Here is a 72,089-nt window from a genome sequence, read left to right on the forward strand (position 1 = left end):
GGCTCTAGCTCTCTCCTGGAACCGGGTATCCACTCGAATACAGAGCGAAATCAGGGCATCCAGCTGTCCCGGAACCTCCCGTCCTGCCAACTCGTCCTTGATTCGCTCTTGCAATCCCTCCAGAAAGATTGCCGCAAGGGACTCCTGATTCCAACGCAGTTCAGTAGCTAGGGTCCGGAAACGAATGGCATAATCGGCCACCATCCCTTTGCCCTGTTGAATCCGCAGCAATTCAGACGCCACAGAAGACGGCCTGCCTGGGAGGTCGAACACCATGCGGAAACGGCGCTGAAATTCTGCATAATCGTCCATGAGGGGGTCCTGCTGCTCCCACAATGGAGACGCCCATGCCAGGGCCTTGTCCTTGCATAGGGAAACAACATATCCCACTTTAGTCTGGTCTGATAAAAATGCCTCCGGTTGCATCCGGAAGGCTAAGTTGCACTGATTGAGGAAACCCCGGCAGCCTCCGGGGGCCCCATCATACCGTGCCGGCTCAGGGAACCGAGGTCCCGCACGGAACCCTCCCGGACGGGGAGCCGCTGCGGCCCCCTGGACCGCAGCGGCCTGGTTCTGTACCTGGAGCGACGAAAGCTGAGAACACACGTTCTGGAGTGCCCCCGACAGGGCGTTCAGCTGCTCCTGCTGCTGCTGAAGTACCTTAGCCAGGTCCCGTAGATCAGGCTGCGTAGGCGAGCTCATGGCTTCCGGTTCCTGTCTTGTCCTCACGTGGTCCTGTCTTGTCCTCACGTGGTGAGCCCTTAGGTCCCGTGAGGCCGAGAGACCTCAGAGGACAGCCGTGCACCCCAATCTTCACCCGCGGCGACCGCCGTTCACCGGAGGTTGAGCCCCCAGCTGCAGGCAGTCAGCAGGACTGCTGGAACCGCGGGGTGGACGGCTGACCTGGCTAGGGTCGGGAGTTGCGGCCAGCAGACACAGTCTCTGGATAAGGGCTGGCAATCTGTGGTCAAGGATAGCACAGTCTCTGGATGACGGCTAGCAATATGTGGTCAAGGTTAGCACAGTCTCTGGATACCGGCTAGCAATCTGTGGTCAAGGTTAGCACAGTCTCTGGATACCGGCTAGCAATCTGTGGTCAAGGATAGCACAGTCTCTGGAATACGGCTAGCAATCTGTGGTCAAGGATAGCACAGTCTCTGGATGACGGCTAGCAATCTGTGGTCAAGGTTAGCACAGTCTCTGGAATACGCAAAAGATGCAACGCGACCCGCTGCACGGGCTTTGGGAACAGAACCGGAAGCAAAGACACCAGCTAGGTTCTGGGTTTAAATATCGCGCCACCCTGCCCTCAGGAAGAGACTATCCAATCCGGACCTGGGAGTCAGCAGAGCCCCTTGGATTGGCTCTGCCCGAACTCCAGGCGGCGTCATCGTTCTGTTCCTCCAATCCGGGGCAAGGTAGGCGGAGTTCCAGAGCCCCCCGGCTCTGGAACGGAGAAGACGTTGGCTCCGGCGCCGCCATCTTGGGCAGCGCGAACCTCGTCCCGATCTCCCTTCCCCCCGAGGCCGGCGTGCGCCGTCGACGGCCGCCGGTCCTGGCCTGACCTGCCAGTCCCGTGGCAGCGCCGGCTCCTACGTGGGACCCTTCTGGCCATCCTCTTTGCTGCGGAAGCCGCTGGCTCCCGCTCCCCGCAGCAGGAGCACAGGTAGGGGCGCGGGACGCGACACCCAGTATGATAAATGACATTCCCTTGGTTTCACAGCAACCAAGCCGTACAGCAGTGGAGGGCAGGCGAAGAGTCAAGACTATGAAACCAGGATCTAAATAAATGGATATTTGGAATGTGAATGTTCTATAATTGTTGTAGTAACTTATGAGAAACCCTTTAATTATCTTCCATAAACCAATCTGAGAAATGGGTGATGAAGGTATGAGTGGACAGGAAGAGAGACAGATGAAAAATTAGTTGACTTTATTGGTCTATCAATTTGAGTAATAACCAAAACAGACCAGCGAACAGCTTCAATTTTTTTTTTGTAGGATGTCAGTGATATTATTTTTTAAAAGTAAAATCCCTTTATTTCTGGTGTTCTCCCTGCATCTTCCTCAAGCAAGTTCTCTGCAGGAAGTATTTCTCTTTGAACGCTTTGCTTCTCAGCCCTCTCCATAAGGCAAACCTAGCCAGTCAAGTGTTCAGGATTGCCACAATGAATCTGAATTTGCATATCCTGAAGACCCATTGTCTGCAAATCTATCATGCAAATTCATTATGGTAATCCTTAAAACCTGGCTGGATAGGTGTGCCCCTAGGTTTACTTCCTGGTGATCTTGTCCAACCACAAGAGAGAATCAGAAATAAGGAAAGTGATCCCCATAGAGAGGGAAGAAATCAGCCCTGGATTAATCATTAAGCAAAATAAAAAGGGCACCAAGGGAAGGGGGGGGGGGGGGGCAGCACAGAATTATTATCCTTATTATTACTGACAAAGTTAAATGCAGATCTAAGCATTTTGCCATTTTGGAATAATTTTGAAGGGTCCTTTTACCAAGGTGCAGTAAAAAGGGCCCTGCAGTAGCAACAGGGGCCATTCTTACCGATTGCCAGGGTTCTTTTTACTGCAGCGGGTAAAAAACCCCTAAAAAAGATATGGTCATGCGTGTGGCCATACGGGGGGGGGGGGGGGAAAGTAAGGTGGCAGTAAGGGCTCCCACGGTAACCTGGCAGTAACCGGGCAGCACGCGGTGCTTCTCGATTACCACCAGCTTAGCACCACAGTAGAAATTACAGAATTATTTTCTGTAGTTCCAGAAATGGCACATGCTCATAGTGGAACTACGCCAGTGGCCGCATTGGGCCAGCAGTAGTTCGGGGTTGCCAGGTGGCAACCCTTCAGTAAAATGGCCCCTGAGTTCATTGTGTTCAGATATGCTCTTCCAATTCTAGAGTGGAGGAGTGGCCTAGTGGTTAGAGCACTGGTCTTGCAATACAGAGGTGGTGTTCAAATCCCACTGCTGCTCCTTATCTTGGGCAAGTCACTTAACCCTCCATTGCCTCAGGTACAAACTTAGATTGTGAGCCCTCCTGGGACAGAGAAATATCCAGAGTACCTGAATGTAACTCACCTTGAGCTACTACTGAAAAATGTGTGAGCAAAATCTAAATAAAATAAATAAGTTATACATACAGTAGAGACATGCTCCATTCCAGGGAAGGTGGAAATGTGGTCAAAGTTAGGGGGAGGGTGGATAGGTGAGCCTTCAGCTGACACATTTTGACACAGTGAGACCCTAAGTAGCACTGGCTTCCTATCCGTTTCTGCATACAGTTCAAACTCCTCTTATTGACTTATAAGTGCATCCACTCTCATCTCTCCCTGCCAGAGGAGTAGCCAGACCTCACCAGGAGGGGGGGCTAGAGTCCGAGGTGGGGGGCTCTGTTTAGCCGCCCCCCTGAGTCGCCGCCACCGCCACATTGGACCCCCTGCCAGCCTGCCGACGACCCCCTTGAACCCCCCTCCCGCCACCAACCTTCCCCCGCCATCGCCGCCTGCCCCGCCACCGCATCAGATACCTTGTTTGCTGGCGGGGGTCCCCGAACCCCACCAACCGAAGAGAGTCTTCTTCAGAGCCGGAGTAGTGCCTTCGTTCAACGAAGTTCCTGGTGCGATCAGCTGTTTTGACGCCTTACGTCCTGCACGAGGCTACATGCACGGTGCAGAACGTAAGGCGTTGAAACAGCTGATCGCACCAGGAACTTCATTGAATGAAGGCGCTACTCTGGCTCTGAAGAAGACTCTCTTCGGCTGGCGGGGTTCGGGGACCCCCGCCGGCAAACAAGGTATCTGATGCGGGGGCGGGTGGCGACGGCGGGGGAGGGTTGGTGGCGGGAGAGGGGTTCAAGGGATCGTCGGCAGGGGGGCCAGGGCCAAATCTATGGGGGCCCAGGCCCCCTCTGGTCCCACATAGCTACACCACTGCAACCTACATTCTTCCCTGGGAACTCCGTTCACTGGGTAAATCTCTCTTCTCTGCACCCTTCTCCTCCACCGCTAACTCTAGACTCCGTTCCTTTTATCTTGCTGCACCATATGCCTGGAATAGACTTCCTGAGCCGGTATGTCAAGCTCCATCTCTGGCCATCTTCAAATCTAAGTTAAAAGCCCACCTTTTTGATGCTGCTTTTAACTCCTAACCCTTATTCACTTGTTCAGAACCCTTATTTTATCATCCTCAGTTTAATATTCCCTTATCTCTTGTTTGTCCTGTTTGTCTGTCCTAATTAGATTGTAAGCTCTGTCGAGCAGGGACTGTCTCTTCATGTTCAAGTATACAGCGCTGCGTACGTCTAGTAGCGCTATAGAAATGATAAGTAGTAGTAGTAGTAAGTGGCAGCATGCTTGACCGACAGACATTTCACCTCCTTCCCTTTGTCTTTTACATGAACCATTATTACATGAAACAGTTTGAGCCAGATCATAATTTCCCTGATAGTCAGCTGGACTTTATAGTCCTCTTCTGAAACCTTCTTCTGCAGATAAAATATATATGTTGGCAATAAGAGGGTGAAGAGATAGATGTCTGAAGTAAGAGAAGGGAAACAAAATCTTCAGGTGTGAATGATTACATAAGAGCATAAGAATTGCCCTTGGGAACAGACCAAAAAGCTAAGGAAAGAAAGGACCTGCCGTGTAGGACAGAGAGATGGCAACAGCAAATCCCGTGCCAGTCAAAATGTGCTATGTAAAGTATTTAGAAACCCAACAATCAAAACCACTAGGGGGCGCCAAACAGTCACAGTTACTGCCTGCCTTGAAACTGCTAATGACCAGCAACGAAAAGCGAATTTGGACTCGTTCAAAAGAGAGTATGAGGGAAGAATGAATACATGCTTAAAAAAAAAATAGGGAACAGTTCTCCTTCGGAGAGAGACTCCATGACCGTCTTGTGCAGGACAGGAACATCTCCAGAGAAAGGGTTTCTTTTTGAAAATGCTTGTGAGTAACTGGAAGCTGTATGGGAACAATCGCAGTTAACCGTTGCTATATTTTTCAATAAATATTTATTCGCAATTAACAAGATCCACCATCACTTTCCCCCCAGGAAGAAAAAAACTTGGGGAGGGGTAACAAAAAAATAAGGGGTCGGAGGAGAGAAAGTCTGCAGTTTTCAACCAGATCCGGCAGGTCAACAGCAAAGTGGAATAAGAACCATGCAAGGGGAAGATGAGAGGGTCCCTACAGGAGCAGGCAGGAAGAAAGGGATACGCGGCGGAGTGGGTAAGTGTGAAAACGGGTGAAAAATTTCAGGTTTACAGTGTTATTGTGAGAAGGAGGAAACAGTATTAGCCAAGAGCGTGATAATTAAGTTATTTCATGATGATTTAACTTTGTAGAAGGAGCTTTCATGGGAGGTAGACGGGGCAAGCAGTGGCATGGTCCTTGCAGCAAGACTAGCGCTGGGCACTGTAGGTCAACCAGAAAACTGACAAAGAGTGAATCGAGATAATACTAATTCATAGTATATGATGGTACAGTTTGATGGTTGCAAAGCAATTCAGCTAATTAGGTCTCATTGCAAAGCGGTTCTGCTAATTAGGAGAGGAGCAAAGTGAAATAGAAAGTATTGTTTTCAGTTACCCTGCAAGAAGGTTGTTTAAAATATTCTAAGTATAGTTACCCTAGAAAAATGTCTTATTTGATTTAGATAAAACTAAGCACTTTGCTGTTTAATAATAAGAACAGACTTGATGTGTGTAATTTCAGTACTATGTTCCTTTCCTGAGGAGCTTACACGCTGCGTTTGAGTACTGGGGATCCAACGCTCCTGATATAATGGGTCATATAGTGCATGGTGAATTCGGGGGAGGGGGGGGCAGCGTGAAACATTGAAGCCTTCACAGAAGCCTTAAAACAGATCTTTCTCTGTAACCAATTACATTTAAATGTTACTTTACAGGACTTGATAGAATATGTAACAATCAATGATTTAAAAGAATCCTGACCCTCCACTCCAACCCCTCTAAGACCCAGCCTAGTCCTGAACTGTGTAATGCAGCCAAACCCCTTCCCACAAGTGCAGACAAATGCAATTGAGAGAGGGGACAAATACGACTTTTTCACATAAAAAAGCAAGATATAGGTTTACTCAAATAATTGTAGCTAGTCTTTCCCATAGCAGGGTGCAGTGAATCTTCAGATGGCTTTTACTATTCTTTTGATTTGCCTGGAATCATTATAAGAAGAGCAGAACACAATCAATTTTCTGATATAGGCTTAATCTAAGTAGTGCAATACTTATGACAAATGTTTACAAATAGATATTATGGCTCTCTGAAGCTCTTAATCTTTGTCAACTGTGTGAGTGGGTTGTGAATTTAATCCAGCTAACTGGAGAGAGAGAGAGAGAGAGAGAGAGAGAGAGAACTGGAGTCGAGACCAGGACATATTATTAAACCACGAGATGGTACACAGGTTATCACCTGGTTATTAGCAAATATCTTTATTGATAAAGAACTGAACTTCCCAGCCCTAGAGTTGGCCAGTGCTGGTGTCACGTTTCAGCAAGAAACTTAATTATCATGAAAAGGAACAACAGGAATGTGCCATTTTTGGACTGTTGACTTTAATTGCTATAATGAGCTGTCCTGAGCCCATGGTGGATGGACAGATACATACATTTGGCATATCAAGGGTTGAAGTTTTTCTAAATCTCGTTTCCCATCTTGTCCTGCCTAATTATGCTCTCACCTATCCACCCTTAATTATTTGTCATTGAGTATTAATTTGCTTCTTGAACTTATTGTAATTTGTGTTATATTCTGTACATTATTATGTTTTATTCACTTTATTGTTTGTTCATAAGCCACGTTGAACTTGAGTCCATTTCCGGCTAATGTGGGGTATAAATGTCATGAATGAATAAATAAAATAGTAAGAGGGGATATTCTGATCAATACATGCAATTTTAGCCAAGAAAAGCACGATCACCTTAATATATGCTTTAGAGTGACACATTTAGAGTGACATGTCTTCATGTCCAGGAAGCATTATGTTACGTGCTAACTTAAAAGGGGTTTCCTTTACATGCGAGGTATTTAAGTCCAATGTGTCTCTCTTCTGCCAAATTACAGCTGCATAACTGAATGGAGATGGCCAGGAATATCACAGGCTCTAATGATATACCCTGGAATAGTCTAAAAACATTTTCATATTTCCTAAGTATGTCTAGATGGTTGTAATATTCCTCAGGGTAGGGGAAGCAGGCGGGACTATTCTGCTGTGCTGGTAAGTGGTTGTTACGTAGAAAAAGGTTAGAATTAGTCCACAGAACTAATTACAAGCGCAAAAGAGTCCTTGGGATTTACTTGAACGTGCTAAATCCCCAGGCTTAATAAATTACCCCAAATTCCCTTTTGAGTTACACAGAGAGGTGCTGCAAGCTGGTAAAAACCATCTCATATTGACCCTGTTGTTCTAGTTTGCACTGATGGTTACTTCATGGTGGGTTAGCTGAATTGCTGTCACTTTGCATGTTAGAAGTGAAATTTGTGTCAGTGTGAGTTAAACATCATGCAGTCAACAGGGCAGTGCAGTGATGGTCATGGAGCAGCCAGTTGTCTGATACCTAACGACCACAGCTGGAAGGGGGGCTGAGTTTGCTATCAGTTTATCAGTGTAATTTGAGATAGGGTTGCATATCCATATACAGCACTAACCCCCTCCCCCTCAGAAGTTTAACAATTTATCGTACAGATGATAATCATTTTTGTTAAAAATTGGACTAACATAATACATGCTGTGATTGCGCTATCTTCCTCAGGTCAGTGCTGAAATAGAGATTGCACATGTATTAAGTTAGTGCACTAACAAGGCCTCACCTACAGTTTGTTTGCTGATCTTTTATTTCTGGGTATCTAGGGCCAATGACACGTCACCATTATGGTTTCTTAGAAGAGTTAACATTCAGAGTGGCAGGAACAGACATGGGAAGGCTGCATAGTTGTTACGGGGAAGGAGGTGTTCAGTTATGTTCTTTAAAAATTCTGTGCTGCAAAGCAAGCTGTCTCCTGTCTGTCCCCTGTGGTGAATCAGACTTTTGGGGAGATTTAGACTAGCTATAAACAGAGAGGATGGGAATAAGACCAGCAGCACAGGGAGGGAGAATCAAGAAAAAAAAAGGCTGAACCAAAGGGCTGACCTTTGAATTACAAAGGCTTCAAACTCATTTATATTTGCTGTAAATATTTTAATTTTCTTGTAACAGGCTTCCGAAACAGCATTTCTGCCAAACTAGATAAAAGTCTTGCGTGTAGGATCAATGAGTTAGCCAGTAGTTTCAGCAAGCATTGGTATTTTTAATTTGTTCTCTTGGGGTAACATGGGATGATTGAATGGCCTGAGGTTCCTGAATGAATCTCAAATTTTCAGTAAAATTACCAGCTGGAAAATGCATAATCGAAAAGCTACACTAGAAGCAAATGTTTTAGTGTTAGGGGATTCTTTTTATAGACCAGGGCTTCCCAGATTTGTCCTGGATGTCCGACAGCTGGTTAAGTTGCGTGCTCCTGATGTGCTATGTGTACAGTTTGGTTCTGAGGAACCGGTGTGCAGACATAGTTGTATGAGGTTTTTCCTCCCATTTTTTCATCAAATAAGTTTTTTTTACTCATTAAGCATGAATATGTTATAAAACACAACATTGCACTGATATACTTGGGGTGCCTAATTAGGATTCATGGTGAGATTATTGTTTTACAACTTGTTAGGACAGTGAATTGGTAAGTTTCAGGATATCCATAAGAAATATACACGAGAAATCTGTATACATTGGAACTCAGTATTTGCTAATTTATCTCATTCATATTCCTTGTGGATAGGCTGTGGGGTCCCAGTCCCCATGACAGGCTTGGGAAACTGTTATACACAGTAAACATTTTTCTTCCCTGTGCAAGAACTGCCTTGCTGGGGAACGTAAAAGGGGCTGAAGTGCAATAAACTGGTAGCAAGTCTAGAACGAGGCTAAAATTATTAGTGAAAAAAGCAAAAGGTCCTGCAGCATCAGGGGTGATGCTAACATCCCATGTTCTGGAGAAGCCAGAAGGGATTCTGCCAGCAGTATTTTCAGCTGAACTATTCTGAGTGCGAATTGCTATGTGTTTCCGGAATTATTAGATAACCACAGTCATTGGGAAAACCAGCAAACAAGGAGGGCCTTTTTGGGTCAAATAAAGCCGAAATAGGTCTGAGGTCAAAGTGCACCAGGGACATGCAGAACATCGGCACTTTTACTGCAGAGAGAAGGGGCATGTGACATAAGATCTGAAGCTCCGACTGCAGATTGTGGATCCTTCAGAGAACTATCAGGTTCTGTTTGTTAGGAGTTGTTGTTGTTTTTTTAATGTGTTTTAATCACAGATTACTACTACTACGTAACATTTCTAGAGCGCTACTAGGGTTAGGCAGCGCTGTACAATTTAACAAAGAGAGACAGTCCCTGCTCAAAGAGCTTACAATCTAATAGACAAGTGAACGGTCGGTCCGATAGGAGCAGTCAAATTGGGGCAGTCTGGATTCACTGAACGGTAAGGGTTAGGTGCCGAACGCAGCATTGAAGAGGTGGGCTTTAAGCAAAGACTTGAAGACTGGTTTCCTGTATTAGCTATACATTTAAGATCTTGCAGCTTACATTCAAAGTTTGTTACATGGGGAGACCAGTCCCCTTTAATCTGGAATCATAAGTCCTACCCTACTGTTCTTCGAGGACATTGTGGTCTTCTCAGAACCAGTTGAAGGTATTATTTCCTCTTGCTAAAATGAGTCAAAAGAGGGAACCAGAAGGATATGATCCCAAATCTTTGGAATTGTTCACAATATGATTTCAAGACAGAAGGTTCCCTGAAAACTTTAAGAAGAGTGTCAAAACTTGGTCGATTGCCCAGACATTTGCTTAATGTGTTGGCATTGGCAGGTGAAGTTACCATCAGGCTTCTTTTCAAAAGAGAAGGACGCCCATCTTTCGACTCAAATCGCAAGATGGGCATCCTTCTCACAAGGTCACCCAAATTGGCATAATTGAAAGCCGATTTTGGGCTTCCCCAACTGCTTTCTGTTGCGGGGATGACCAAAGTTCCCGGGGATGTGTTGGAGGCGTAGCAAAGGTGGGACTTTGGCATGCCTAACACATGGGCGTCCTCGACCCATAATGGAAAAAAAAGGGCATCCCTGACAAACACTTGGACGACTTTACCTGGTCCTTTTTTTCTTACGACCAAGCCACAAAAAGGTGCTGGAACTGACCAGATGACCACCAGAGGGAATTGGGGATGTCCTCCCCTTACTCCCCCAGTGGTCACTAACCCCCTCCCACACTCAAAAAATATTTTTTAAATATTTTTTGCCAGCCTCAAATATCATACCCAGCTCCATGACAGCAGTATGCAGGTCCCTGGAGCAGTTTTAGTGGGTGCAGTGCACTTCAGGCAGGCGGACCCAGGCCATCTCCCCTCTACCTGTTACACTTGTGGTGGTAAATGTGAGCCCTTCAAAACCCACCAGAAACCCACTGTACCCACATCTAGGTGCCCCCCTTCACCCATAAGGGCTATGGTAGTGGTGTACAGTTGTGGGGAGTGGGTTTTATGGGGCTCAGCACCCAAGGTAAGGGAGCTATGTACCTGGGAGCTTTTCTGAAGTCCACTGCAGTGCCCCCTAGGGTGCCCGGTTGGTGTCCTAGCATGTCAGGGGGACCAGTGCACTATGAATGCTGGCTCCTCCAATGACCAAAGGGCTTGCATTTGGTCGTTTCTGAGATGGGCGTCCTTAGTTTCCATTATCGCCGAAAATCAGAAATGACCAAGTCTAAGGATGATCATCTCTAGGGACGACCTAAATGTCAAGATTTGGGCATCCCTGACTGTATTATCGAAACAAAAGATGGACGTCCATCTTGATTTGATAATACGAATTTCCCTACCCCTTCGCCAGGACCTCCTGCAAGGACGTCCTCAGGAAAACATGGGCACCCCTTTTGATTATGCCCCTCCATGTCTACCAGTATATTACCAGCCTAATGTGTTTTGAATAATATAATCCTTTATTATGTGTAGCCTTCATATGACTTTGTCTTTGTTTTCTCCCTGAATGAGACTGCAAACCACCCTGGGTTTATTTTTTGTTAAAATTAAGAGTGGTATATTATATGCTTTTAAATAAACAAGTGCAATAGAAAAGGACTGAGGGAAAGCCATGATGAGTGATGGTTGTGGTGATGGGGTGGCGGTGAGTTTTCATAAGTTATTAATCTTAAACTTTAGTGGGATCTCAGTACAATAAGGCTTCACTTCTCAGCCTCTTTTTGACTAAAATCAAGTGTAAGATTTGAGCTGTGACCTGCGGAAAATCTGTTTGCAATCATGTGCAACTTTCTTTAAATTAATCACCTTACTATCTAACTCTTCCTACTTTCTTACCTACCTATATGTTACATCTTTGCTTTACCCTTCACTATCAATTAAAAAGTTTGTTCGTATTGTGTTGATATTGTAAGTAGTAACCATGCCATACTTTGTATTGTTATTGGAATATTTTTACTGCTGTGATTGCCTATTGCTCATATTTGATCTATTCTTACTGTACACCACCTTGAGTGAATTCCTTCAAAAAGGCGGTAAATAAATCCTAATAAATAAATAAATAAATAAATAAAATTTAGCTGAGATGGAGAATCTATATAACTGAGAGGGTTAATTTTCAGAGGGCTGGTCACAGGCCAAAAAGGGGTGCTTGGCCCAAATTCAGCAAAGATTAAGGAGCTGTATGTTGGTTAATCTTCAGTGAGCAGTAGATGCCATGAAGGGAGGGATCATACGGTCAGCTAGCATGGGGGATATTTAGCGTGCAAAGGGAAAGGCAAGGTCAGGTCGCTGAAAGTGACTCAGCAGGGAATAAATGTATGGAGGTTCCTTATGAAAGCGGTTAAGATTTTGCATATCTTTTGTAAGAACTGACCAGTGCATCTAGGGGGGAAATTGAATAAATGGTGCTGAAGTTTAAGTGCTGAGCATGCATTTTATAATGGTAGAATACTAGCAGAAACCCACATCTATGCAGCTAACATTAGATGCCAGCTCAAAGGCTGATATAAGTGCTGGTGCCCGACTGCTGGCAGTTAGATGCGTAAATGATAATATTCTATAACCCCTGCGTCTAACTGTCTGACACACCCCTGACCCGCTCATGCTCCTCCCTACTTGAAGTTGCATGTTCTGGAATTTAACATAGAATACTAAGGACAGCTGCATGCAGAACAGCTAATTAGTGCTAATTAGCAGCAATTAAGCCAATTCTAGCCAATAATCAGCTGTTATCTCAATTAATAGCCAATTATTGAATTGTTGCATGTGCAAATGGAACTGCCATCATTCTAGAAAGTGGGCATTGCACATACATTGGGTGTTATTGTCTTGATGAGGTGGATCAATGAAACTGAGTAAATAAAATTACCACAAGGTTTCAATATGTACAGTAATACTAGAGCCTTGTTTGGGGGGGGAGGTAGTATAAGAACCTGGAAAGGGTGCATGGGATGGCCCAATTGTAAGTGAATTAGTATAATTAACAGAAAACTTTCTATGGGATAAGGAAATAAACTTTCCAAATGCATTCCTTCAAAATGAGGGAGTACTAAAGTTGAGCCAGACACGGTCTTAAACATTTTAAATCAATGTGTGTGTGTTGGTGTAAATATAGATGTATTCATATACATGTAGGTTAATATAGTAGAAGCCACAGTCATATATATATATATATATATATATATATATATATAGAGAGAGAGAGAGAGAGAGAGAGAGAGAGAGATGGAGATGTGTTGATAATTGCCACTTAACAACTATTGCCACTAATTGACATTCATTAGAATTGACGTGCACAACTGTCTAAGAGTATTCTATAGCGTGATGCATATACATTTTAAATCGCATAGTTGAAAAGGGGACGTGGCCATGCGTGTGGAATGGGTGGGTCATGGGCATTTCTAAAATCTATGCGCGTTGTTATAGAATTACACCCGGTCCAAGTTTTACTTGGCATAACTGCTTGCAACTAAACTTAGTAGCATGGACAGTCGATTGGCTTATTCTGTAAACCGCATGGAAATTTAGGTTTATCCTATAAAGTACCCCTACATTTAGGCGTACTTTATAGAATATACCTAGGTGTTTGTGATTTTGGTGCCGATTTTTTAGGCGTATTGTATAGAATCTGGTCTAATATATTTATTTAAATTTATTTTCTTCTTGAAATTGCTTTAGGATATATAATTTACCTGTAAGAAGCTGGACACACTGACCTGGCATTTTATTCTGTTTGGGACAGAAGTGAACACCAGCAGTCAGTGCAAGATGTTATGTGAATACAAAGATTTGCTGCATCATCCTTCAGCATGAAATGAAATAGATCTTCAGAGTCTTAGCTTAACCTCTTAAGCGGAGATGGAGAAAGAGGAGGAAACGGACGCCTGACTAGGTAATATCATGTTTGCAGCTTCACCAGTGATGAAAGGTGGAGAGCAAATAGTTAGGGCCATCACTGAGAATATTGTTCCTGGGGACAGTCACAAAACTACACTGCTGGCATTTGAGGAAAAACAGAACATCCTGGAGCTGTCTGTGGACCTTCCTTTTACACAAAAAAAGCATGAGTTTCCTCACTCCTGCCCTGATCTTCTCTCATTAAAAGAGCTGTCTCAGGAAGGTGCTCCTTAACAGCCGATAACTGCTGGAAGCAGAAAGGATTAATGTGCCACATTATAAAAAAGAAGAAATGACCTGCTCCCTCAGGGAATTTATGACTGTCCTATTGCTTCTCAGGTTCCAGTGTACATGACCAGGACATCTGTGGCTGGGATTTATTCTGATAAGGAGTAAAGGACTGGAGGTGGTCCCCTTCTGGGAAGGCGAAAGCTCCAAGCCTTGAAGATATGCTGTGCCTTTTCTGTAGGAGGCATTTGCATACATTTGGAATGTACAGCTATCTAAAAGTAGCTTAGGCTTTTTATTTGCTGAGAATAGCTTTTAAACCAAGTTTGCTAAATTACACCTTGCAAAAGTGGAAGCCCTGTAAAGTAGAAAAGCTGCAGCCATAGCCTCTCAGGATTATATCTTTATCTGAACAATGGAACCAACTCTTATGCCTGCGCAGGGAAACGTCCCAGACTTACTACCCTTTCTTATTGTCTGCCAAGCTCACCTGCTCTGGTGTGAAAAGCAGGAGGGTTTTTATTCTGTCACTATGCAATCCACATGCAAAGTGAGGAAGACCGAGAGGAATTAAAGCTAAGAAAGGTATGCTGTGGATTATCTGGGTACAAGTTGGGGATGAGGTAGAAATTAATTTCTATATGCTGCCACACACAAACCAGATTAAGAGGCCCAATGTATTCAAATGCAGCCAAATTCACAAATATAAATCACTAGTAATACCTGCCACCAGTGATTTTATTTCATTAGCAAATTTGGCCTTGCTTGTTAAGTACAATAGGTAATGAGCTTCCTAATTATGCAAAGCTTCTCATTATCTAGCTTCATGTTGCTAGGCAATTTTTGCATTTTCATGCAAAACAACTAAATCTTGGGGAGGTGTAGTTTTATTTTATTGTGTGTTTGTCTAAAATTGTGCTTAACAGTAAGACAAAAAAATCAATGCAAAAAAAAATTATTTTGCATATCATGCAATTGGATCATTTATTCGATGAAAATATAATGCATTAGTAGTCCATGATCTGTCTAGCAAGCTATTATGTGGTCTTCTCAAACCAAAATATAAACTATTTTTTTTCTTGTATTGTAGGTCACTGAAAGAACTTGAGGTAGTATTTTCACTTCCCAAAAGAAGAAGGAACAGCCATTATATGAGCAGGAAAGCTTGTTCTAACATCCTACAGCAGATGATGGGAAGCTGGGATGGCCAACGGGACTTTGGATCATTCAAAAGCTTTCTGTCGTAGGATTGAATCACTTATGAGCTTGGACGCCCTACTCAACCTGCAATAAAGACTCTGATTTGCCACATGCCATCTGAAAACCAGTGCTACTAACATCTTGTTACACTTTTCTTAACTCATAAGTTAACGCTGCTTGTCTGCAAGAGCTAACTATTTTGATCTGAGGTCTATGAAGGAGAAAGTTCAGGAAGACTAACCCTGAATCTGGCTGGCAGCTATGATTGGATGTTTGATGCTGTTTGGGTTTTCTTTCCTTTGCTCGTCTTCTTCCTCTGTACAAAGGACAAAGGCAGTCTTGGTGTCACCATGAGAGGAGAGATCACTCTCATCTTCCCTGTGGTGGGATGATGACTTTGAACAGCACAACTATGGATGGGGCTGGGCTGTCGGTAGACAGAGACTCCTCCTTCCGCGTGGTGACTGGCTGTATCCTTTCAATACTGATACTCTCTACCCTTCTGGGCAACACTTTGGTTTGTGCCGCGGTCATCCGATTTCGCCACCTGAGGTCCAAAGTCACCAATTTCTTTGTTATTTCATTGGCTGTGTCTGATCTCCTGGTAGCAGTTTTGGTTATGCCCTGGAAAGCAGTGGCTGAAATTGCTGGTTTCTGGCCCTTTGGTTCATTCTGTAACATTTGGGTGGCTTTCGACATCATGTGCTCCACAGCCTCTATCTTAAATCTTTGTGTCATCAGTGTGGACAGATACTGGGCCATTTCCAGTCCCTTTCGATATGAAAGGAAGATGACCCCTAGGGCAGCCTTCATTATGGTGAGCGCGGCATGGACCCTATCTGTGTTAATTTCCTTCATTCCAGTGCAACTGAACTGGCACAAGGCAAAAACCACAAGCTTTTTGGATCTAAATGCCAGCTTCCAGGGTAAGACCCTGGACAACTGTGATTCCAGTCTAAATAGGACGTATGCCATCTCGTCATCTCTAATTAGCTTTTATATACCAGTGGCAATCATGATAGTGACCTATACGAGGATATACAGGATTGCAGCAAAGCAAATAAGACGCATCTCAGCGTTGGAAAGGGCAGCAGTGCATGCCAAGAACTGTCAGACCACTACAGGCAGTAGCAGCAATGTGGACTTGCAGCAACCAGAAAGCTCTTTTAAGATGTCTTTCAAAAGAGAAACTAAAGTTTTAAAGACTTTGTCAGTCATCATGGGGGTGTTTGTGTGCTGCTGGCTACCCTTTTTCATTCTGAACTGCATGGTGCCCTTCTGTGATCCCATTTTAACATCCAGTGGAGCAGAGGTCTTTTGCATCAGTTCCACCACCTTTGATGTCTTTGTATGGTTTGGCTGGGCAAATTCCTCCTTGAATCCCATCATTTATGCCTTTAATGCCGATTTCCGCAAGGCCTTCTCAACCTTGTTAGGATGCTACAGACTCTGTCCCACCTCTCATAATGCCATAGAGACTGTCAGCTTCAACAATAACGGGGCAGTTATTTCTTCATGCCACCATGAACCCCAGGGATCCAGCCCAAAAGAGTGTAATCTGGTCTACCTAATCCCTCATGCCATCATTTGTCCAGAGGAAGACCTATTGAAAAAGGAAGGTGAAGGGGGAGTGTCAAAAAGCTTTGAAAAGATGTCTCCATCTCTTTCTGGGATCCTGGACTATGAAGCTGACATATCTTTGGAAAAGATCAACCCCATCACTCACAACGGGCAACATAAAACCTGAAAGGTGGTGTTGAACCTACGAGATGTCTAGATTGAAAACATGATGAAAGATCTTGAATACTGTAAGCTAAGACATACCATAAAACTCAGATTCAATATTACCAAAACACATTCCAGTATATTTAATATTATCTGGGGTAGGTCACTATCCTTCAGGTGAGAAAGAGTATGGTGAAAGAAACTCATTTTATGGATCCACACCAAGACAAAAAAAAAAATTGAACATGGACACTTTAGAAGCTTTTCCTGATAGGAAAAGTTAAACTGACAGTATTTGAATGAATGCTACTCTGCTGTGGGTAAGCTTTGATGACTTTTATGGGGAGGTACTGTAAATGCCTTTGTGAATCATTTTTGAAAAGTAATTGAGCCTTATTACAAAGAGGAAGGGTATTTCAAGGATGCTGGGAAGATGTTAACAGTGCTGTTATTTATTGATTTAAATTGATATTTTTAATATGCTTATTACAAGTGTAACTATTTATCTTGTTCAAAGTAACTAAATCAGAGCAAGAGGCTTTAACAACTGTATTGTGGCTAGTCACCTAGTTTACTGGCCTCCTAATTTAAACCACTGTGGGTAGGACAGAGTAACAGTAACTCTTGAAATTCTATCATACGTTAACTGGCGATTGTGAATAGATAGTTACGAACTGATTAAATTCCAAGAAAGCAGCAATTGAAATGTGTCTAGATACGTTTGCCAGAATTTGTTTTTTCATAAACCCCTTTATGCAACTGACTTCCTGTCATTGATTGATTGATGGGGCTATGAAGACTCCAGAGACCTAGAATTTTCTATTAGGAAAGAAAAAAACAAAGTAAAACCAGAATTTGCTGCTCTAGTTTTCAGATTTGTTCATGATACACTGATGTTGTTCAAATACCGATCTGCTATATACTCTGTGAGGATTCAGTGCAGGGTGGAGAGGTCTTGTAGCTTGTCAGCATTAGAATATAATGTTTATTTGTGCATTATAATAATCTAACTTCTCAGACTCTTCATACTTCAAGCCATGGTTATATATATTTTTCAATAAACAGAAAGTGATGTAATTCTGGTTATAATGTGTGGCCCCTATTGGAATTCTTATTTTATAAACTTTTTATTTAGAATACACTCCAAATGCACAATCAGGAAAACAAGCTGCATATTTCAAAAATTTGTACAGATTAGCAAATATGTATGATTATGACCTGACTCACGCATGCCCTAGCTGAAAGGAGGGAGAGGGGAGATATGATACACACATTTAGGGTCTTTTTACTAAGGTGTGCTGAAAAATGGCCTCTGGTAGTGTAGGCACGGGTTTTGGGCGTGCACAGATCCATTTTTCAGTGCGCCTTTAAAAAAGGCCTTTTTAAAACGTTTTGCCGAAAATGGACGTGCCGCAAAATAAAAATTGGTGTGCGTCCATTTTGTGTCTGAGACCTTACTGCCAGCCATTGACTTAGCAGTAAGGTCTCATGCGGTAACTGGGCGGTAATGACCTACGCACATCAAATGCCACTTGACGTGTGTAGCTGATACGCGTCAGAAAATAAAAAGTATTTGTTTGGACGCGCGTAGTGGACGCATGGCAAAAATGAAATTACCACAAGGGCCATGCGGTAGCCAGGCGATAACTCCTAATTGGCACGCGTTGGGCGCGTGAAGGCACCTACACGGCTTAGTAAAAGGGCCCCTTAGGTATTAATATTATAATAAGGAAGGCTTAGTGATCCCCTCTAGGGAGAGAGTTCCTAAGACACCCATCTCCAGGGAAAGGGCTCTGGGTTATAGATACAAGGGAAAGAAGGAAGACCTGGGGCACCGTTAGAGAGAAAGGAACAGGATAACCCCTTTTGGAAAAGAGCTGAACTTACCCTGGGTGGTCACTAGGGGGAGCCCAGACATGAAGCCCAGTTCTTGGGTGACAAAGCATGTTGTCCAATAGACTTTTCTGTATCTCACTATAGGAAAACCTTCAATGAAGATGCTGGGGTTAGTTCTGCCTCTGGAATTCTAGACCACTGGCTAAATGTACACAGATTGTCCCGTAGGGGCAGGAGGCAGCATGACAGACTATTCAAACATTTTATATAGATATGTCAGATAAAGGAGCAGTAAGTCATACTATTTCCCTCATGTTCAAGTTCTGGGGGAGGAGGTTTCTTGAACTCATTTCTAGAAAAATGTGCTAATGAATTGTGTTCAGTGAGTTCATATCCCATCCTCATGCCATAAGCTTTGACCCTCCTCCCTCATTCTCCTCTCTCCTGTTCTTTATAGACATCATGAAAAGAAAAAGATCTCAGAGGTCATCCCATGTGTTAACAACTGTTCATGTGCTTTTTTTTCCCCCAGTAGACTTGTCACAGAGTTATTTTCAGTAGGCTTGTAACAGAGTCATATCTTGCTGCTCACTGGACTGGTATCAGTGTCTCCAGGACAGGTTCTTCTCTTAGGAAAATTAGACCTACAGATTCATGCCTGCAATAGAGAAACCAGAAGTGGATCAGTGAAAATGGAGCCCATTGGCAATACTCTGATGCATAATGATCAGCTTTATCGTATACGTGTTGTCCTAAAGTTCAATCAGATCCCTTTTTTATGAGGTGAGCACAGCACTCAGTAGCGTACCAGAACCATGCATTTTTTGGAGGGGGGAGGGCTCGGTAAATATGGGTGGGCAATAGGCACCCCGTTTTCCTTACCTCTTCCCTTCTGCCACCCCCAAAAATTAAAAGTACCTTAGCTGGTAGGGATCCCAAGCCCTGCCAGCTGAACAATCCAAGCCCCCCCCCCCTGAATCTGCTACATCACAGCCCATGAGAACTGAGCACGCTCACTGTGCTGCCATCTTCTGTTCAACCTGCTGCCACACTTCACCTAACTTGGGGAACCTCTGGATTTCTTCAGCTAGTGGGGTTTGGGGATCCCCACCAGCTGCACAAATGGTGCACCTTCCCGCTGAGTGGACTTGAAATAAAAGGGGATGAGGCCAGGCCAGCACAGGCCCTCCTGTGGCCCATGCCCCTGATAAGCTACTTCTAATCAAATATCTTTGAGAAATACATTTGCATCAGATCTGACTTCTTTAGGGACAATCTTATTCAGAATTTGTTATGCATAAAGGCCTTGTTACATGTTTAAAAGGGCTTTTGTAAATTCATCCCAGGAGTTATGCATGTGAAAGAATGCTGGCTAGGGATGGAGCTTGGCTGGTCATGTTTTATGCATGTTCATAAAATACCCATGTGGGTGTGTACTGTACATGTCTCTTTATAACATAAGACTAATAATGGATGTGCATAAGTGGCTTGTTATAATATTACTTTCCACATGTACTGTTGGGCTCTGTCAGTGTTTTCAGCATTTTCCCTGGCTCTGAGCCTTCTTACATTAATACCTTCTGCCCACAAAATATTCATTATAAAGCTAGTGCTTTGGAGTGGAACGAGTCTCAACTTCTGGGAATTGAAGTGTCCTCTGTATTGTGGTGAAAAGAAAACTGTTCTGTGTATAGTCAGACATGAAACTGACAAGAGAGTCAAGTCCAATATTCTCGCAAAAGGACATTTTAGTCAGAGAAGCTTTGGATGTCTGAATGGACTCTGAGGTGGTGAATCTTGTAACATCATTCCTTAATTAAATTACTACTAATTGCTATTTACAGATTATAGTATATGAGGGAGGGCTAGACCTGGGGTTCTCAAACCTATCCTAGGGGATCATCTGCCAGTTTATGTTTTTAGAATATCCCTAATGAATATGCATGAGACAGATTTGCATGCCTGTCACCTCCATTATATGCCTATTCATTAGGGGTATCCTGAAAATCCAACTGGCTAGGTTGTATCCCAAGGACTGGGTTGAGAAACCCAGGTACAGGGGAGGACAGGCAGGGTGCTGTGTGCATGAGGCAATCTCATAAGAATAGATCATTAAAAAAAATATTGTCTGTTATACAGTCTTATCTTCCACCCAGCCTGTGATTAATAGATGAAAGAACGGGTCTTTTCTGTAGTGCAGTCAACATGCAATAACTTCATAACTGTTTTTAGTTGGTCCTGGATTGATTGATAACAATTTATATCCTTCCTCTCTCAGTACAGTCCTAGGCAAGTAACACTTAACACCTGAAATAACAATTAATACATTCGACACATAAATATGACATTATAAACCAGTGGTTCCAAACCTGGTCCTGGAGGCACCCCAGCCAGTCAAGATTTTCAGGATATTCACAATGAATATTCATGAGCCAGTCAGGTTTTCAAGATATCCACAATGAATATTCATGAGAGAGATTTGCATGTCCTGCCTCCACTACATGCAGATCTCTCTCATGAATATAGACATGTAAATGCTGTATTCTAATGGCTTATATGTCTATCTGATATCATCTTTATAGAATGTCTCCTTTTAGTTGCAATATTGTGGATAAATGTTGATTTGGCACTATGCTTTTCTGCTTTCCCACGGTGGATTTCTTGCATCACACGCGGTATCTGTGGGAATAGCAATGTCTGCACAATTCTGTCTGGGTCGTGACCCTGGTTTCTTTTTGGCACAGCATTGTTATCGTGTGTACATGACTTCCAGCGCATGAGATACGTGACATCACTGTGCCTTTCTAGATACAGTTTTTCTGATATCAGCATATCACACCCAGATATGAGATGTATGACTTTCTGATTCAGTGTTGCAAAATCTACTTTTGTGTGTTGAACTGTTTTTGTCTGTGAACCCTTGTGTCTATAGTTCACCTATTCTGTGCTGCATTTATCATCTTCAGATTTAAATTCACTTCTTGTCCATTCATGTATAGGGTTTTGTGGTTGCTAAAGTAATTCTGTGTTTCCAGCTGGATTTGTGCTTCGGTCAGTTGTTTTACTTTTGCTTATTGGTCTCTATTTGTAAAGAGTTTTTCTTCTCTATGGATTTGTTTGTTATGACAGGTGATGCATGTGAATTGTGAATGATTTTGAGCGCTGTGGGTAAGTTTCTTTGGAAATGGCTTGCAGGTGTGTGGGAGATTTGGGGGAGAGTTGGGTGGTTCTGTGGGATAGGATGGTGGTTGGGGAAGGGTGAGGCAGTGCTTCTTGGGGCATGTGTGAAGTTATCTTCTGTGGTCTGAGGTGTTTTGGAGGATTATGGAGAGGTTTGGGTATGTGTTTTGGGGCATTCTCAATCCCCCTCATTCTTGCACTCTCCTCCATTTTCCCCCCTCTTCCGGCACACTATATCAATCTTTGCTGTGGCTGTGACCATGCCAGACCACCTTTTCTTGTACCACAAGGTTTGAGCTCCCTATCCTGCTTATTTTCGAAAGAGAAAAACGCCTATAGTGCGACCTAAATCGGGAGATAGACGTTTATCTCACAAAGGCGCCCAAATCGGTATAATCGAAAGCCGATTTTGGGCGTTTCCAACTGCACTCCGTCGCGGAAATGAATAAAGTTGACGGGGGGTGTCGGAGGCGTGGTGGAGGCAGAACTGGGGCGTGGTTATCAGCCGAGGAGAGATGGGTGTCTGTAGCTGATAATCGAAAAAAAAAAGGCATTTTTACTGCGATTTTGGGTCACTTTTTTTGGACCCTTTTTTTTCACGAACAAGTCCCAGAAACGTGCCCCAACTGCCCAGATGACCACTGGAGGGAATCAGAGATGACCTCCCCGGACTCCCCAAGTGGTCACTAACCCCCTCCCACCAAAAAAACCCCACTTTAAAAACTTTTTTCCAGCCTGTATGCCAGCCTCAAATGCCGTACCCACCTCCATGACAGCAGAATGTGTTCGATCCTGTCACAGCCTTTCCCTGGGTCAGATGTGGCTCTCAGGTGCAGTACAGGGTCACATCAGCATTGCATTGTGGTGGGTGTAGGGTATTGGGCTCCGTGATTTCATTAGCTTGTGTTACAGTCTCACGATGTTGGTAGTTGGTAGGCTCTTCTCCCATGGTGCTTTTCCCCCTGCCTACTGGGTCAGAGTGTGCCCTGTTGTGTTTCCTGTTGTAGTCCATGCGGTAGTGGCCATTTTTGTAAGCCAGTTTTAGTTCCCTTTCCTGTGTTAGCCACGTTACAGAACTTAGTTCTTCCCTTGAATGTGGCTGAAAGAGGGCATTGTACAGCATTCTGCCAGCTCTGACCTACTGCTCATCTCAGTACCAGGAGACTCGTTGCCAGTGGGGCACAACCTCTGATCTGCAGTTAACTGTGAGTAAAGGCGGTTATTCCAATAAAGGACATTTTCGGAGAGATTAGTCTTCAGGTGTCAACTGGTGTGCCAATGTTATACAGCAGCAACAAGTCCTAGAGGCCTGCGTGTATGCAGGTCCCTGGAGCACTTTTAGTGGGTACCGCAGTGCACTTCAGCCAGGTGGACCCAGGCCCATCCCCCCCCACCTGTAACACTTGTGCTGGTAAATGGGAGGCCTCCAAAACCCACTGTACCCACATGTAGGTGCCCCCTTCACCCCTAAGAGCTATGGTAGTGTTGTACATTTGTAGGTAGTGGGTTTTGGGGGAGGGAGGTTGGGAGCTCAGCACCCGTGGTAAGGGAGCTATGCATGTGGGAGCTTTTTATGAAGTCCACCGCACTGACCTAGGGTGCCCAGTTGGTGTCCTGGCATATCAGGGGGGCCAGTGTACTACCAATCCTGGCCCCTCCCACGACCAAATGGCTCGGATTAGGACGTTTTTGAGCTGGGCGTTTTTAGTTTCCATTATCGCTAAAAAATCCAAACGCCCAGCTCAAAAACGTCCATTTTTTCGAAAATACGGTTCGGACTGCCCCTTCAAGGACCCGTTCTCGGAGATAAACACCCATGGAGATAGGCGTTTCCGTTCTATTATGCCCCTCCACGTCATACTGACTGCAGCAACCCTCCTCCTTCTTGTGCCCTGGGGTCTGAGCTCCACATGGTGAAGGCTTCCTCCTTCTTGTGCCACAGCAGCCTCTTCTCAGTTTGAAATTTCTTCCTGGTGGCTCAGCCTGATCTCTCCATCACTGCAGTGCTTCCTGTTGGCTCTGCTCATTTGCATGGCTTAACTTGCAATGCGCAAACAAACCTAGCAGATGGGTTGATGGACAGGCAGCTGACTCCAAAGCCATAAGAGGCACTATTACCGCAACAAAATACACCTAAAAAGTGGATCAGTGGTTCAAATGTGCATGCATTCAATGTATCTCATAAGTACATAAGTATTGCCGTACTGGGAAAGACCAAAGGTCCATCAAGCCCAGCATCCTGTTTCCAACAGTGGCCAATCCAGGTCACAAATACCCGGCAAGATACCAAAAATGTACAAAACATTTTATACTGCTTATCCCAGAAATAGTGGATTTTCCCCAAGTCCATTTAATGATGGTCTAAGGACCTTTCCTTTTGGAAGCCTTCCAAACCTTTTTTAAACTCCGCTAAGCTAACTGCCTTTATCACATTCTCTGGCAACGAATTCCAGAGTTTAATTACACGTTGAGTGAAGAAATATTTTCTCCAATTCATTTTAAATTTACTACATTGTAGCTTCATCGCATGCCCCCCTAGTCCTAGTATTTTTGGAAAGTGTGAACAGACGCTTCACATCTACCAGTTCAACTCAACTCATTATTTTATAGAACTCTATCATATCTCCCCTCAGCTGCCTTTACTCCAAGCTGAAGAGCCCTAGCCACTTTAGCCTTTCCTCATAGAGAAGTTGTCCCACCCCCTTTATCATTTTTGTCGCCCTTCTCTGCACCTTTTCTAATTCCACTATATCTTTTTTGAGATGCGGCGACCAGAATTGAACACAATATTCGAGGTGCGGTCGCCGCACCATGGAGCAATACAAAGGCATTATAACATCCACATTATTGTTTTCTATTCCTTTCCTAATAATACCTAACATTCTATTGGCTTTCTTAGCCGCAGCAGCACACTGAGCAGAAGGTTTCAACGTATCATCAACGACGACGACACCTAGATCCCTTTCTTGGTCCGTGACTCCTAACGTGGAACCTTGTATGACATAGCTATAATTTGGGTTCCTCTTTCCCACATGCATCACTTTACACTTGCTCATATTAAACGTCATCTGCCATTTAGATGCCCAGTCTCTCAGTCTCTTGGATGGAGTGGCTGAAAACTCAAGCTGGAGTTTAATCACTAGTGGATATTTCTGTCTGAAAAAAAAATGTGGCAAAGAAATGCAAATAAGGAAATTTGCAAACCAGTTCCAGAGGTGAGATTTTAGGCCAGTCCAGGAATTTCTGACAACCTCATCCTTAATGCATCATGGGACCTGCAGCATTGGTTTCAGTGGGCAGTATCAGGAAGTCTAAATACTGAACTGCTTCGGGCAAGTAAGTTGAAAACCAGGACTGGGCCAAAAGTCTCCCTCCTAGAACTTGGCAGTTTTGATTTGTTTGAAACAAGAGTCTGGCCTTCCTTTTCCTGAGAAGCCCTCGATGAATGGATTTTTTTTTTCTCAGCCAGTTAGTCCCTGTTTTGTAGGGTAAATTGCTTAAATTGCTTGAATAGTAATTCTGCTGCCTTTATCAGTCAGAATAGCTTAAAAACCAAATGTGCTTCGTGAATAGCTGAAATAAGAGAGAGAGAGCAAGAGAAAATTGGTTTCTTTCTCTCACAGTTTCTGTAGCTCACAGCCCCATCTTTGAAACAACTGAGCTTGTCTGCATTATGTTGCAGCATGTTGGATGTGCACTTCCGAAAAGGATTCCAGCTGTGAGAATGGTTCCTGCTTATCACCCTCAGGGGACCAGCACTTTTTCAGCAGGAAGCGCATGCGTTAATGTCAGCTCAGCAAAACAAAAGTAATGGTGGTTTGTGGCTGTAATGGACCAGACTCACTGAGAGGCATTCAAGTCAGACTAATGTTTCATTGGAAAGGGTCTATGACGGAGCTTCCCAAACTGTGGGAGTCTTTTACAAAGCATCGGTAAGCCCAATGCTAAATCAGAACTACTGCCAGCCCAGCGCAGCTGCCAGTGGTAGTTCTGCCCCAAGCGCACGCCATTTCTGGGGGGGGGGGAAAAAAACCCCTCCCCCAGAAATAGCTTGCACAGCGGTAACCCAGCGGTAATCAGGCAGGTTACCGTTGGGTTAATGCGGGAGCCCTTATCGTCACCTCAATGGGTGGTGGTAAGGGCTCCCCGCCGCATGGCCATGTTTGTCTGGGGGCTTTTTACCCGACTGCTGTAAAAGGGCTCTGGTGTGCAGGAAAAACATCCCCCGCCATTAGCACCGGGCCTTTTTCCCCTGCAGCTTGGTAAAAGGACCCCTGTGGTTGGGACCAAATGGAGTCAGAAAACCCACATTTGGGGGCACTACCTGGGTGGGGTCCCCCTGGGGGCGTTACTATTTTGCACTGGGAGGTGCGTGTGGTCACACTTTTTGGCTGCTATCATGGGATCACGACCTGAAAAAGACTGCTAAACACTGGCCTATGAAGAGAAAAACACTTGAGAAGAATTAAACCTGCAAATTGCCATATCTGACCACTGGATGATCTGCTGCTTGTATCATAGATTTTACATTTTATACATCTGATTATTACATAGCAGATTTATTGATTTAATTTAAAATATTTATATTCCTCATAGTCCCCAGTAGATTACAAAATCACATACATAATAAAATTACCAAATGAATCTCCAAATTTATTCCTCCCTGAACTTGTGTCATCATTAGATCATGGTTGGCCTATCAGCTCACAAAAGAACACATCCTGAACTTTGGATTCTGCTGGCACTCTGCAGGAAGTGCACATTTATACTAAGCAGGTATGCTAGAGCTAAGGCGGCAGTTCTGTAGAGGGAGATGCCACATCAAAGGCATCATCAAATCAGGGGTGTAGCTATGGGGGGCCACGGGGGCCTGGGCCCCCACAAATTTTGTCCGGGCCCCTGGTTTGGCTGGTGGGGGTCCCCAACCCCCACCAGCCGAAGCCTTCTTCAGCGCAAGCTGCCTGCCCCCTGCTTTTCTTTCTTCTTGCTCCTCTTGTGCACGCTGATGCTTAGCGGTCTCTGGCACAGCCGCGTTTGCTGCCTTCCCCCTCTCTTCTTTCTTCTTGCTCCTTTTGTGCATGCTGACGCTGAGTGGTCTCCAGAACAGCCGCGTTCACTGCCTGCCCCCTGCTCTTCTTTCTTCTTGCTCCTGTGCACGCTGACACCCAGTGAGGCCCCATCTAGAGTACTACGTGCAATTCTGGAGATCCACCTTCAAAAAGATATAAACAGGATGGAGTCAGTCCAGAGGGAGGCTACAAAACTGGTCAGTGGTCTCTGTCATAAAACGTATAGATACAGGCTCATGAACCTCAACATGTATATGCTGGATGAGAGGTGGGAGAGAGGGGATATGATAGAGACCTTTAAATACGTCAGTGGCTTTAATGTACAGGAGGTGAGCCTTTTTCAAATGAAGGAAACCTCTGGAATGAGAGGGCATAGGATGAAGTTAAGAGGAAATAGGCTTAGGAGGAATCTGAGAAAATATTTTTTCATGGAAAGGGTGGTGGATGAGTGGAATGGCCTCGCAGTGGAGGTTGTGGAGAGAAAAACTGTGTCAGAATTTAAAAAACTGAGCATAAGCAGGAAAAAGACATTAGTAATGATATTTAACACACAATAGCCCCATCTTAATTATTCACATTTAAAATATATTTTCTAAACCATGAATATAACTAGTAACTAGTAGCAGTAAGCAAAAGGTTCCATATCACTTTGTCCAACTTCACTGTTTGGAAGGATAAAAGGGTATTTACCAATTTAAATTTTTTCAAGTTTCTAAACAATTAACACACATCAACCCACAAATTAATGTATGTTAGGCAATTAGTGCACATTAAAAATGAATGTGTGAAACAGAGAAAAAAATGTCCAAAAATCTGAAAAAAAAGGCCAAAACCCCCAAAAATGAATGAAAAGTTTTTGCCCTGTGCATATTCTTAGCTTCCAGAGATTGTGATATGTCAGCTCCTTCAGCAGACCTGGACCTGAGCCTCCTGCACATCAATGCTGCCGGAAACCACGGAGCCAGCCCTGGTTTGCCCTTTTGGTTCTGTGATTTATCAAATGCGCAGAACTTGACTAAATTGTCCACAGGCCTGAGTCGCTGATGGTCAGGAACTAGCCAGCAAAAGGTTCAGTCCTTGTTCTGCTTAGGAATGACAACACTGCCTCATAAATACATTAGATAATGAACTCATCTTGTCTTGTTTATTGCTCAGTTGTATAATTTAAAAGCCTTGTTTTGTACTTCATTTTACTTGTGTTGCTTTGCTTGATTGCATTTTGATTTGTACCTTTGTAAATGCTCTTCATTTCCATGTTATTAGCTGTAATGATGTTGTTGCATTGAAGCAGTCCTTTAGAAGCTTAGAAAATGTGTCTCCTGAGAATCGGGTGGGGGGGGGAGAAATTTTGGATTTAGCTTACACCTTTCTTAGTTGTAGCTCAAGGAGTTACATTTGAGTACTGCAGGTATTTCTCTATCCCCTGAGGGATTACAATCTAAGGTCCTCTTTTATCAAGTCATTCAGAGTGAATGGGCTTTGTCGGCATTGCTGAGCGGGAACCACTGGCTGGGCTTGATAAAAGAATGCCTACGTTTGTATCTCAGCAATGGAGGGTTAAGTGACTTGCTTAAGATCACAAGATGTGTCAAGCTATTTGAACCCTGGGCTCCCTGGTGCTTAACCTATTACTCTAACCGTTAGGTTACTCCTCCGCCAAGAGGCAGAAGCAAACCATCATTGAGGCAGGGATCCTGGGATTACAAACTAGGGGGTATGTTTACTAAGGTGCGTCAGCGTTTCTAACGCACCTTTACATTTAAGGCACGTTAAACGCTAACGTGCCTATGCATTTCTATGGATTCGTTAGCGTTTAACGTGCATAAATGTGGAGGAGTGGCTTAGTGGTTAGGGTGGTGGACTTTGGTCCTGAGGAACTGAGTTCGATTCCCGGCACAGGCAGCTCCTTGTGACTCTGGGCAAGTCACCTAACCCTCCATTGCCTGCCGCATTGAGCCTGCCATGAGTGGGAAAGTGTGGGGTACAAATGTAACAAAAAATAAAAAAAAAATAAACCATTTATTTGCATTAAAAACGCTAACGCGCCCATAGTGCACCTTAGTAAACATGGGTGTAGGAGGGCAATTGTATAAAGGTGTTTTTAGGTGTACTAAAAATCCAGTTGTACAAGTAGAAAGCCATCTATGCAAATTCACCATCATGGATGCATATAAATGTATAGATGGGTGCTGATCCTCCATACAATTTCTTGTGTGTATAAAGTACATGTTCCTGGTAATGTACTGAAACCTGCTCCAGAGCAGACAGAAATATTCCCATGTGCCTGTTACCTTTGTTTGCGCATATAAGCTCTGATTTAAAAAAGAGAAATGTAACAAAGTAAATGGCAGAGAAAGACCAGTAGGGACCACCCAGTCTGCCCAGTAGAGTGGTTAGAGCTGGTATCAGTTGCTCCGCGTGGTTGCACCCCTCTAGTTCCTTTTTTGAAATGCGAAAATAATTTAAGTTTGGCTTCAATTCTCTGCGTTTAACCCCACACCTTTCTGAATTCTGTCACTGTTTTTTGTCCCAACCACCTCTGCTGGAAGGGCATTCTGGGTTTCTACCACCCTCCATGAAAAAATATTTCATGATGTTGCTTTTAAGTTTACCTTTTTACAGTTTCATTTCTTGTCCACTGCTTCATAGCTTCCCCCATCTTTGAAAAAATATTTGTTTGTTAATACCTTTCCTCCAGGGTATACAGATTCGGGTCTTACATTTCTTTCTCATACATCTATATTTGGTAAATGGTGCCCAAATTTGGGCAGTGATAAAAATGTGTTCTGAGCGATTTTCTATAAATGGCCCTGCAAGTTGTGTGTTGTCTATAAAATAGAACTTAACACTGGCATATGCACCCAATTTCGGGTGCAAGGATTTACATCAACCACACACAAATCCTAGAAATGCCCCTGACTCGCCCATGCCCCTCCCATAGTTACACCCACTTGTGGGATCCACTTGGAAAAATTTGCATGCGCATCTTTATAGACTAGTGACTATAAAGATGCGTGTGTAAATTCTAATTATTGCCAATTACGTAAATAATTGTTAGCATCCAATCATCAGTACTAATTGCCTCATAAAGAAATTAAATTGCACAAATTTGCACGCACGATTTTGAGCACTACTTATAGAATTAGGGACTTATGGTACAGACCTTACGCCATTTTCATTGCTTTCCTCTGAACCGCGTCATCTTTTTATACCCTTAACAAGATATGGCCTCCAGAACTGAACACAGGACCCAGTACACGGGTACCTGTACTTTTCCCTTTCTAAGGGGCCCTTTTACAAAGGCGCGCTGAGAAATGGCCTGCGGTAGTGTAGACGCCTGTTTTGGGTGCACGCAGAATCATTTTTCAGCGCACTGTAAAAAAGGCCTTTGTAAAATTTTTTCCAAAAATGGACGTGCGGCAAAATGAAAATTGCTGAACGCCCATTTTGGGTCTGAGACCTTACCGCCACCCATTCACCTAGCGGTAATGGTCTACACATGTAAAATATTGGTTACTGCCTGATTACCGCCTGCACACCAGAAAATAAAAATATTTTCTGGCGTGCCTAGCGGACATGCGTGTGTAGGCGCCTACGCGGCTTAGTAAAAAGGCCCCTAAAATTGCTGCTTTTGCCACACATACCAGCTGAATCCGATTCTAAAACTGCCATTGCTTCCATAATCTTTTTGGCATCTGGATGATGCATAAGAAGAACAGTTTGGGTTTCTGTCACATGCTGACTGTAAAAGAAAATATTCCAGCCTCAGAGCCTGTAATTAAGCATTCTTCCATAAATTAGTCAAAGCCCTTTTTGAGCCTGGTTATTCTCTTGGCTTCTGCAGTGAGTTTGACTAGTCAGTGATGCTGGGTGTGAAGAATTAATTCCTTTTGTTCCGAGACTCAGAGCTAGAAGCAGGTTCCAATAGCGCAAATATCTCCTTGTATTATTGGCAGATAATTATAACTTAGGATTGTACTTTTTATTTTAAATGATTCATTTCTTTCATATTTTTAACCTTCATCTGCATTCACATCAGTGGGTGGACGTGCCATTAGATCATCTCATACTTGTCATTTTCATGTAGGCTCTTTGAAACAATCGAAAATCAAATAATTATATTCCAGAAGCGAGACAAATGGAAGAATGATAGCGCAGAGCACCTAAGACAAGCCAATGACAGCTTTTGTACTTTAGATGACTTAAGAAACAAAAAGATCTTGCATGCAGGAATATCTATAATGCTGTGGACTCGTTTCTGAAGATATGAGCCTGCAAACAGAGCTCTGAGGCTACCAGAGAGAGAAAAATTTAGCTTCAAGATGAAAGGATTAATGCAAGTAATCAGATCAGGGTGCTAACACTGAGGTGGAGATAAAAGTAGGGTGGGTTGTGAATATGAAACAACACTTAAAATTGAAGCATGTAGCATTCTAAATCAAGATAACATCTGGAAGAAGGGGCTTACATTAGGAACACTTCATCATAGAGAGGATGGTGAATTGCTACAACAGATTTATAACGGATGAAGTGGTGACTGCTGGAGGGGGGGGGGATGACAAACACAATGATGGGATTCAAACGCCTGCAACAAACACAGAGAAGCTACATGGCGGAGAAGAATGGCTGAAGCCACAGTTAGAAACAGGATACAGGGCTTGATGGACCTTACTCTGACTGAGCATGGTACGTTCTTATGTCCTTAGGCTCTTGAAACTAGAGATACACCAAGGACTAAAGCACTGCAGTGCAGTAGGAAGCATGAATGGATAGACAACATGAGCCTTGAGGTTATCACAAAAAAAACCCTCCAGACTGCCCAAAACACAGCAGCCAGGCTGATATTCGGTAAAACACGATTTGAAAGTGCCAAACCCCTCAGAGAAAAGCTGCACTAGCTCCCAATCAAAGAAAGGATCACCTTCAAAATCTGCACCCTGGTCCACAAAATCATCTACGGCGTAGTCCCAGGATACATGATAGACCTCATAGATTTACCAACCAGAAACAGAATCCGATCATCACGATCATACCTAAACCTACACTACCCTAATTGCAAAGGACTTAAATACAAAACAACTTACACATCCTACTTCTTCTACATACAGTGGGGGAAATAAGTATTTGATCCCTTGCTGATTTTGTAAGTTTGCCCACTGACAAAGACATGAGCAGCCCATAATTGAAGGGTAGGTTATTGGTAACAGTGAGAGATAGCACATCACAAATTAAATCCGGAAAATCACATTGTGGAAAGTATATGAATTTATTTGCATTCTGCAGAGGGAAATAAGTATTTAATCCCTCTGGTAAACAAGACCTAATACTTGGTGGCAAAACCCTTGTTGGCAAGCACAGCGGTCAGACGTCTTCTGTAGTTGATGATGAGGTTTGCACACATGTCAGGAGGAATTTTGGTCCACTCCTCTTTGCAGATCATCTCTAAATCATTAAGAGTTCTGGGCTGTCGCTTGGCAACTCGCAGCTTCAGCTCCCTCCATAAGTTTTCAATGGGATTAAGGTCTGGTGACTGGCTAGGCCACTCCATGACCCTAATGTGCTTCTTCCTGAGCCACTCCTTTGTTGCCTTGGCTGTATGTTTTGGGTCATTGTCGTGCTGGAAGACCCAGCCACGACCTATTTTTAAGGCCCTGGCGGAGGGAAGGAGGTTGTCACTCAGAATTGTACGGTACATGGCCCCATCCATTCTCCCATTGATGCGGTGAAGTAGTCCTGTGCCCTTAGCAGAGAAACACCCCCAAAACATAACATTTCCACCTCCATGCTTGACAGTGGGGACGGTGTTCTTTGGGTCATAGGCAGCATTTCTCTTCCTCCAAACACGGCGAGTTGAGTTCATGCCAAAGAGCTCAATTTTTGTCTCATCTGACCACAGCACCTTCTCCCAATCACTCTCGGCATCATCCAGGTGTTCACTGGCAAACTTCAGACGGGCCGTCACATGTGCCTTCCGGAGCAGGGGGACCTTGCGGGCACTGCAGGATTGCAATCCGTTATGTCGTAATGTGTTACCAATGGTTTTCGTGGTGACAGTGGTCCCAGCTGCCTTGAGATCATTGACAAGTTCCCCCCTTGTAGTTGTAGGCTGATTTCTAACCTTCCTCATGATCAAGGATACCCCACGAGGTGAGATTTTGTGTGGAGCCCCAGATCTTTGTCGATTGACAGTCATTTTGTACTTCTTCCATTTTCTTACTATGGCACCAACAGTTGTCTCCTTCTCGCCCAGCGTCTTACTGATGGTTTTGTAGCCCATTCCAGCCTTGTGCAGGTGTATGATCTTGTCCCTGACATCCTTAGACAGCTCCTTGCTCTTGGCCATTTTGTAGAGGTTAGAGTCTGACTGATTCACTGAGTCTGTGGACAGGTGTCTTTCATACAGGTGACCATTGCCGACAGCTGTCTGTCATGCAGGTAACGAGTTGATTTGGAGCATCTACCTGGTCTGTAGGGGCCAGATCTCTTACTGGTTGGTGGGGGATCAAATACTTATTTCCCTCTGCAGAATGCAAATAAATTCATATACTTTCCACAATGTGATTTTCCGGATTTAATTTGTGATGTGCTATCTCTCACTGTTACCAATAACCTACCCTTCAATTATGGGCTGCTCATGTCTTTGTCAGTGGGCAAACTTACAAAATCAGCAAGGGATCAAATACTTATTTCCCCCACTGTAAGTGCACAACTATGGAATGCACTACCAAAAGTTGTGAAAACAATTCATCACCATTTAAACTTCAGAAAATCTCTAAAAACCAAACCGACCCACCGTAAATCCCCAAACCCAGCAACACAGCATAACCAATGATCTTACTGGACAATATACAACATACATTCCCTTTGACCCTCCTGTTGCCTGATACACACCTACCTCATCAAACCACACTACAACATGTATTTGTATCAACTGAACTGGCGAATGCCATTACGGTACTATGTAAGCCACATTGAGCCTGCAAATAGGTGGGAAAATGTGGGGTACAAATGTAACAAATAAATAAATACAAATGATCTACTATTGGGTCAATTGGAATTCAGCTATCATGTATAGTACCAGATAAAGAATATTTTCTCATTTGGTTTAAGGACAGGTCCACACAATTGCTGTTACACATAAGCAGCTATCTGACTTTCATGCTATGCAGCTAGATATGTTTTAAAAATGTGTCTTGTTCTCTTCCACCCCATTTGCATTTAAAAATCGTAGTATAACTAGTTAAACTTTGTTATCAAACCTCAATGCAATATATCTGTAATGTACAAACTATGAGATCACAAATTGTCTGCTCCTCTCTGGGGTCTGATCAAAGCCACCCATCTCACCATTAACAAATCTACGTTTGGTGTCAGTATGTCGATTCTCATATTTCAGCAAGTCAAAAATCCATTCTTAAAGCTTATAGGCAGCATCTTCAGCCCAGGAAAGCTTTCTTTCCCTCTGTACACAAGCCAGTTACAGTTGTTTCAGTGTGTCTGAAGACCTTGTATTTATGGGTGACAAAGACTAAATGTAGAAAGCAAGATGGCTCTTTGAGCTTCTTTTATTGTGCCTCAAAATTGTTCTGTCCAAAAGGTGATCTCTCCAGTGCTGAATGCAAACTAATGATAGTTCTTCCAGGTTTCTGGTCTGCATCTGCAGAAGGCCTGAGCTGCATAGACAATGGAATATCTAGAGATGTTCATTACTGGCGTTTGTATCATACTGCAGAAAAGAAATTCAGGTCAGTGTTTGTAATGAACTATCTCTTCTAAAGAGATTGCCACTGTTATTTGTTTTTAAAGCGTTACCTATCTGTGCTTTCCAAAGAGACCTAAACAGCTGTCATAGATTCTACTTGTCTTCCTGTGTTTACCCTATGCATTGCTCATGCATCTTTTCCACCTTGTTCATTGATTTCTCCATAGAAATGGTTGAGCAGGCAGGCAACAGTTCATTAATTACTAATGGCCAATGAAGCCTGGTCTTTATAAGTTGTTAATGTTAAAAAGTCATGAGCATTAGTGAGTTCTCTGATTTTAGAAAGGAAACTAAAATCTAAAATTCACCTGACATTCAATAAGGGACAATAAGCTCCATTTTGCAAAGGACAAAGGAAAAGGTGAATCAGGAAAAAATGTAAATATTTCACATGTGGGATGAATCAGGAGAAAATGAAAGTATTCCACTTCTGGCTGCAGACAAAGCTACTAGGAGATTAAAACAGCTGGCTACAGATGAAACTGGTGGAGAATTAAAAGAAGACAAGAGAGGAAGAGTTGAATCAGAAGAAAATGAAAGTATTCCACATCTGGCTTTTGACGAAGCTATCGGAGAATTAAAAGAACTCTAGAGAGGAAGAGTTGAATCAGGAGAAAATGAAAGTATTGCACAGCTGGCTGCAGATGAAACTATTGGGAGATTAAAACAAGAGAGGAAGAGCTGAATCAAGAGAAAATGAAAGTTTCACATCTGGCTGCACATGAAGCTATCCAAGAATTAAAAGAAGACAAGAGATAATTTCTTGTAACACCACATCTAGCTGTAGACGAAGCTATCAGAGAATTAAAAGAACTCTAGAGAGGAAGAGTTGAATCAGAAGAAAATGAAAGTATTCCACATCTGGCTGCAGATGAAGCTATCATGGGATTAAAGGAAAACAAGGGAGGGAAGGATGAATCAGGAGAAACTGCCCATTATAAAATTTTTGCAGGTCTGAAGTTTCCTGCCTATCTTTAGGCGTGAACACTTCTGCCATGTCAAAGGCTGGTGAAATTTCCCACTCCTAAGAGTTGGCCATTAGGCTCATAACTCCTTGAATTCTATAACTATGTACCTAACTCCTGGGCTCACCCCTGACTTGCCCCCTGCCCCTCCTACATCCAGCCTCCCTAAAAGTTGTGCAACGTCTAGAATAGTGACTAAGGGTTGTTACATTCGCAAATGCTCATTGGTGCCAATCAGTATCAACTAACACCAATTTAAGCTAAAAGTTGTCTGTTACCTGCAATTCACACATAAAAAAGAGAGGTAACAACCAACTTCATTCCAAGATGCAGAGAGGAAAAAAGCAGTCGGGCAGCAAAACTGTCTCCAAAGAACTTTTATTTAAAATTGCTCAGATGTTAAAGGTGGTTTTAGGGGCATCAGTCTCCAGACTTCAATACAATTGTTAAAACAGCTCAACATGTTTTGGTGTCTCAGTGCCTGCAGCAGGGGCCAATTTTTTTAAAACTTATGGTGAGTCAGGAGAAGCATATCTATCCACTAGATTGGGAAAGATTGTTGCTAAGAAAAATGATGCATTACATTGCATTATTTATATCTCACATATACCCACAAAGAGTTCGGTGTGGTCTAAACAATTCTCCTTTCATAATTAATATACTGCAGTCTTTAAACATTAAATAAGAAAGCTTTCAATGATTATGTGAGAAATTCTTTTTAGTTGTACAGACAGTAAATCCCACCAATGGACTGTTTTAATAATTGTATTTGAAGTCTGGAGACTGATGCACCTGAAACCACCTTTAATATCTGAGTAATTTTAAATAAAAGTTCTTTGGAGACAGTTTAGTTGCCCGACTGCTTTTTTTTTTCTTTCTTCAACTCCAAATAACAGCCAATTCTTAAATTAAATTGCTCTTATTTTTTAATTTGCATGCAAGGACATAAATTTGGATGTAGAAGTTTATGGAATCTGGAGTCAATGTTTGTGATATACGGATGGCAAAGGACCGTGTGAGTAACTGGTGTGTGGCTGTCTCTTGTCTAAATAGCAGAAGAAAGCACCTTCAAAACTCTATTAAAAATGAACTCAAGTAAGGCATCACTCACAGGTCTAGAAAGAGAACTGAAAAGAGTTACAATAGCATCAGGAATACGTAAAATGGATGTGACAGTACAAAGGTTATTCACTGTCTTGAAGGATAATGGAATATGAGAAGACTTCAATAGAAATGACCCAACACGGACCGTGTTTCAGCACACAATGCCTGTGTCAAGGGTCGTAACTAAATGTGCAGTAGCGAAACTTGTTCCTTTGTGTATGTATAAAAATAAAAAGCAGTCCCTTTGTGCTTGGGTTAGTAACTTACTAACTCAAGTTTCACTACTGAACATTTAGGGGTCCTTTTACTAAGGTGTGCTGAAAAATGGCCTGCAGTAGTGTAGACACGTGTTTTGGGCGCGTGCAGAATTATTTTTCAGCGCACCTACAAAAATGCCTTTTTAAAATTTTTGCCGAAAATGGACGTGTGGCAAAATGAAAATTGCCGCGTTTCTAATTTTGGGTCTGAGACTTTACCACCAGCCGTTGGCCTAGCAGTAAGGTCTCACATGGTAACCGGGCAGTAACTCCAATTTGGCGCACATTGAGAGTCCGTAGGTACCTATGCAGCTTAGTAAAAGGGCCCCTTAGCTATTACAACTTTTATGACCCCTGACACAGGTGCTGTGCGCTGAAACACGGCCCGTGTCAGGTCATAGTCCAAGGTATGTGATTAAAGATACTTTGTCCCGATTTTGAAGGTTCTTGGTGCTTTCTTTTGCTATTTGGACGCTGTTCTGAACTTTGGACCCTCTCTGTGCTGTGCTGTCTCTAATTTCTGCTGAACTGGATTCACTGTATTTTATTTTAAATGAGCAGAAGAAAAAGGAAACATTTACATAGATAGCAGCCATCTGCCTTCTCTAATCCCTAAGGATAAATCGAAGACCTGGTGAATTCTGGCATGACATTAACCACTGCTGCAGAGGGCACAGAAGGGGAGCTCATTATGCCGCCCTGAGGCTCCCACAACCCCACTCCTGCCATCTCTTTGAAGGTGAACAACCCCACAGCTAATGGTACAGGAAACCAGTTTCACAGAGAATATACTGTTTACTTTTTCCAGTCAATCTTGTAGCATTTTATGTCCTTTCTCTCTGAGTAATTCCCATCTCAGTATTTCTATTGAAGTCTTCTCATATTCCATTAACCATCATGACAGTGAATAATCTTTGTACTGTCACATCCATTTTACGTATTCCTGATGCTACTGCAACTCTTTTCATTTCTCTTTCTAGACCTGTGAGTGATGCCCTACTTGAGTTCATTTTTAATAAGAGCATTCTAGGTTGTGTTATATTAGCAGGTATCCGTGCTTCTGGTTTTATTGTATGGAATGACATCATCTCTACTTCTTCCTGGTTTCTTTCCCCATCGTGCACCCTCGATTTTTCTGTCAGTGTTTTCTAAGGCTCCTTTTCTGTGGCATCATTTTGCTTCTTCCTCTCTCCTACCTTTGAAGGTGTTCAGTAGATCTGCATCGGAGATCACAGCTGTTTTGTGGACGTGGCAGTTCGATATGTCCAGTCCTGATTTTCAGCTCCCATCACAAACCACATAGGGATTTATACACCGGTTCTAACTTTTCTGTTGAAATAAGCCTATGACACCAAACTTACCCATGAACACATATTCAGACGTTATGCTGGTACCTGCATTAATGATCTGCTTTGTATGATATTGTATCACAGCAGCTTATTAAGACAAAACTTTAGTAAAAGTTTATACAAAACCGCAGTTGCCTTAGTGCAAAGACTTCAAATTGAACTGTCCAAGGTCAATCTGAGTCAGAGGGATATCGTGTTAAAGGGCTCCAATGCAGCTTTCAGCACTGTAATGCATGGTTAGTTAGGTTACCATGGAGTACATAGTAATGAGATGCACAGCACTCAAATCCATGCAAAACACCTCATTACTATGTAATTTCTATAATGTGGCTTGTGATGAACACTGTAACGCATGTTGTACCTAGAAAAATAACCCCCAGCGAAAAGCCAGGGTTATTTTACCTTCCTGAGAACATTTTAAAAGGGATGAGCATATCAACCTCACAAACCCCTTCCTGAGATTCCCCTTTTAAATAAATTCCCCCCCCTCCAATTCAACGCACTCCTAACCTAAAGTGCTCCTAACCCCAACTATCCTCCCAAGTCATGTGCCCCTCCTGGAAGTCCCCCCCCCCCCAATTTTTGAACCTCCACTTGCAACAAGGCTCTCCACCCTTCTAAAGGAGTCCCCCCCCCCCCCGAACTACCTTTAAAAAATCCCTGGTCCCTAGTGGGGTTTGGTAGGAGCGATCCTGAGTTATTTTTGGCCTTGCTGGCATCTTGTTGTTCAAAAGCAGTAGTTTTGCGATGAAGCTACAAAGTAGTACATTTAAAAAGAATCAGAGAAAGTTTTTCTTCACTCAGCGTGTAATTAAACTCTGGAATTCGTTGCCAGAAAATGTGGTAAAGGCGGTTAGCTTAGCAGAGTTTAAAAAAGATTTGGACAGCTTCCTAAAGGAAAAGTCCATAGACCAATATTAAATTGGACCTGGGGAAAATCCACTTTTTCTGGGATAAGCAGTATAAAATGTTTTGTACTTTTTTTACAATCTTGCCAGGTATTTGTGACCTGGATTGGCCTTTGGTCTGTCCCAGTGTGGCAATACTTATGTTCTTATGTACCACTAGGGATCGGGTTTCCACTTTGGGAGTGAAAAAGAGGTAAGCATGAAAAGAAGAACCTGACATGTGGCCAGGCCTGGGGGTTTTTCAACACTTGAGGATTTTCCACTCACTTTATAACAGGTACAAATCTGTGCTATAAATCAGGTGCAGAGATTTCAGGAGAAAATCTCTGTGCTGCTTCTGCGGACTCCACATTCCCCCATGCCCGCCTTGGCTCAGTCAGAAATACCCACACTGTTTCCTCTTAGCACGGGTGCGTTTTACCCACAGAAGAGGACACAGTTTTCAACCCCTAATTTTAAATGACCCAGGTGGGAACCTTTGAGAGTTGTCTAGACGATAATTTTATGAAAACATCACAGTATTTTAGAACCCAGAAAAGTCTAATAAAAGATTCAGATATGGTAAGTGAAAGCATCACCTTCAAGAAATCTACTGCAAATCAGCAGGGCTGTATTCAGTTGATTAATTCTTCCCTGATTTTTCAATGATAAAATCTGAATGACATTATACATTCAGAAGGTAATTATATAAGAGAGCGGCTAGGTTAACAAGATACATATGTACTATCTATTATGTAAAGGTTGCTTTTTGTAAACATTTTTAAATATGCTGTGCATATGCAAAGGTGCCCCAAATTCAAAGTCCATGAAGAGGGTAATTGTATAAAAGCATTTTCACACATATACAGTATATTGTATAAATTGCCACAGAGGGAAAGGCTTCTTTATCAGATAGGCACAAACATCTCCACCTCCCAGTTTTGTTTAGTAACTAAGTAAATGTAACTAGTTACTGTACTTAAAGAAAAGTTCTGCAATTTTTACTTGTAAAGAAGTATAGGAAACATATTACTTTTACTTTTTACCAAAATAATAATTTCACCAATTTTTACTACTTTTACTCAGTTGAATCTGGTGCTTGCAGTTAAAAGTAAAAAGTAGAAGCAGAAGTGAGACGTAAATGATGATTCTTAGTAAACCAAATGAACCAGCAAAACCTGGAACAGGATTTTGCTATTGCAAGCCTCGTTATGCAAACAGTGGATCTTCTCATCTTAAATTTTGCTGTTCGGTGGCATTGACTGTGGCCCAGATGCATCAACCATACGTAAAAAAATGTAAAACGTTAAAGTCCTTAACGAATTTGAAAAAACGAAGCATGCACCAAAAAAACAAGTTGCACATGTTCGGTGCGGTATTGAAAAGTACAATGTATCAAAGATACGTAATCCCCGTCTGTAATCAGCCCCTAAAGCATGCGCAGAGCAGCCAAGCGTTATGCTGGCTGCTCTGCGCATGCCACAAACGTCCAAAACAGCAACAAAAAAAAACCATAAACATGTGGCTCCCCGCTTCCCCCTGCATCAATACAAAATATACATCAAAAAAGGATCTGGAGAGGGCAAAGGCGCTCGTCAGAAGCATCCAGTATGGATGGCCTTGCCCCCCCTGACCCCCCCCGAGGTTGCCGCTGCTCCCCGCTTCCGCTCGTATAAAATAAAAAATTAAAACAAAACTAAAAAGTTTAGCAGGCCCTGGTCCCCCTCCCTTCCTGTCTCTCTCTGTACTCCTTCTCCCATAGCTCCGCCTCCCGGCATCCTCCACCCCTGTGCCCCGCCCCCCTGAGGTCATCGCTGCCGCTCCCCCACTCCACCGGACCCCCTCTCCGCCTTACCGGCCCGCGCAGCACCTCTCACCTCTGTGTGAGCGGTAAGGCAGAGAGGGGGTCCGGTGGAGTGGAGGAGCGGTGGCGATGACCTCAGGGGGGTGGGGCACGGGGGCGGAGCTATGGGAGGAGTACAGAGAGAGACAGGAAGGGAGGGGGCCGGGGCTACTAAACTTTTTAGTTTTGTTTTAATTTTTTATTTTATACGAGCGGAAGCAGGGAGCAGCGGCGACCTCGGGGGGGGGGGGGGGGCAAGGCCGTCCATACAGGACGCTTCTGACGAGCGCCTTTACCCCCTCCCGATCCTTTTTAGATTTTGTGTTCATTTTTTATGTTATGCAGAGGGGAGCCAAGTGTTTTTTTTTTTATCTTACTTTTGTTTTTAAACATGCCAGCTTGGATTTTCATGGTGCAGGGGGAAGCGGGGAGATGACAGCTCAGCCCTTAACGACAGGTCTGAGCTGACGTTAAATTTCTCACGGAAAATGATTCATTGCGATCGTTGGTTTGGTTAATGCATTCCAAATTGTCCACATTTCAATGGTAGTTTCTCGTTTGCATTCCGTTGTCGTTAGCTGCTAGCGTTGTCGGAAAATGGCCTTTAATGCATGCTATGTTTCAAATTTTCCTCGTTAAAGGGTCGTTAAAGTTTTGTGCATTTGGGCCTGTGTTTGTTGAACTGGTTACTGGTCTCCACCCAAACAGAGCAGTGATGAGTTGTTTCACTTTGAAATGGAGATGAGGTTGAAGTTGCAATTCTTGGTGAACAGACCTATGTCTCTATCACAACAGACTGCTGGTCATCTCATTGAAAATTCTACATTGGGATGACAGTCCTCTGTTATGATAGTGTCCTTAGAGAGGAAGTCTGCTTGTCTGCAGTGGCGTACCAAGGGGGGGGGGGGCGGTGGGGGCGGTCCACCCCGAGTGCACGTCGCTGGGGGGGTGCCACGCGCCTGTCCGCTCTTCATTTTCATGCTCCCTTTGCCCCGGAACAGGTTACTTCCTGTTCTGGGGCAGAGGGAGCATGAAAACGAAGAACCGGCAGGCGCACGGCACCCCCCCCAGCGGCATGCACCCGGGGGGGGTTCTTTCGCCGGGGGATCGGGGGTTCTTTCACCGGGGGGGGGTGTCATGCTGTTCCGGGGGGGGCGCTGCACCTGGGGGGCGGGGTGCATCGGCGATCCGCCCCAGGTGTCAGCCCCCCTAGGAACGCCACTGCTTGTCTGGCCTTAATATTGTAGGGTTCCCACACATTTGATGGTCTTGCATCAATTCTCGAAGATATTCAGAGTTTGCCATCAGATGAAAAATTGGTACAACAACAACAGAACAATATTTTAAGGCGTTTGCTCTTATTCTATATTACTATACTACATGTACTACATTGCAAACTGATATTGTGCTTACTCGATGACTGTATTCTTAAAGAGGAAAGACTTCAGAATCTCAGTCTCAGCTGATCATGCCACTAGCGATACAGCTGGCCACAATGCTCAGCGTGACTTTTATTCTTAGTCGATTAAGTGACCATAAACACAATCTAATGCATTCTCGCATGGATGCTCCTCTTGTTCAGCATTGTATACAATATTCACACAAGTTTGAAGACCTGAGATGCATAGTGATCGATCACGTTCCCGTGTATATTCGTGGCGGAGATCGAGACCGTAGAATAACACTGAGAGAGCAACGTTGGATATATAAATTGGGATCTTTGATTCCTTATGGATTAAATACCAAAGTTGAATGGAAAGTGTTTTTTTGAAGAGACGATCTGTTTTTTTGACGAGACAAACTTTTTTTTGAATATTTCAGGCTGTTAGGGTATTGCCCTTTAAATTCCCTCCGTAAAAGATAGGAGGAGCTTAAACAGGAAATAGTTTAAATACCCCCGGCACTGCAGTGATAATTATAACTGAGTACGCTGGTGGTAAAGGAAGGTGAATTCGAATTCCTAAGTAAGTGAGTTATCTAATGACTTTCTATGTGTAAAAGGTGACTGATTTAAACACTTTTTTATGTACGTCTGTAGGTGCTGTAAAGGGATGTGCAGTCTGGCTCCTTGAAGCTAAGAGCGAAGCGGGAGCTCGCCGTCGGGCACAGACATGAACAATAAACCCAGCACTATCCACAGCTAAGTACTTCTGTAAAAAAGTATGCTTACAGTTTGATAGAGGTTTTGGCTAATGAGGATTCTCGCCAGCGTGAACTAAGAATAAAAGTCACGCTGAGCATTGTGGCCAGCTGTAACGCTAGTGGCATGATCAGCTGAGACTGAGATTCTGAAGTCTTTCCTCTTTAAGAATACAGTCATCGAGTAAGCACAATATCAGTTTGCAATGTAGTACATGTAGTATACAACAACAACAACAGACAATGATTCCAACCTTGCGAAAGCCTCATATGTAATTGGACAGCATGACAATGTTAATAAAGATGAAGATGCAAGTGATGAATTAGACAGCACTAGTTCTAATACAGATGATAATGGCAATGATGATGATAAAAACATTCTTTGCTATAGGAAATAAAAAATATTTCAGACAGAGATTCCCCAGATCAATACCTGCAGACCTAATCAGAAGGCATCAGTAATACTGCAACCTGGCTGGATTTGAAGGAAATTATTTCACCAGACTGAACAATCTACTTCCTGCCACTGAAGTTGCTGAACACCTTTTTAGCTGTGCTGGATTAATGACTTACTAGCACACTCACATGAGTGACAATCATCTTCAAAATTTAGTTTTACTAAAAGCAAAGTGGATTGAATTGTAGAACAATATATTTTGGGGATAAAAACAATAGTTGCATTTATTGTACTTGAGATACATTTTACTCAAACAGTGTTATATTATTCAATAACTTTTTTACTTTCACCTATGTAAATATTTTAAATGTGTTCTTCACTGTACTTTTCCTTTTCCTTAAGTATTAAAATATACATTTATTTTTACTTTTCCTAAAGTACTTTGACTGACACTGCCACCTCCTGCCAAGTGGGTGTAAATGTCCACTGCTCATTTTTTCCGTGATTTATACAGCTCTCTGGGGTCATTTTATAAAGACACAGGCACCTATGGGACCCTTTTTATGAGCTGCATTAAGCAGCTAGCAAACCATAAACATTAGCACCAATTTGCGCAAACATTTACCCTGTGGTAAGATGTACTATGCAGTAAAAATGCTGGAAATGGGTGTGACTGGGGTGGTGCCGGAGTGCTCTTTCCTGATAGCTAGCATGGGTTACTACTGCACATTAACTCTCCCAACTGGTGATATCACAGAAATAATAAGTGCCACCTCATGAGGTTGCTGCGCTATCTACAGTCAAGTAACTCACGCTAAGGCAGGAGGAGGCCGAAGAAGAATAATAAATATGGCTGATATTTAAAACTAAATTGCCAGGAACGGCTTCTGGCCAGTTAACTAGTCTAAAGCTGGCTAAGCACTAATATTCAATGCAAGATAGCCGGCTATCTCGGCTGAATATTACTGCTTAGCGGCTGGCTCGGTCACCAGCTATGCCATGCAAAATAGTTGGTTAGCGCCAATATTCATTGGTTGATCGGCTAAGTTTAGCGGCCAGATAGATCTGCATAAATAGCAGGTCTATTTTTGGTCAGCTGATGAATATTGACTTACCTCCCCCCCCCCCCCCACACCAGAAATTCAATGCCAGTGGCCGGATACAGCCCCGGCACTGAATTTCCAGGTTCACCAATGACCACACGAGTTAGCCAGACTCCCTCCTGCGGTCTCAATATTGGCCCCATAAAGTTTAGAAGGTCATTCCATGGCAGGTCAGCTCCCTGCCATCCCCAATGCTTCCAAATCCATCCTACTGATACCCAATCACCAGCTCCCCCCCCACTCCACATTTCCAATCCCACCAACATTATCATCATTCTCCATCCCCCCACCCCGACAATAACTCTGCCCCTCATTTCCTCGCTCTATCCCCATAAAGCAAAAACCAGCCTCTCTCAATCCTTTACCACAAGCTCACAACTCTGGTTTGCAGTGGAATAGATTTCCATCTCTCCCTGTTTCTCACCCAACCCCAACCTCACCCTCTTCCTGTGAGACTCTCATTGATATGCCTTTATGTTTCACTTATATTCTGATATTTGCCAACATTTGCTTATTTCTGATCTGAAGAAGACAGTATTGCCTTCAATAGCTAATCAAAGAATGTGTAGTTAGTCCAATAAAAAGGTCTCATTTTCTTTTCTTTGTTTTCTTTTAATTCTATTTATAACCTTTAAAAGTGGACTAACAGCTATCACACATTAAACCCAAGCTAAAACTCATCTTTTTAAGTCTGCTTTTAATTCTTAACCCCTGAATCACCCTCTCACAGCTTGCTTCAACCATTTTATTAATAAATACATTTCGAATATGTGTAGTATTTCTTGATTAGACCCTTTGCTCTACCAGGCAGGGACAGTGTCCTGTGTACAGTTGTAAAGCACTTTGTTTAACAAGTAATTGCTCTATCAGTAATACTGTCTCATGCATTTTTCTGACCCTTAATTATGAGTAGCCAAGCAAGACCTAATTTTGACACGTCTTGATCACATAGTTCAGATTGTGAATAAGGGTCTTGTGCACCTTAAAAACTGTTATTTATTACTTATAAATGAGCATTAAGGTGATTTTCCAAGAGCAACATCAGAGCTGTTGGAATAGCTGAGTAGTCAATCACCTTGCCTGTGTTCTTTAGTAAACCGTCTCTGGAGATCCTTCTTATCTGTTTTTCACCTCCTCTCTCTGCTTACTTAATGATTCAGATGCTGCCTCATTAAGTTTGGATTCTGCTTGGCTTTGTGTAATGAATATTTGTATACCACTTTGATCTGTATTGCGAGTGATGAGTGAAGGAATTGCAGAGGACAGCTTGGGAAGTGAATTGAGTTCCCACTGTGTATGTAAGCTGGTAAACTACAGTGGCTTTCATGGCCATGGTACCCACCCATCCTTACTACTCTCTAGGGGGCACAGCTACAGGTGGGCCTGAAGGGGGTACTGGCCCCTCCAACAGCCCTGATCCACCCTCACTGCACTGGGAGTTTAAATGTAACCCTATGTTGCCTATTAAAATGTTTTATTGTGTATTGTGTTGACCTGGTATTTTTATTTGAATAGTTTTACTGCTGTAATTGTCTATTGCCTATGTTTAACTTATTTTTACTGTACACCGCCTTGAAAGAATTCCTTCAAAGCAGTAAATAAATCCTAATAAATAAATAAGATGTTTGGGGAAATCAGTAAGTTCATGCACAATGAAAAACAACTCTTTTGCAGAATTAGATGAATGCAAGATCCTTGCTGTAAAATACTCATGTTTAAGCTTGCATGCTAATTGCTATTATTTACGGTATTTTACTTTCCTTTCATTCCCTATCCCATAACACAATAGCATTCCATTCTTTTTATTGATATACTGTCTTTCTGTGGTACAATCAAAGCAGTTTACATTATATGCAGGTACTTTCTCTGTCCCTAGTGAGCTCACAATCTAAGTTTTTCTGCTTTGAGCAATAGAAGATTAAGGACTTCTTTTACAAAGCCGTGCTAGCGATTCCCGTGCGGCAAATGAGAGGAAGCCCATAAGAATTGAGGGGCCATTTTGCTAAGCCGCGTAAGCATCTACGTGCGCCCAATGTGCACCAAAATGGAGTTACCGCCTGACTACCGCATGGCTCTTGCAGTAATTTCATTTTTGGCGCGCATCCAATATGCGCGTCTGAAAAATATTTTTTATTTTCGGGCGCATATAACGGACACATGCCAAGTGGCATTTGACGCGGGTAGGTCATTACTGCCTGGATTCTTTACCGCTAGATCAATGGCTGGCGGTAAGGTCTCGGACCTAAAATGGACTTGTGGCAATTTTGAATTTGCCGCACGTCCATTTTCGGCAAACAAAATAGGCCTTTTTTACAGGCATGCTGAAAAATGGATCAGCAAGTGCCAAAACCCACGCCTACACTTCCGCAAGCCATTTTCCAGCGCGCCTTAGTAAAAGGACCTCTGAATGGGCTTCTCCTCATTTACCGCACCAAGAATCGGTAGCGCGGCTTTATAAAAAAGACCTTAAGTGACTTGCTCAGGGTGTTAAGGAGCCACAAAGGGAATCAAACCCAGTTCAGGTGGTTCTTATCTCACTGCACTGATCATTAGTCTACTCCTCCACTCTTTTTTTTTAATTTTTTGCTTTTGTAAACTGCTTTTTTATGCCTTCAGAAAAGGTGGTCTACCAAGTGTAATCAGGGGCGTAGCTAGGTGGGGCCACGGTGGCATGGACCCCCACAGATTTAGTCCTGGCCCTTTCTACTTTTGACCCCCCTGCTGACCCTCCCATGCCACTTTTGACCCCCTGCCGCCACAAAGTACCTTTGCCTTACCAGCTTATTTTCGAAAGAGAAAAACGCCTATATTGTGAACCAAATCGGGAGATGGGCGTCTTTCTCCCGTGGGCACCCAAATCGGTATAATCGAAAGCCGATTTTGGGCGTTTCCAACTGCAATCCATCGTGGAAACGGGTAAAGTTGACGGGGGTGTGTCGGAGGCATGGTGAAGGCGGAACTGGGGTGTGGTTATTGGCCGAGGAGAGATGGGCGTCTTTAGCTGATAATCGAAAAAAAAGGCGTTTTTACCGCAATTTTGGGTCACTTTTTTTGGACCCTTTTTTTTCACAAACAGGTCCCAAAAAAGTGCCCCAACTGACCAGACCACCTCCCCGGACTCCCCCAGTGGTCACTAACCCCCTCCCACCAAAAGAAAAAACACTTTGAAAACTTTTTTTCCAGCCTCTATGCCAGCCTCAAATGCCATACCCACCTCCATGACAGCAGAATGTGTTCGATCCTGTCACAGCCTTTCCCTGGGTCAGATGTGGCTCTCGGGTGCAGTACAGGGTCACATCAGCATTGCATTGTGGTGGGTGTAGGGTATTGGGCTCCGTGATTTCATTAGTTTGTGTTACAGTCTCACGATGTTGGTAGTTGGTAGGCTCTTCTCCCATGGTGCTTTTCCCCCTGCCTACTGGGTCAGAGTGTGCCCTGTTGTGTTTCCTGTTGTAATCCATGCGGTAGTGGCCATTTTTGTAAGCCAGTTTTAGTTCCCTTTCCTGTGTTAGCCACGTTACAGAACTTAGTTCTTCCCTTGAATGTGGCTGAAAGAGAGCATTGTACAGCATTCTGCCAGCTCTGACCTACTGCTCATCTCAGTATCAGGGAGACTCGTTGCCAGTGGGGCACAACCTCTGATCTGCAGTTAACTGTGAGTAAAGGCGGTTATTCCAATAAAGGACGTTTTCGGAGAGATTAGTCTTCAGGTGTCAACTGGTGTGCCAATGTTATACAGCAGCAACAAGTCCTAGAGGCCTGCGTGTATGCAGGTCCCTGGAGCACTTTTAGTGGGTACCACAGTGCACTTCAGCCAGGTGGACCCAGCCCATCCCCCCCTACCTGTAACACTTGTGCTGGTAAATGGGAGGCCTCCAAAACCCACTGTACCCACATGTAGTTGCCCCCTTCACCCCTAAGAGCTATGTTAGTGTTGTACATTTGTGGGTTTTGGGGGAGGGGGGTTGGGGGCTCAGCACCTGTGGTAAGGGAGCTATGCATGTGGGAGCGTTCTCTGAAGTCCACCGCACTGACCTCTAGGGTGCCCAGTTGGTGTCCTGGCATGTCATGGGGGCGAGTGTATTACGAATCGTGGCCCCTCCCACAACCAAATGGCTCGGATTAGGACGTTTTTGAGCTGGGTGTTTTTACTTCCCATTATCGCTAAAAAAAAAAAAACGCCCAGCTCAAAAACGTCCATTTTGTTGAAAATACGGTTCGGCCCGCCCCTTCACGGACCCGTTCTCGGAGATAAACACCCATGGAGATAGGCATTTCCGTTCGATTATGCCCCTCCACGTCTTCTTCAGCTCCGGTCTCCAGCGCGTTCGCTGATCTGTGCTGTGAGTCCTGACGTCCAGCACGTTCCTTGAATAGTTTTGTGTCATCTGCAAATTTAATCACCTCACTCGTCATTCTGATTTCCATATCATTTATAAATATGTTAAATATCACCAGTCCCAGTACTGATCCCTGTGGCACTCCACTGTTCACCCTCCTCCATTGAGAGAAATGACCATTTAACCCTACCCTCTGTTTTCTGTCCAAGAACCACTTCCTAATCTACACCAGAATATTGCCTCCTATCCCATGACTCAGGAGTGTCTCATGAGGAACTTTATCAAAAGCTTTATGAAACTCTAAATACACTACATCAACTGACTCACCTTTATCCACAAGTTTATTTATGCCTGGAAAGAAATGAAGCGAATTGGTGAGGCAAGACTTTCCTTGGCTGAACCCATGCTGACTCTGTCCCATTAAACCATGTTTGTCTTTCCTGCTTATAATCGAACGAGAATAACGCCCAAGTTCCGACCTAAATCGGGAGATGGGCGTTTATCTCACAAAAACGAATAACGCGGTATAATCAAAAGCCGAATTTGGGTCGCTTTCAACTGCACTCCGTCGCGGATGCGGACAAAGTGGACGGGGGCGTGTCGAAGGCGTGTCGAAGGAGGAACTGGGGCGTGGTTATCGGGCGAACAGAGATGGGCGCCCTTCGCCGATAATGGAACAGTTTTGAGCTAGAATTTAGAACACTTTTCCTGGACCCTGTTTTTTTACGAATAAGGCCCCCAAAAGTGCCCTAAATTACCAGATGACCCCCAGAGGGAGTCGGGGATGACCTCCCCTGACTCCCCCAGTGGTCACTAACCCCCTCCCACCACAACAAATGATGTTTCACAACTTTTTACTTTCACCCTCAAATGTCATACCCTCCTCCCAAGCAGCAGTATGCAGGTCCCTGGAGCAGTTGTTAGGGGGTGCAGTGGACGTCAGGCAGGTGGACCCAGGCCCATCCCCCCCCCTACCTGTTACAATTGTGCTGCTTAATGCTATTAGTCGTCCAACCCTCCCCAAACCCACTGTACCCACATGTAGGTGCCCCCCTTCACCTCTTAGGGCTATAGTAATGATGTAGACTTGTGGGCAGTGGGTTTTGAGGGGGATTTGGGGGGCTCAACACCCAAGGGAAGGGTGCTATGCACCTGGGAGCTCTTTTACCTTTTATTTGTTTTTTGTAAAAGTGCCCCCTAGGGTGCCCGGTTGGTGTCCTGCCATGTGAGGGGGACCAGTGCACTATGAATCCTGGCCCCTCCCACGAACAAATGCCTTGGATTTATTCGTTTTTGAGCTGGGCGATTTCATTTTCCATTATCGCTGAAAAGCAAAATCGCCCAGCTCACACCTTGACGAATAAAACATGGGCGTCTTTTTCTTTTAAAAAATACGATCCGCCCCGCCCCTTCACGGACCCGTTCTCGGAGATTAACGCCCATGGAGATAGGCGTTTCTGTTCCATTATGCCCCTCTATGTGTTCCATAATTTTATTCTTTATAATAGTTTCCACTATTTTTCCCGGCACTGACATCAGGCTTACCGGTCTGTAATTTTCCGGATCACCCCTGGAGCCCTTTTTAAAAATCGGCTTCACATTGGCCACCCTTCAATCTTCAGGTACTATGGATAATTTTAACAACAGGTTACATATTACTAACAGCAGATCATCAATTTCATGCTTGAGTTCTTTGAGTACCCTTGGATGTATGCCATCTGGTCCAGGTGATTTACTACTCTCTAATTTGTCAATTTGGTTCAGTACATTTACCAGGTTCACCGAGATTTCTTTCAGTTCCTCCACATCATCACCCTTGAAAACCATTTCCAGTTCAGGCAGATCTCTTACATCTTCTTCTGTAAAGACCGAAGCAAAGAATTCATTCAGTTTCTATGCTATGGCCTTGTCCTCCCTGAGCACCCCTTTGCTCTTTCATGATCTAACAGTCCCACAGATTCCCTTGCAGACTTTCTGCTTCTGATGTACCTGAAAAAGTTGTTATTTTGAGTTTTAGCCTGGGTGGCAAGTTTCTTTTCATATTCTCTTTTGGCCATCTTTATTAATGCTTTGCATCTGACTTGTCAGTGCTTATGTTGCTTCTTATTTTATTTTTAATTATTTGTTGCATTTGTATCCCACATTTCCCCACCTATTTGCAGGCTCAATGTGGCTTACGTAGCACCGTGCTGGCGATCGCCAGTTCCGGTATGACAAATAAATAGTGATATCATGGTGGAGATCATGTGTGACAGACTCATTATGGACTCGGAAAGGAGAAAGAGTTATTTTCTTCATTTGGCTTTGGTATGGCTACTTGTGTACTACAGCATTGTATGCAGAGCATACATTGCAACCCCCCTTGCCTATACCTTTCCACCCCAGCAGTTAATTCACTAAGCTTAGATCCTTCATGTATCACACACACCTTTTTACACCAATTTCAATAGTGTGGCTTAAATGGCAAATTCAATGAGTGCAGTAATAGCCAATAGAAAAGAAAGCCTAGTTATTAAGTTCAAAAGGGCTCTGATGAGGAGACTGCAATACACTGCAAAAGAGAATAATGCGAGTTAAACCTGAACAGCACTGAGGGACTGAATTATCACTAATGCATCCAGGCATTCAGCCTGTGGTTCTATTTATAAGCACATACAGTGTTAGGGAGCAATTGCAAAGTAAAGACGGTGGGAGGATTCCGCCACTGAAAGTTTCATCCATTTATCTTCTGTGCTTTCTTGCCAAACTCTGGGTCTAATTACATGATGGAAGGATGGAAATAGTGATAAAGGCCCCCTGACAAAAGAGGAAAGCTTTAGAAAAGAAAAACAGGAGACTGCACATCAGTTTCTCAGGCTGAATCAGAAACAAATGCTTTCTTCCTGCACATTTATCAGAGCACAGTACGGAGCTCTGTCGAGTTTATGGAACAGGTGCAGATATCATGAAGGACTAGGTGAAATCTGGACCGTTTACCGGCAGGTGTAGACCCTAGAGAGTGGACTCTTGCTTAGAAGATGCATGACAGGAGAATGAGAGACCCAGGTCTTAAATAGGTGTGTTAGTATTTCTAAGGTAGTTTTGGTAAACCGTTATGGGGATGATTTTATATGCTGTTATTAGCACTAAACAGTGTTTAACCCCAGGGCCGGTGTTGGACTTGAACGGGCCCAGGGCAGATGCTAGGGAGGGAGCCTCAAAGCTTGCTTGCAGATTATTCCTCTTTCAACTTTAGGCAGGTTTGGAGCCCCCAGTGACATGGGGGCCCAGGGCAATTGCCCTGTTTGCCCATCACTATCCAGTGGTGTGCTGGTAAATGTTTAACAACAGGCTCTCTCCCCGGTCCCCCTATGCGCCCCCCCCGGTCCCCCTCTGTGCCCCCCCCCCAAATTGCAGAGCTGGCTATGGCCGGGGAGAGAGCCTGGGGGGGGGGGCAATGCATTACTCCAGGGAAAAAAAATTAAATGATCCCAGTTTCCAATCTAATTCATGTTTAATGTGCGATAAAATACCATAAATAAGTAAATAAATATAAACTTTTAATGTTGAGCACCTGATTCTCAAAGTGAACATATTCCAAACACTATAATGAAAATAAAATTATTTTTTTCTACCTTTGTTGTCTGGTGACTGTTTTTCTGATCATGCTGGCCCAGTATCCGATTCTGCTGCTATTTGTCCTCTTAACTCCATTTCCAGGGCTTCCTTTCCATTTCTTTCTTTTCTTTCCTCCTTTCTTCTTCATTTCTGGTCCTCAGCTTCTGCCTATTTTCTTCATCCATGTGCAGTTTTTCTCCTCTCTTCCTTTTCCCTCATCTCATCTCCTTCCTCACTCTTCCCTCCCCTCCATCCATGTCCAGCATTTCTTCTCTCTCCCCTCCTCTCCCCTGCCCTCCATCCACCCATGTCCAGCGACCCTTTGCTCCCCCTGCCCTGCATGCACCCAGACAGCAGCATACAGATGGTTTCTGATCACGTGGCCCACACACACACATATGAATTTCTCATTTTAAGGATACTGTTAAAAAAATAAACTACCGGTAGGACGCTCCTGAATGAAATATATAATACAAGCAGTGAATTTGGACCTGCACATCAATTCCTGCTTTTCAACAGAGTTAATCTCATCCTCTTTCATTGAAAGCAAGCTGATTTAATATGCACTGCTCCTGTACTCCCGCCACAATTTCAGTCCCAGAGTAATACCACCTACTCCTGTCCACCGCAATAGATCATCTCGCTGGGGCTTGTCCACTCCCGTTCTTTATCCATCCCCAATCCTTTCAGCACTAGTTTGCCTTCCTTCTCACCTAGTCTGTCCAGAACGTCCCCGAGCCGAATACAAAAATGCAATACCATGCATTTCAACAATCAGTAGCGCACCAAACCCTAACGACCTACATAAACGCTTTTAACAGAATCAGATCCATATAAACAGAAAAGCGAGCTGGCACCACTACAAAGCTCCCCAACCAGAAAACAAAACCGGTACTGCACCTTTGGTGCCTACTTACTAAATTACTTTCCAGAAAAAAAACAGAAACCTTTAACAGACAGCCTCGGCCTTCTCTTACTCACTTGCCCTCCTGACAGTCGTAAAGGACGATGGAATCATCGTCACTGCTGGAAATCACCGTTTCCCCATTAGGGCTGAAGTCAAAGCAGTTGATTTTATCAGAATTTTTGCGGAAACCCTTCGCCACGCGGAAGCTGTGCAGCACATTATCCATCAGCTTCATGGCCTGCAGGAAAGAAGGCGGAGAGAAGACGAGACAGGGGAGAGGGAACCCGGAGGAAGGGAGGCCTAAAGTAAACACACGAGGGACTGAGGAAGGTCGCGCTGGTGGCGACCAGGGAGGCCTACGGTCGGGTAAGGGACAGGAGGAGGAATGGGGCAGGCAGACCCGACGGGCGCCCCAGGAAGTGGGGGACTACAAGGAGCCAAGCGGCCAGTGCTGCTATGCTGAGGACTGGACTGCGTTACTCCAAAGTTCTTTTTTTCATTGTCTTCGCCATGTCAGTACCGCAGCACCAGAGGGACTGGATCCGGAGGGAGGGAGGAGAGCCAGCTCGTGTTTTTTAACAACCGGCTCGCAAGTCGGAAGACAATTTAACAACCGGCTCTTGCGAGCCGGTGCGAGCCGGCTCCAGCACACCACTTCCACAATCTCCGACCATGTTTAGCACACAGAAATAGGCACATATTAAAACAGATTGAGAATATACAGGTATAAAAGAAGATTCTACTAACATATATGTGATAAAAACTAAGGACATAATTCTCAACAGGTTGCCTAAAGTTAGGGGCCAGGATGATGCATGGTAAGTGCAAATTCTACATCAGTAATTACAGGCATATCTGGCTTTATAGAATGCTACTGTAAGTTTGCAGTTAACATGCAATGACAGGCATCAGCACTTATGCTAGCGCAAAGGCTGATGTGAATGCTCGTGCCGAACTGCTGTCACTTAGATGTGTAACCGATAGCATTCTATAACCCATGCACGTTAGTGCTAGACACACCCCTGACCTGGCCATGTCCCCTTGAGGTTGAGTGCTATGGATTTTCCCCTGGATTCTTCTATATAGGTTGCTCAAAAGTAGGCACCCAAATTTGGCCAATAGAATATTAGGAATTATTAGGAATGGAATGGAATGGAAAGCAAAACTGAGAATATTATAATGCCTTTGTATCGCTCCACGGTACAACCACACCTCAAAAACTGTGTGCAATTCTGGTCACTGAATCTCAAAAAAGGTAGAGCGGAATTAGAAAAGGTACAGAGAAGGGTGACAAAAATGAATAATGGGATGGGGTGACTTCCCTATGAGGAAAGGCTAGGGTGGTTAGGGCTCTTCAGCTTGGAGAAGAGACGGCTACGGGGAGATATGATAGAGGTGTATAAAATACTGAGTGGAGTGGGACTAGGGGACACACAATGAAGCTACTAAATAGTAAATTTAAAAGAAATTGGAGAAAATATTTTTCACTCAGCGGTCCTTTTAGAAAGCCGTGGTAAAAAGTGGCCTGCGGTAATGTGGGCGCGTCTTTTGGGTATGCACTGGGCCACTTTTTACCACGGCTGGGAAAAAAAGCCATTTTTTAATGGGCCAGGACTGGGCGTGCACAAAAATTAAAACTAGCACTTGCCCATTTACGACCTGAGTCCTTACCGCCAGCCATTGACTTAGTGGTAAAGCCTCAAGCGCTACCTACTCGGTAACCATGCAGCACATGCCAATGTGGCCACACTGCTGATTACCACCAGGAATGCCCCCTGTGGTAGAAAATAGAAAAATATTTTCTACCGCAGGATTCGGCATGCGCCAAACTTGGAATTACCACCGGGCACATGCACTACCCTGGCAGTAGTGCCGATTTGGAGCGCACTACCTGTGCATTAATCCTGCAGCGGCTTTGTAAAGGGCCCCTTGATGTTTAGTTAAACTCTGTAACTCATTGGCAGAGAATGTGTTAAAAGCAGTTAGGTTAACAGGGTTTAAAAAAGGTTTGCATCGTTTCCTAAAAGAAAAGTCCATTATCCATTATTAAGACGGACTTGGGAAAATCCACTGCTTATTTCTAGGATAAGCAGCATAAAATCTGTTTTACTGTTCTGGGATCTTGCCAGGTACTTGTGACCTGGATTAGCCACTGTTGGGAACAGGATACTGGGCTTGATAGAACCTTCGGTCTGTCCCAATATGGCGATGATTATGTTCTTATGTTTTAATTCTCAATAGCATAATAAAAGCTGCCCTTGAAGCGATTAAATGTATATACACTTTTTTTACCACAGCATAGATGTTTAAAAAAATTCTATTAACAGGATTTTGTGATATAACAACATTCTGGGAGTCTTACAGATTCATAAGACCAAGGAGACGTACAACTAGCTGTTATTTTCTAAATTGCTGTAAAATATCATGAAATAGTCTTCCTGAGACATCAGGGTTGTTGTTGCTTTTTTTTTTTTCCTGTTGTTTCATTTTTAAGAAAGGCTAATTCTATTCCAGCAACATACTGAGCCTTTCACAGAGCTACAGAAAGTAGGAGATTTATCTGAAGGAACAACCCTTAATCCCCAAGGCTAAGTTAGAGCCATTCATTTATGATTGCAATAAATCACATGTACTTTCCTGTAGAATAATTCACAGCCAATACAGCCTTCATTGCCTGTAGCTTTTCTAGTTCTCTTGCAGGTCCAGCTTTGTGATGAAATGTTCATTTTTTCTGCTCTGGTTCAGCTAGTAATGTGTGTCCTAGCTGTGGACCAATGCTTATCTCTTTAGGTTCCTATCTGACTCGACTCACTTGTTAAAGAGATTTATGAGGCCCCACACTTATTAGGAATATTGAGTCTATAACTTTCACTCTGGGGAAAAGTCTTCTCTTGGGGATAAGAGATTTTTTTTATTTTACAGTAATTTAGCATCAAATGTTGCGGCAAATGTTGACGAAGGCATTTCCTCTGGAATATCTTCTCAGCCCTTTTTGAAGGTGGATTTGTTTGTGTTTTGCCTATCAGTAGGGAAAATCGTTTACTAGAATAATCCTACTCCTCTGCTCTCCTTCCCTTCCACATGGTGACTGAATATTTTCTCTGGTTGTTACTCATCTGCCTTTCTGAGGCTTCACAATTTCAATAAATGGGAAATCCTAAGGTTCTGATTAGTCAGTAATTTAACTGCTGACACAGGGAGAGGGCGGACATTTGTTTCAAAGCTGTTATCAAGGGTAAAAGCAATACTTTCTAAAGATTGCTTGATATATATGTGAGTAAAATTATGGCCCTATGTCTCTGAGGGGTCCTTTTACTAAGCTGCGTAAGCGTCTATGCGTGCCCAACACACGCCAAAATGGAGTTACCGCCCGGCTACCACGTGGCTCTTGTGGTAATTTCATTTTTGGCACGCATCCAATACGCGCGTCTGAAAAATATTTTTTATTTTCGGATGCACGCCAAGTGGCATTTGACATGCATAGGTCATTACAGCCCAGATTCTTTACCGCTGGGTCAATGCCTGGTGGTAAGGTCTCAGACCCAAAATGGACGCGCGGCAATTTTGATTTTGCCGCATGTCCATTTTCGGCAAAAAAGGCCTTTTTCACAGGCGCACTGAACAATGGATTGGTGCATGCCCTGCGCCTACACTACCGCAAGCCATTTTTCAGCGCGCCTTTGTAAAAGGACCCCTAAAGTGGCTAACGCAGGAATTAGCATAGGCTAACAGTTAACTGGCAGCTTATCAGTGCACTACAGTTACTGCAGAGCTGATAAATACCGAATGAACAAAGCACGGGGGACACCATGAAGTACATGTGCATAAATTTACACCAGCTCCCAGGCAGGTCAAAATGCTCGAGGGTGTATTTACCTGTGACTGTTGCAAGTTCTATCAAGTTATTCTTTAAAGACACATAGAGGAGCATTTTTGAAAGAACGTTCAAGTCAAATTAGGATGTCCTGCTTATAATTTCTCCCCCCCCCCCAAAAAAAAAACCCCTGTCCATCTCACAGCCATTTTGAGCAGGAAAAACGTTGGGATTTTCTGTTTTAAAATACGTGAGTAGGATGTTGGTGTGCTGAAAACATCCAAAATGATCAACCATTTTCCCAACTGAAAGGTCCAAAATATGAACGCCTTAAAACCCGGCACAAACTTGTCTAGCATCATTTGTTCAAAAATGGCCACACAGTTGTCCCTACTACTACTTACCATTTCTAAAGTGCTACTAGACGTACGCAGCGCTGTACACTTGAACATGAAGAGACAGTCCCTGCTCGACAGAGCTTACAATCTAATTAGGACAGACAAACAGGACAAACAAGAGATAAGGGAATATTAAAGTGAGGATGATAAAATAAGGGTTCTGAACAAGTGAATAAGGATTAGGAGTTAAAAGCAGCATCAGAAAGGTAGGCTTTTAGCTTAGATTTGAAGACGGCCAGAGATTTATTTATTTATTTGTTTGTTTGTTACATTTGTATCCCACATTTTCCCACCTATTTGCAGGCTCAATGTGGCTTACATAGTACCGTAAAGGCGTTCGCCAAGTCCGGTAAAGAAACAAATACAGGTGGTATTGTGGTTGAATAAGGTACATGTGTTTCAGTTACAATGGGGATCAAGGAGATGAAAGGTTATCTAGTGTCCATTACAAGCTTTGGTTATGCTGTGTTGCAGAGTGTAGGTATTTATGTTGGGTCGGTGGGGTATGCCTTTTTGAACAGGTGGATTTTTAATGATTTCCTGAAGTTTAGGTGGTCGTGGGTTGTAGATGGAGTTTGACGTACCGGCTCAGGAAGTCTATTCCAGGCATATGGTGCATATATTGGTCAGTGTGGAGTTAAACAAATGGGAGCCAGGTACGAATTCCATCTTAATTCCTTCATATGTTATTGTGAGCCATCCGGGAACAGATAAAAACCTACTGTACCTAAAGGTTCACCATAAAATAGCCATCACACTTGAAGGTGGCAGTAAGGGCTCCCGATTACTGCTGGGTTAACGCTGCGCTAACCATTTCTGAGGTTTTTCCCCCTGGATATGGCGCACGCTCGGCCTAGAACTACCGCTGGCAGCTGCGTTGGACTGGCCGTAGTCCCTGAATAGCGAGCGATGTGTCACTGGATTTTGGGCCAATTTGTAGGTGGTAAAGACTCCTGTGGTATCCGTGTGCTAACCAGTTAGCATGCAGTAATGTAGATCCGCTAACTGGTTAGCTCAGGAATGTCCAATTTCTGCCTCTGACATGCTCCCTACCCCCCCAAAAAAAATTTAGACAAATTATTTAGTGTACAGTTAGCGCATACAGATTTCCATGTTACCACAGGACATCTGAACGCATCCCATGGTACACCACTTTTTGATGCATTAGATACGTGTTGGTGGCTAAAAAACTTACCAGTGACCAGTGTCCCAGCTCTCTGCATTAGCAAACCTGAAGTCAAAGAATAAATCCTAAGAACTCCTGTGGAACAGACTGATGAGGTCTTCAAAGTTCAGGTACCAGAATATCCTCTATTTTGGTGCTTTGAAAGGGAAGACTTGTACCTTGTACCCAAGAGATTAAAGGAAAGGGTTTGCAGCCAAATGCATCTATGGTGTAGTCAAACATTCCTGAATCGGTTACTAAGTAGACTTTCCCAATAACCTTAATTAGAGCCGTCCATCAGCTCAGAATTCTGAGGGGGAAACATTGCCGTTTGGACAAGTATCCTAAGAAATTGGATGTCCTCCTTGAAAATGTTATAGTATAAAACTAAGGCTGATTCTTTCTTTTTTTTCTGACACAAAGGAACAGCAATAAAGAGAGATTTAAGATCTCAGACAACAATACTTCTCTTAATTATAATCAGAGCAGTATTCATTTTGGGCAGAGATTAAAAGTCAGTCCAATGGTTATAAATTAGGAAACCTTTCACAGAATCATTATTTCCTTTCAGCTTCTGTGAATTTAGTGCTTCATCAACATTCCAGATGGGCGATATAGATTTGATTTGAACTGGTGTAATAGAGGTGCGAGCAGCACAATTCTCTTCATTTCCACCAGCATGAACCATTTCTTGAAACTACCATCTCTAGGCATGAGATGATGAATCAGCTACGTGCCTTCTCAGGGTCTGAACTCTTTTCTATAGAGCTTCAAGAGATAAGACCACCTCAGAGCAGACTGTACCATTTTTAGAAGGAGACCAGAATTCATACTGAGATCTGAGTAGTAACCGTTGGCTAGTCACATTTTAGTGAATTTTAAAAAATCTGTTTAACAACATTAGTTTTCATGACGGTTGAATATGATCATCCTTCTGCTTAAAAAAAAGAGAAAAAAACAATAAAAAGAAAAGAACATTCCTTTTATACTGATAGCTCTAGATAGGACAGTAAAGAAATTGTGTGAATTTAAAGAAAAGTAAGGAGTGGGGAAGGAAACTTAGGAGCCCTTATACTAAACTGCGTAGGTGCCTATGCGCACTGAACATGCACCAAATTGGAGTTAACGCCCGGTTTCTGTGTGACCCTTGCGGTAATTTCAATTTTGGTGAATGTCCGCTACGCGCGTCTGAAAAGTATTTTTTATTTTCTGGCACGTGTAATGGATGTGCGCCAAGTGGCATTTGACGCATATAGGTCTTACTGCCCAGATTCTTTACTGCTAGATCAATGGCTAGCGGTAAGGTCTCAGATCCAAAATGGACACGCAGCAATTTTGATTTTGCCGCACATCCATTTTTGGCAAAAAAAGAGGCCTTTTTTACAGGCACACTAAAAAATGGATCGGCATACGCTGAAAACCCGTGCCTACACTACCGCAGCTATTTTTCAGCGCGTCTTTGTAAAAAGACCCCAGAGTTGGTTACTGGCTGGAGGGAAGGGAGAGAAGTTATGTTCAGTGTTATAATGTAAGAATTGCTAATTATTGTATCTTGCCTCGAGCTTTACAGGTAAGGTGAGTAATCAAATGATATTAAAGTAAAGTAAAGTTTTTCATAGACTCTACGAATCATTGTTATTGTCTGGGAGTTGGATCGGCAGATCAAGCTGTCGCACTTTGTGCTGTGATGCAGAGAATTGAGATTCAAAACCGCCCATCTAGGAGCATTCTTGGAGGGTTTCAAAAATCACATAAACAATCATTAAACACATCTCCAAGACAACAAAACAAAATCTCTAAACAAAGAGTCATTCATAACAGTGATTGATCCAAAGTAGCTGTGTATCAGCCCTTCAACGCTAACTTCCCTTAGAATTTTCCTTCGCCAAGAGGGAAGAAAGATTTGAGCTTAGTCAACCCCTTTGAGTCCATTAGGGTGAATTGTTACTCCAATATGTTCCCTATTTACAAAGAGCCAACTGAAAAAAGGGAAAACTGAGTATTACTTCTGTCATAGCATATACACATCCACTTAACAATGAATTTGCAATAAATTTGGAGAGTTAATCTCTCTACTAACACTTTCACTAGAAGAGGTTTTCCCACTGCTTCCTATTAGGCAGCCTGTGCAGCACAGACAGAAATCATTGTTGCTGTAATATCTCAAAGGTCAAGGTAATTCTCCACTGAAGCAGCTAATGATAAATTCCTGTCATCTGGCCTGTTCACTTGGTATGGAAGATTAACAAGGAAATACTACAAGTTAAAGTGAAGGCTGGAGAGAAGCCATCCTTGCTAATTTGCTGCTTTTTAATTTCACCAATTGCACAGCTTCCTCATGGAATCAAAGGGACCAAGCTTGAGAACAGATGTCATCTACAATCTCTGTAATTGCACAATATTTAAAGACAGTTTCAGAATTAATCTTAGATTTTAAGAAAAACTCAAAGGTTTAACATTTAATAATTTGATAGACCATCGTCTCATTCAAAAACATCTTGGCAGTTCATGATCTGTAAAATGAGCCAATGACATGAAATCGAAGACTAAACCAAACAATCTCCATTCCAAAGAAACACCTAAAAAGATACAAGAGAACAAACCACACAATGAAACTAATGCAAATTATAACCTACTGACACAATACATGAGGATAAGACACAATGAATGCTCTGAGCACTGGCTGCCCATCTCAGCCCAGTATGAATCTCCAGAAGAAAGCTTGGTGAATTTTTTACAGTTTCATTCTCCTCTGATATCAGGAGGTAATTATCTCAACAATAAACCATTCATTCACACTCAGATACTAGCGTGGACCAAATGGAGTTTGCAGCAGCCATTTTGACAGCGGAGGTGGCATGGGCAGGAGTGCCTGGAGATTGCTCCTGCCTTGACTAGCCACTTGACCACCAGCAGTTGTACGGTAGGTACAGGGGGACCTATGGGTGAGTCTGGGAGGTGAACTGCTGCTGTTTGTGGGAGGAAAGGGGAGTGAGCTTATGCTCAGAGGGGAAGGATAGGACCCAGCATAAAGTTTTGGTTTCAGCCAAAAATTCACTAGAAATTTTCATCCGAAACCAAAACAAGGCTGAACACAAATTTCAGGTGGTTTCAACACCAAAACCAAAACCAAAACCAAAATTTGGTTGGCTTCTACTCCCAAGCCCAAATGAGCAGGTAGCTGACACGGCCATCTCAAAGCAGGTGCAAATGCCAGCAGAGAAATTTGAAATTTGGACTGAGCAAACCATGCTCAAAGTACAGTTCCATCAAATCTCTGCATCCCGCACCTCTTACACCTGTAATTAGCACAAAATCAATACTTACATATGTTAATTACATGTGCTAAAACCTGCAGAAATCTTCTAAAATGATGTTCTCAAACTAATTGCACACATCAGCTGTAGCTGAAGTTAGCTGCTCAATGACTCTCATGATATCTACCGCATGATGGCATTGCCAATGTTGTAGGCTAACCAGTTGACTGCAAACCATTGGAAACTGTGTTCCTGTCCTCCTCATTTCAGTTGATCTAGTTTAGATTTGACAGAGGTATCTAACCTAGATTAGACAAAGAGATTTATCCTAGATTTGAGTAAAGTGATGTGGTCACCATGTTAGTCTACAGATACCTTTTTTATTGGACTAAACATTTTTTGATTAGCTTTTGAAGGTAACCCTTCTTCTTCAGATCAGAAATAAGCAAATGTTAACAAATATCAGTATATATAAGTGAAACACAAAAGCATTCCAATGACAGTCTCACAGCAAGAAGGTGGAGTGGGTAAGGTGAGAAACAGGGGGTGGGGGCTGGGTGGATGAGAGACAGATTTGACAAAGGGATTTAACCTAGATTGCTTTCTAACAGAGTTGAAATGTGAGGAACAAAACCCACATTAATAGAATCATTTTGGAAACAGCTGTTATCGAAATGGACATCATGCCATCTTGACCCACTGTACAGCTCTTGGCTACAATCCATCACTTCATGGAAACTGAACAAATGTTTCCTTTTAAAGCAGAATAAACTTAGAATGAAAGAAATAAGCCCTCAAAGGCTTAAGCTTATATTCCAAACTGCCTACTATCCCTTGGTTCAGAAACAGAGATTATAAATAAATATTGAATACTGATGGAAAGTGGGATACACTGGATTTTACATAACTTTACTACTTAATCTGTTAAATATAAGATGCAGGTCAGGATTCCCAGTACAGCACAGCCCTAAATATTCACTATATTTGTGAACTGTGAGAACAGAAAGGGCAAAAAGAGGTTTTATTTTTGTTTAAATTTTCTGAATAACCTTAGCCAAATATAGGGGTCCTTTTACTAAGGTGTGCTGAAAAATGGACTGCGGTAGTATAGGTGCGTGTTTTGGGCGTGCGCAGATCCATTTTTCAGCGCGCATGCAAAAAATGCCTTTTTTTATTTTTTGCAGAAAACAGACAAGCGGCAAAATCAAAATTGGCACACGTCCATTTTGGGTCTGAGACCTTACCACCAGCCATTGACCTAGCAGTAAAGTCTCATGCGGTAACCAGCCAGTAATGACCTACGCACATCAAATGTTACTTGGCATGCGTCCAATATGTACTTCCGAAAATAATTATTTTTCAGATGGGTGTATCGGATGTGTACCAAAAATGAAATTTAGAGCCATGCGGTAGTTGGGCGTTAACTCCATTTTGGCATGTGTTGGGCGCACTTATATGCTTACGTGGCTTAGTAAAAGGGCCCCACAGTATTTCATGGACTTAATCAGTTAACGCAGATCACTATAGACCCTCTTAACCATAGGAGCCAGCTCTGTGGGTACTGTAGATGCTTCAGCACCCCCAATATTGAACAAACTCCTTGACTGTGTCTAAGGAAGGGTAATTTCCATTGGGTTTAGCACCCCCAATCATTTTGAAAGTTGGCGCCTATGCTTTTAACTAATGCTTAATGCATGATAATCATGTTATCACCTGTTTTTAATGCAACGGGTTATGTGGCAGGTAATTGTGGAATACCATTATGTGCATTGTGTGTTAGTAAATAGGGGCCTGAATAAACTGGATTAATTTATCATCTATTTGTTGTCCAACTCATTCAACCGTTTGTCACCTATTGATCTATTGTGTTAAGTTTAACTGGACATCACTGAATGTCATCACAACCTGGGTAATTGAACCATATTCCCAGCATGCCTCTCTCCTCTTTTTTTGAACCAGATAAATATGCCCAGGTGTCAAGTGAATCAACAAAGTTAGGTGGTTTGCAACGGTGAGTGGGGTTGGGGATGAGACTTTTACTCCTAAGTAACCCATGCAAATCGTTTGAGTTTTTTCACTTTTCCTTATTTCCTCTCACTTTCTCCTCCTTTCTTATACTTTCACTTTTGCTTTTTTGTTCTCTGTCTTCTTCTTTTAAAAGTGCAACTCCATATTTGGCCCCTCTCTTTTCTCTTTTAAGAAATTAGCATGCTGTACTCTGAAGCGTAGCCAGGTTTTGACGTCAGGGGGGCACACCTTTGATCAAACAGGTGCTGGTGCAAGGCTGAAGGGCTGATTTGCATAGGTGCCATTACATTAAAAATCCATTTGGGGAGTGTCTGCACCCCTTGCACCCTTTCTCCTCCAGCTATGTTGCTGGCTGTATTAGCCCCACATTGTTGATACACCATCTTTAAAGCACATGTACAAGCAGTCTGGCACTTAGTAGAAGTGTGTTAACAATAAATTTTTCAAATGCAGTTTGTCTAGTAGCAGAATTACTCAGCTCACACCGGGTTACTATCAAGAATCAGTTATTGTACTTATCTATAACATAGCCAGTGAAGAGACACCCCAAGCTGCTCTTCAAGGTCATTACACATCAGGCTTAATTAAAAGTGCTTAGCTTTGTCTTTCTTTATTGCTGACACTTTTCAAACATATATTTTCCCTCAGTCTTTGCACGACTTCAGCAGACAGCAGAGCTAAATAGAAAACCAATGTCATGCCATCGTTTTCATTCCAGATGTACATCTGCAGTGACAGGAATTGGAGAGACCCCCTAATTGTCCACTTCTCCAGCAGCAAAGGGGTGGTCTACAAATCAGCCCATACTACTGGCTTTCCATATAATGCTCACACTTGCAAATTCTGCCCATGCTCTCCCTACACCTACCAGGAAAGTACACGCTATTGTGTCAATGTGCATTCTTTTATAGTGGTCGGAATTCTATAAAATGGCCACATAGGCATAAAAAGGACTTTACAAAATTAATCCACTATATAATGGGCTACCACATGTGTTGTTACTTCATCTTCAGTTAGTATTAAATACAGCAATTAAATTGGTAGCTGTGCGTAGACGTGGAAGTACGATCATGTATCTCCACTGTTAAGAGTATATCATTGGTTACCGATCCCTTATCAGGTTAAGTTTAAGATTTCGTACTGGGCCATTTTGCATTTTACAAGAGAGTTGCTGTTTATCTTTCATTGTGTTGGTACCTTACTCCTCTGTTAGAGCCTTTCGGTCCAAGTCACAGAATCATCTCCCACTTCCCCCTTTAGCTATGGAGCAATTGGATTATACGCAGGAGTATGCATTTTATTATTAAGCTCTGGCATTATGGAGTTTGTTGTTTCAATACCTCCAATCTGAGATGAATTTTAGGAGACCTAAGCCTGGCCATAAAACTTATTACTTTTCTCTGGCTTTTTCCAGATATATAATTGAGTCTTTTTGGTGTACAATGCATGGTTAGCATGCAGGAGTGGGTGTTTTTTGAATACAATTATTGAGATAGGAGTGGATTGAGAGCATCACTGTCTATCTTTGTTTTTTCTTGCTTTTCCTTACTTTTTTAATTTTGTAGTATGGAAAGTGCTTCATTAAACATAAACAAAATCCCTCACTTGAGAATAAGAAATGACTCTTCAGCGAATTTCCTCTACTTAAATTTATAAGAGCTTTTTCCATGTAAAACTTGGTTTAAGCACGGAAAGAAAAGTTTTATACAATTCTCCCCAAATATGGAGTCAATACTGCATATGATGAAAATAACCTCATATACTTATTTTTACCATTTCTGAATATAAATGCAGTAAAACTCAATTGCTTATGAGATATACATCCAGATTTTACATGTCATAAATATTTATATGTTATCAAATTAACATATTCTGAAGCAGAACACGCTGAATGAAGACACACATAACCTGAAACCGGCTATTAATATTATGTTGACATTGCACTATATAAAAGAGATTTATACAAAGCCTCTGGAAGAAAGACAATTTTCTGCAAGATGCCTAAGGTAGACTTTTTCATTATTGTAGAGTAATAGTAGTTGTTAAACAGGGTTCTTTTTTTTTTTTTTATGGAACCACTTGCAAGTCAGTGAAACTCATTAGCATTCTGTGTAATTTCAGGAGCAAGAGAGTGGATGTGTGGCAGAGGGGCACCAAGGACTTGAAGGAAATGAGCTCTGCTCTGTCAACAAGGGCATTGTGATTGCATCTCTGCATGCAAATTGGGAGAGTGGGTGCATGCTTGAACATTCCCTAATTGTGGAATTCAGAGCAGCAGTTTAAACAGTGCCCCACCCTTGTTTTATCAGTGTTATGAGTGTGGAAATATGGGGGGAATCTAGTAGGGATGGGCAGCCAAAAAAATTTCATGTTTTTTTTTTCCTGGGTCTTTTTTTCTTCTGGAATGAATGTCATCCAAAGTGTATTACTAGTGGCTATAGTTGCAATAAGTGTAAGGCTCCCGTGCTGTGCCTTGGTTGTGTCCTTAAGTCTATGGGGTCCTTTTACTAAGGTGCACTGAAAAATGGCCTGCGGTAGTGTAGACGCATGTTTTGGGTGCGCACAGAGTTATTTTTTAGCGCATCTACAAAAAATGCCTTTTTTTGCCGAAAACAGATGTGTGACAAATGAAAATTGCCGCATGTCTATTTTGGGTCTGAGGACCTTACTGAGCCATTTACCTAGCGGTAAGGTCTCACACGGTTAACTGGGCGGGTAATGGTCTACATGCGTCAGAAAATAAAAACTATTTTTTCGGCATGCGCATAGTGGACACGCACCAAAATTGAAATACGCAAGGCCACACGGTAACCGGGCGGTAACTCCAATTTGGTGCACGTTGGGTGTAAGTAGGCGCCTACATGGCTCAGTAATAGGGCCCCTATGTTTATAGTTGTGTGGGGCTCTTCTGCCATTCGCTGGTTCTGTTGCACATTTTTCTTTTGTATGATTTAGGACATAGGCGCCCAGTATAAGAGGCTTGGGGAGGCTAAGCCTCCCCAGTCGCAGGATCGGATTCGGATCATCAGCTGTAGTTTTGGACCGACTACGCACCGACGCAACACACCATCAGCCCAGTTCCGCCCGCCCGGGGCTCGCCACTTGGGCCAGCTGCAGGATCGGATCAGCTGTTTCAGACCGACCGACCATGACGCCGACAACACGCCATCATCAGCCCAGTTCCGCCCGCCCGGGGCTCGCCGCTTGGGCTCTCACACGGGTGTGCTGCGGTCCTGTGCCTCTGCAGTGCTTCTTTCTTCACCTCGCCCTCGCCCTCAGGTAGCCAGTCAGCCTTCCCTACGAGCACTCGCTGTCGTCCCGTCATGATGTACTTCCTGTTCTGCATAGGCGGGAACACGCTGGAGGTGCCTCACTGACTATAGGCTGGTTAAGAAGAAGAGTGTCTGGGAGGTTGCCTGGTAATACGTAGTCTAGAAGAGGGCAAGGCTAGCCTGGCAAGCCAGCAGCTAGGAAGGGTTTCGCACGACGCAGCAACTAGAACACAGGCAGAAAAAGCAGATAGAGAAAGAGACTTCATCACCTCTAGTCCTTCCATCATGGTGTGTGCATTCCATGTATCATCATTCCAGTTGTGCTTTGGGTCTATAATAAAATCTTGGAGCCATATCTCTACCAATAATCAACCGCATTTGGCCCAAGAAAGCTGTTCAAAATGTTCAGCAGACTCACAACCAAGGCAAAAGGGACTGCAATGGAACTTACAAGCCTGAAAGCATGGGAACAACCTTCGGGAGAGATACAAATGGACCAACGGAAGTTCCAGACAGAAAGACTGATTAAGTGGCTCTGTCCAAGAACAACTTAATAGACTGCTCCCTTTATTACTAATAGCACTATTCTGACAATGAAACCACACAATTACATTACAGGCTTCCATCTGATAATAGGAGTTCAGCAATTTTCTATTTAAAATGTTAGCGTAAATGAAGAATCTTATTTATTCTAAAGTTCTGTCCCATTCCTTGTTCTGTTTCTGTTGTAAATTGTCAGAAAATAACATAATCATCTTTAAATGAACTTGGTTGGTGAAATAAATACTAATTTACAGTAAAAAAAAAAAAAAAGAAGAGTGTCTGAGATGTTCCCTCCCACTTCCTTCCAGACCCAGAAATTGGCACGCAGCGCACGTACGTTGGATTTCAGCCTGAAGAAGTAGGTGCTGACTGACTCTGAAGGTTTTTTTTCCTTTATTTATACTTTTCAAAATAATACATTCATATAACATAAATGTTATCTAGGCAAATAAGAAATAGACAAGTAAGAAAAGTTACATTTTAGACTCTGAAGGTTTTTAAGTCAAAATAAAAAAATAAATGTTACATATCTAATATCTACATTTAATAAAAGGTGTTAATTGTAACTTTTATTTTTACTTATTTTTTTCTGTGTGTTGTCAGACAATTATGGATGTAAGCCCCACCCAGGCCCCGCCCCTAACCCCGCCCCTTTAGCCTCCCCAAACAGTTGGGCCACCGACCACCTATGATTTAGGAGGACTCTTAACTGGAGAAAGGGGAGTCTCCCGTGATGATCCAGGTTAGCTACAGCACAGTATATGAGTGTAATAGGATGAAACGGCATTAAATAATTTCCCCTCTTAATATTTTTTTTTGTTACATTTGTACCCCGCGCTTTCCCACTCATGGCAGGCTCAATGTGGCTTACATGGGGCAATGGAGGGTTAAGTGACTTGCCCAGAGTCACAAGGAGCTGCCTGTGCCTGAAGTGGGAATTGAACTCAGTTCCTCAGTTCCCCAGGACCAAAGCCCACCACCCTAACCACTAGGCCACTCCTCCACTTAATGACTTAAACCACTCTATTAAAAGGAGAAATATTAATTATGCTAAAAAATGGATATTAAGAGTGTACAGAAGTTTTGTACTGGAAACTAATGAATAATTTTTATATGCAAGAAGAACATTTTTGGAATAAATTAAAAAAATTCATAAATATATGCAATCCATTGTTGGAACTCATCAGTAAAATTTTCTAATCCCTGAAGGTTTTGTAGATTGGATTTTGGGGCTTTTGTTCTATCAGCATTTATTGGGTTTGATAATATAATCCCCCCCCCCCCTTTTATAAGGCCATGATAGCGGCTGCCGCATGGCAATGCTAACACAGCCCATTGACTTTGAATGGTGTTATGATTGTGGTCAGAACCCCTCTCAAACTTACCTTTTTCCTGGGGTCAGGTTCTTAGCTGACTTCTGTTTCTTTTGTCTGTCCTTTCTGAGCTAGCTCTCTATCTCTCTGCTGGCAGCTTCCAGCAGCATGACTCTAATTGTTTCACTTTACTACAGCTGTGTGTGTGGACTGAGTTAGCTCTACCTCTCTTTGGGTGTACTGACTTCAAGTGCTTCACAGTGCTGCATTGGTGTGGGTTGGGCCTCTCTGGGTTTCAGTGTGCTGTATGCCTGGGTCTAGGGAGTATGACATCATCTGGGAGGGCCTTGATAAGGAAGTGGTGTTCTTTCCTTCAGGGCCTTTGCAACGTTTGCTTTAGGTAGGGTGGTGCAGTGTGCACTTCTGACTTTGTGTCTAGTTTTCCTGCTTGCTTTTGCTAAAGGTCCAGGTTAGTGTTAGTGCAGTGTGCACTGGTGACTGTGTGTTTAGCTTTCCTGCTTTTCCCTTGTGGTTCCCCCGCTTTTCCCTCTTGGTGCTTTGGAAGCATTGCTGTGTGTAGGGCTTTGGAGGCTCTGTTGCTGATAGAAGTACTTCAGGGTTTGGTGTTGTTAGGAACACTGCAGATTTTGCTGTTAGAAGTACTTCTGGTGTTTGTGCTGTTAGGAGCATTGCAGTCTTTGCTGTTTGAGTTTGGTGCTTAGGAAGCACCTTTATTAGCTTATGTGTTTAGCTTCCCTGTTCTTCCTTGTGGCTCCCCTGTTTTTCCTTTTGGTGCTGTGAGAAGCACTCCTGTTAGGTCAGTGCCTTGGGGCACTCCTGTTAGTATAGGGCTTAGGAAGTCCTTTTGTTAGTTTACTGTGAGGAACACTTCTGTTGGTTTAGGGCTTGGGAGCAGTTAGGTAAGTTTAGGATTTAGGAGTACTTCTGTTTCCAGTCCTGGTCCCTGTGTCATCCGGTGTCTTCCAGTAAGTCCTGCCGGCCACTCGAACCCAGGGGCTCAACCCTTGGGGGGCAGTGGCTAAGTGCAGGTGAAGCTGTACGGACCAGTCCAGGGTGCTCCAGTCCAGTGTGTTCCAGTCCGGTGTGTTCCAGTCCTGTGTCCTCCAGTCCGGGGGATTCCAGTCCGGGGGATTCCAGTCCAGTGTTCCAGTCCTGTGTCCTCCAGTCCGGGGGATTCCAGTCCGTGTGTTCCGGCTCGCTGGGCGGTGCCTGCAGTCCCTGCCGGTGCCGGTGTGCTTTCCCAGCATTGGTTGGTGGGTTTTGCCTGTTGCTGTCGCTCCTCGTCAGCAGCCTAAGGGCTCACGTTTGCTCCAGAGCCTGGCCCTGCGGGCTCTGAACCTGAGAACCTAACAAATGGGCTGTGCCAACATTACTGCACTAGCAGCCACTAGTGCAGCTTTTTAAAAGGGGGGATAGTAACATAGTAAAATGGTAAGTGAAGGCAGATTAAGACCTGAATGGTCCATCCAGTCTGCCCAACTGTCACGCTCATTATCAATTCATGATTAAATCAAGAATGAATGTGATCAAGCTGGTTGAATTGGAGCTTAAAAGGTATTTGATGTAGTAAGCATGTTCTTTTCGACTCAGGTTTATTATGCAAATTTAATAACTCAGCTTGGTTTAACTTTGCAAGTTGTGTTATTGATGGAAAACTAATACCCTTATTGGGTAGCTTGACCTCTAATGGCTGTACAAGAAGAAGCACAATTTTGAATCCAGGTGCCTAATGGAGGAGGAATGACTGGTATCACCTCTGCTGCTCCACCTGCTACACACTGGTAGGTCCCAGAGGGATGGGGGTAGGAGTCTATTTCTGGTAGAGTGGGACAGGGGCATAGCCAGATACCCAACTTTGGGTGGGCCTTGGCCCAAGATGGGTGGGCAGTAGAACTCTGCCTTGTCCCACAAGTGATTTTGGTCTCTCCCTCTCTCGCCTGCATGCCATATGGTCTCAAACATCCCCCCTCCCCCGCATACCTTTTAAATAGCAGATTTTCACCGGCAGTGAGTAGCAACTAATACACACTGCTCATGTAGGCCCCACAACCTTCCCTCTGATGCAACTTCCTGTTTACGCATAGGCAGGAATACATCAGAGGAAAGGCTATGGGGTCTGAGTGTGCAGTATATGTTGCTGCTTGCTGCAGGCGAAGATCTGCTATATACAAGGTATGCAGGAGGGACAGTTGTTGGGAATTTTTGGCTGGTGGGGCTTGGGGATCCCTGCCAGCCACATCATAGATGTGCTGCTACTGGTTAGGCCTGAGCCCAAAGTGGGTGGCCTGAGCCCGCCCGGGCCCACCCTTCTCTATGCCACTGGAGTGGGAGGCTGGACTCAGGGCATGATGATTGACTTCAGAGATTCTAGATGGGTAGAATCGAATCATGAGATTGTTTGGGAAGGGGAAGATCAGGGGTAATGTGATCATTTTTGGGAGTGGAGGTGCAGTGACAGGGTGGGAGGGATTGGCACCTGACCCATCACTGGCCCATTTCAAAAACAGCTGGTTTGACTTGGGGGTCTACTATTTTTGTGTTACTGCAGCCAAGAACCCACATTGTTCCCGGCTGCAGCACCACGATATAAAATGTATCGTGGGAGCAGGTTAGTGACTGCTACTCTAAATTTTGCTGCGATAATTTATCACACATTAGTAACTACCCCTCTTAACTGGCTGTCTGAATTTCCAGCTGAGGGTGCAATGTGTTGTGGGAGGTTTACAGAAATCAGCTTTTGTCTGCATTTCACGCTTGCTAAGGTCACCGTTTTGAAGAGTACTGTAAAGGCTTCAACTGTGGAGTCAGATCTTACAAAAGATAAAATACATGAAAAGAAATGGAAATGCTTGAGATTACATAACACCACATTTTTTTTCTAGAATAAGTACTGTGGATATG

At 43.3% G+C, this 72,089-nt stretch overlaps 1 protein-coding gene across 1 annotated transcript; it reads left to right on the top strand.

The window, feature by feature from the left end:
* The first annotated feature begins 15,184 nt into the window (after positions 1-15,184).
* On the top strand, positions 15,185-16,664 carry DRD1 (dopamine receptor D1). Its single transcript, XM_030212684.1, has one exon. The coding sequence runs from the start codon at positions 15,306-15,308 to the stop codon at positions 16,662-16,664; it is 1,359 nt and encodes a 452-aa protein (XP_030068544.1). The 5' UTR covers positions 15,185-15,305.
* The last annotated feature ends 55,425 nt before the right edge of the window (positions 16,665-72,089 follow it).

This window comes from Microcaecilia unicolor, chromosome 8 (genome assembly GCF_901765095.1).
Source record: "Microcaecilia unicolor chromosome 8, aMicUni1.1, whole genome shotgun sequence".
Classification (NCBI taxonomy): domain Eukaryota; kingdom Metazoa; phylum Chordata; class Amphibia; order Gymnophiona; family Siphonopidae; genus Microcaecilia; species Microcaecilia unicolor.

What these genes read in the sequence shown, in the direction of transcription:
- DRD1 (XM_030212684.1), top strand. Translation starts at nt 15,306, where the DNA reads ATGATGACTTTGAACAGCACAACTATGGATGGGGCTGGGCTGTCGGTA.